This window comes from Capra hircus, chromosome 22, assembly GCF_001704415.2.
Source record: "Capra hircus breed San Clemente chromosome 22, ASM170441v1, whole genome shotgun sequence".
NCBI lineage: Eukaryota > Metazoa > Chordata > Mammalia > Artiodactyla > Bovidae > Capra > Capra hircus.
Window position 1 is genome coordinate 42,701,762 of NC_030829.1, and position 71,430 is coordinate 42,773,191.

At 48.3% G+C, this 71,430-nt stretch overlaps 1 protein-coding gene across 9 annotated transcripts; it reads left to right on the top strand.

The window, feature by feature from the left end:
• On the top strand, positions 23,384-59,665 carry FAM107A (family with sequence similarity 107 member A). 9 transcript variants are annotated; one of them, XM_018038251.1, is made up of 5 exons: positions 36,576-36,804; positions 49,494-49,581; positions 54,245-54,419; positions 56,534-56,690; positions 57,186-59,665. In XM_018038251.1, the coding sequence occupies exons 3-5, from the start codon at positions 54,250-54,252 to the stop codon at positions 57,291-57,293; spliced, it is 435 nt and encodes a 144-aa protein (XP_017893740.1). In that variant the 5' UTR covers positions 36,576-36,804; positions 49,494-49,581; positions 54,245-54,249; the 3' UTR covers positions 57,294-59,665. The 9 variants fall into 9 exon arrangements, with proteins under 9 accessions (XP_013829085.1, XP_005695835.1, XP_005695832.1 ...); XM_013973631.2 differs by lacking the exons at positions 36,576-36,804; positions 49,494-49,581 and adding an exon at positions 23,384-23,593; XM_005695778.3 differs by lacking the exons at positions 36,576-36,804; positions 49,494-49,581 and adding an exon at positions 24,796-24,921.

A 71,430-nucleotide genomic window follows, 5' to 3' on the forward strand; every position in this document is an offset into this window, starting at 1 on the left:
TGTTTACCTGATAAAGCTGCTGGGAACCTAAAGAGTTTTCCAGTTTCTGTAGGATTCAGGTAGAGAAAAAAAGATCAATGTTTCAGTTCTACTTACAAAGGTATAATTGACCAAGTTCCTACAAAGCATAATTAGCTTAGGCAAAAAAAGTTTTCCTAGATTTGGAAAACACAGATTAAAAGCCAGTAATATTTCAGATAAAACTAAAAAATTACAACCACATTTCTTTAGTTTGGGCTTCCCTGGTGGCTCAGATGGTGAAGAATCTGCCAGCAATGCAGGATACCCAGGTTCAATGATCCATGGGTCGGGAAGATCCCCTGGAGAAGGGAATGGCTTCTCACTCCAGTATTGTTGCCTGGAAAATCCCATGGATGAGGAGCCTGGCAGGCTACAGTCCATGGGGTCCCAAAGAGTTGAACACGACTTAGGGACAGACTTTTCATTAGTTCCGCCAAGCCCAGGTAACTAATCCTTTTTGATAAGCTTTATGAAATCAGTCTCCATTACATGTTTAAAATTTCTTATCCAAGTTCAGCAGCATGCTCTGACAGTTACCAGAAACCCATACTCATCAAAAAGTCCTTTCTATGACTCGAAGATGAAACATGTTTGCAAAGCATCAATGTAACTAGCTATGAATTACAAAATAGTTTTAAAAAAGCAAGGTTAAAGATATGATTTCAGTGTTATTGACAAAAGAAGTTTAAACAAGTTGCTGACACAGCATTTTAAGATAACTAAGATTATGACTGGTAACATTATACCAGGACATATCCAAATTTCACAAACATCCTGTAGTTTCTAGAATGTGTCGACTTAAAAAAATGTACCAGCTGAGAGTTGTGAGCCAAGATTTATTGGGGGCAATGTAGGGACTGCAGCTGGGGAGACAGCCCCTTAGATAGCTCTGAGAAACTGCTCCAAAGAGGCAGGGGGCAGGTCAGTATATATGTTATTTTGGTGAAGGGGGAGTTCATGTAATCAAGCAGATGTTTTTCCAAAAAGTTTCTACTAGTCTCATGAAGCTTCTGCTAGTCACGAGAAATAGTAACCACCGTGAAGCATTTTAGTGGTTTTCTAGATAAGAGGAGACACAAGAATTGGGCTCATAAAATCAATTCCTAAGAATATCTAACTCTCTGAAGACCTGTTTTTCTTGCCAGCTTTTCCCTGAGCACAGAGAGCCTCACTTCTGCTTTCCACCCTGAACGCCTTTCAGGGCGTGCTGAAGGTCAGCAGCTGCAGCAGCACATGATCCATTGCTTGCAGAGGGAGATGGCAAGTGCCCGTAGCGAGTGCCGCTGTGTAGTTGGCAAATATTGATAGCATTTACCTATCAAGTATCATCTGAGAAGGCTTATCACTCACTCAACAATGCTTCCTGTGTAATTTAACATACCACATAATCCTAGTTACATCTTTCTTTCTGAGATGACTTAGATGTAGCATCCCAAAGTTAGCTGAACTTTGAATTCAGTAATGAATTTTATAAATCATTAAATTCATACGAAGCTCATTTTTTTTTTTTCAGACAGACTCTGCAACAGAAATAACATGAACTTATTGGCCAGTAATAAACCTCAGTAGAGTAAAAGTAAAACATGTCTGTATTGATTAAAGTGAGTTTAAGCTAGCTTTAATATCAGATGTTAATTTCATATTGAACATTTCCTAGATCTGAACCTGAAAATTTCCTGGCCAGTTTCTATTATACTTAGAAGTATTTAATTAGTAACAGCTTGCTTTTAAGTCAATTAAATAGAGTTCATTTACAAGTTTATTTTCACATAAAGACAGAACCAGAGATCTTACAGGTTTTCAGCTTCAGATTATAAAGATCTCTCTGTTTTTCCCCTCAGTCTCAAAGACTACAGAAGATCAATAAGTTCCTCAGAGTCCAGGTAGAACATTTTCATTTTAAAAGCACAGAGAGAGAAATGCAAGTTCCTCCTTGGAAACAGGCTCCTCTGTCCATAGGATTCTCCAGGCCATAATACTGGAGTGGGTTGCCATGCCCTCCTCCAGGAGGTCTTCCCAACCCAGGGATTGAACCCAGGTCTCCCACATTGCAGGCAGATTCTTTACCATCTGAGCCACCAGGGAAGCCCAGGAATACTGGAGTGGGTAGCCTATCCCTTCTCCAGGAATCAAACCAGGTCTCCTGCTTTGCAGGCTGAGCTACCAGGGAAGGCCAAGTAAAGGACAGTAATAGACAATAATACATATTATTCAGTCACATTCACATGCTTCACTTTCAGAGGAACATGAATCCACATTCACGTTACTAGGACCTTCAATGAAGGTCAAAACCAGGAAGAGAGAACGGGACTTGGACTCAGGTACCAAGACACTCATGTACACACACACCCAAAGTAAGATCCAAACCAGTTCCAGAGGCTTTCTTTGATAGGATAGCAGAGCTGGTCTCGGCCAGGCAGCAGCGAGCAGTGGCATGCATCCCAATCTCAGCGCCCTGCCCAGGAGCCGAACCTGGGTGGCCTGGGTGAAAACCAGGAATCCTAGCCACCAAACCCGCCCGGGGCTACAGGCTAGAAGCTGTTTCTCCCCTGGATCTTTGCCCTCAGTGAAAAGTTCATTTATCACAGAGGCAGAAACTGCGAACGCAGGTACAAAGTTTACTGTTAGAGACACAACACAACAGCAAGTGGGAGACCACACAGAGAAACTGTTGAGATAGAAACAAGGCAGAGATGCACACGCAGAGAGAAAGGGTGTCGGCAAGCCCCCTAGTGAGGAGGAGTTCGGGAGACAGGCCGTTGGGTCATTTATGTTAGGCAATTCTTCTGGGACTTTGTCTTCCTTCAGGCCAATTATCTGGTTTCTTTTTCTACACCTGACCTGCCCTGGGACCCTCCCCGGGACCCACCCCTGGGGTGTGCACGAACCGCTCAGCCAAGATGGATCTTGAAGGAGCAAGAAGGCTTCTGGGAGGAGCAAGACGCATTATGGCCTGGCATTATCCCCTGACCTTTGACCTACAAGGAGCCCTTCTACACATGTGTAGTGTCTCCCTTGTCCCAAAAGATGGGGAAGTGGAGATCTCTCAATCCTGTACTCAAACAGGAGTTTGCCCTTCTTTGTCCTTGCCATGACTATGACTTTAAGGTGTTTACAAGAGACCAACACTGGCTATTTACCCTGTTTCCATTTCAGAGGGCAAATAGGAGGCTGACTGTAAATGCCTCAACTGGAACCGACCCATCTCTTGTCTCAGGAAATGCAAACAGGAGGCCGGCTATAAATGTCTAACTTGAAGCCGTCTCCTACCTCAGGGCCATTGTTCTCTATATTTCTGGATGTGCTGAGGCCAAACAGTGTTACAGTTGTGGAAAAAAAATCATTTTATTTCATTTCTAGGAGCATAGCTGAAGGTCTCCCAGTTCTGCAAAACATACCCTAGCAGCACACAGGTAGAAGAGAGCTCTGATTACGCGTACTTAACCATTCACGGCAGGCATGATCAGACAGCAAGCACACAAACCAGACCGATGCAAAATGGTCTCTGAGGATCCCAGTTCTTTAACCCCAGAAAGGGAAATTCCCAGCCCACACCCAGAGAGTCAGAAACAAAGCCAAAAGACGGTGCTCGAGGCCAAAGGGGAGGACCCAACCAGTGTCCCTCAGAGATGAAGCCAGCAGGACCAAGCCTTAGTCCAAAAGAAAAATCACAGCCAGTGCTCAAGGTCGCCATTTGTTGCAGGAAGGGGGACCCCTTCCAGGGCCCGAGAGGGGTGCTTGTCTCAGACTTGGAAATGAATTATCCGAGGAGATGCGTGTGCCGACAAAGCGAGAGACTTTACTGGGAGGGGAGGCCCGGTCAGAGAGCAGCCGGCGAGGGAGCCCAGGAGGACTGCTCTGCCACGTGGCTCACAGTCTTGGGTTTTATGGTGATGGGATTAGTTTCCTGGTAGTTTCCTGGTTGTCTCTGGCCCATGATTCTGACTCAGAGTCTTTCCTAGTGGTGCACGCATTGCTACACGAGTTGGCCGCGAGTGCTCAGGGCTGTCCCTGAGTCACAGGTGCTCAGGCATGTGCTAGATGGGACCTGGGAGCTGCCACTGGTCAAGAGCCCATGTGCCACGGGCGAGATGGCCACTCAGGACTATGGCCCCATGCTGGGCACCAAAACTGTTCCTGAACCAAAGCTTGGTCTGCTTGCCAGCTCGCAGTGAAGCCAGTCTAAGGGTACCAGGCTGGCGTGAAGGGACATGTAGTGTTTATTGTAAGGTGTAAGCCCGAACTCTCCGACAGCTTCACCAAAGGATGCTTAAAGGCAGAGTGAGGAAGAGGAGTTCCGGGGTATGTGACCCGCTTGTGCACAGTCCTCTGTCTGCTGGTGAGGCAACAGGAGGCCCAGGAGTCAACATTATCAGCCCTCAGGCTGCGTGGGCCTGGGGGCTACGTGCTCATGGTCCTCGGGTACTTGGCTTCTTCCCTTTGGTGGGGGTTTCAGCATCTGTGAAACAACTCAGGAAGTGCTTGCCAGATACTGTTATCTAGGTACTTCAGGCAGGAGCTGCTGCAGAGGGGGTGAGGGAGGGGTCTGTCCTGGGAAGGCCCCACAGGGTCCTGCTTGGTTACAGACGTAATTTGGTAGCATCTGCTGAAACTTAAAACGTGTGTACCCTTTAGCCCAGCACTTTCTACCTCATACAGCCTACCTGAGGGAAACACGCATCCCTGCACAGAGAGGCAAGCTCAAGGGTGTTCGAAACAGATTTAATTGTAATCGGGACCAACTGGAGACAGCCTAAATGTTGGACTAAAGGGGGTTTGTTTAAAAGCAAACTAACTATGGCATCACACTGTATTACAAACTCAGCAGATAGAAGAGAAAGGCGGATCTAAATATATTAACATAGAACTATCCACAAGACACATCATAGAGCTTAAAAAACAAGCTACAAAAAAATGACCAAAACACACAGACGTCATCAAAAATAGTGGTAACTCTGGGGAAGGGGTGACGTTGAGGTTGAGAGGGGCTAGAAAGGAGAAATGTTTTATATGCAATTGAGTTGTTCCAAATGTTTAAAGCAGCAGTGAATCTATATATTCTTGTGGGAACTATTTTACAAGGTTTTAAGGTGAAGTAGATAGCCCCCCTGCCAACTGCAGGTGAGGAGCAGAAGGCTGTCCCTCTGCCTCCTGGGTGGGGGGCAGCTCCTTGTCCAGGGCCTCAGCCTGGTTCCAGGAGGACAGTGCTCTGGGCCTCTGAAGCCCCAGGGGATGGAATGAATGGACAGTGAGCAGACCCTGGAGACGGGGACCCTGGGGGCTCTCTTTGATGACAGGCGGTGCCTTTGAGGATCCAACACCGGTACAATGTAAATGGACCCCTGGAAAGGAACAGGTCCCAGGGTCTGGCACTTCTCCAAGCAGAGCCCAGCACTGTAAATAAAGGGTGGCTGGCTGTGATTCTCCCTATCCCTGGGGAAGGAAGCAAGAAGCAGCAGGTGTCGCCTCGCACAGCACAGTGCTTCTGGCAGCGAGGCAGCGGCTCAGGGAGGCCCCTGCGAGCCCTGTGTTCCTGAGCTCAGGAGTGCGGAATGGGAGAGGATGGGTAGGAGACAAGGATCATGTTAGAAGTGCTCCATCTTTAGAAATTAGCTTGTGGGAATTCCCCGGTGGTCCAGCGGGTAGGACTCTGCACGCTCACGGCCAAGGGAGGTGGTTCAGTCCTTGGTTGGAGAACTAAGATCTCGCAAGCCACTCACGGCAGCCAAAAAATTTAAAAAAAAAGAATTAGCTTGAGAGGGACGCTGGTCCAGCTGAATTCACAGAAAAGTGTTCCTTAATCTCTCTGAGCCTCAGTCTCCTTTTCAGTAAAATGGGTACAGTCTCTTTTCCACCACACACACACTCACACCTGATTTGTGAGTGTGACCAGGGCCCCAGGCTCCAGACTAACTGCCTCCAGACTGCCTCCAGTCTAACTGCATTGCTGCCACTGCCAGCTGAGTATCCTAACCTGTCCAAGGCCTCAGCTTCCTTCCTTATCCACAAAACAGGAACCCAGCTCCTCCCTAATCTCAAAATCTGAGGCTTTTCAGTTATTTATCTTAGGTTTTTAATTAGTTGTACAGTGATCAAAAATATCTATCATATCAACATTTGGTGCTTACTGAGTTGGCTTGATGCCACTGTACATACTTTACTTTGTAAATATTCACTATATGATTTTTAAAAAACAAACAAACTATGTATTATGAGATTTAAGTGAGACCGTACAGGCTTCCCTGGTGGTTCAGACGGTAAAGTGTCTGCCTGCGATGCGGGAGACCCAGGTTCGATCCCTGGGTCGGAAAGATCCCCTGGAGAAGGAAATGGCCACCCACTTCAGTACTGTTGCCTGGAGAATTCCACAGACAGAGGAGCCTGGTGGGCTGCAGTCCATGGGGTCACAAAGAGTCAGAGACGACTGAGCGACTTCACTTTCACACAGGTACGTTCTTAACATGGCACTCGGCTCTGAGATGTGCTCAGGAAACATTTGCTACCATATTAAGGTAGTTTTCTTTACTAAACACCTATGTACCAGGAACTGTGCTGGACTTTTTGGGTTTTGTTTTTTAATTTCTTTCTCATTTAAGTCACCATAGAGCACTGAGTAGAGTTCTCTGAGCTACACAATACTTTCTCATTCGTTACCTATTTTATATATAATATCAATAGTGTATATATGTCGGTCCCAATCTCCGAGTTCATCCCACCCAGGCACAGTGCATACATTTGCTCTCTACCTGTGTCTCTGTTTCTGGTTTGCAAATAAGATCATCTATACTGGTTTTCTACCCACTCCAGTGTTCTTGCTTGAAGAATCCCAGGGACGGGGGAGCCTGGTAGGCTGCCCTCTATGGGGTCGCACAGAGTCGGGCATGACTGAAGTGACTTAGCAGCAGTAGCAGCATACTGGTTTTCTAGATTCCACATATATGCATTAATACGTGCTATTTGTTTTTCTCTTTTGGCCTTATTTTACTCTGTATGACAGCCTCTGTGTCCATCAACCTCTCTACGAATGACCCAGGTTTGTTCTGTTCCACTGTTGGTGGCTGTTTAGGTTGCTTCCGTGTCTGGGCTATTGTGAATAGTGCTGCAATGAACACGGGTGCATGTGTCTTTTGGAGTTACAGCTTTCTCTAGGTTTTCTCTATGCCTAGGAGTGGGATTGCTGGGCCATGTGCTAGTCTTATTTTTAGTTTTTTAAGGACCCTCCATGTTGTTCTCCACAGTGGCTGCATCAATTTACACTCCTGCCAACAGTGCAAGAGGCTTCCCTTTTCTCCCCACCCTCTCCAGCATTTATTGTGTCTAGATTTTTTGATAATGGCCATTCTAACCAGTGTGAGGGAATATCTCATTGTAGTTTGATCTGCATTTCTCTAATGATTAGTGATGTTGAGCATCTTCTGTGTTTGCTGGCCATCTACTTGCCTTCTTTGGAGAAATGTCTGTTTAGGTCTTCCACGCATTCTTTGATCGGGTGTTTGTTTTTTTGATACTGAGTTGCATGAGCTGCTTATATTTTTCGGAAAATAATCCTTTGCTGCTTTGTCTGCAGATATTCTCTCTCCCATTCTGAGCGTTGTCTTTTTGTCTTATTTATGATTTCCTTTGCTGTGCAGAAGCTTACTATTTTTTTAATTGGAGTATAATTGCTTTACAATGTTGCATTAGTCTCTGCTGTGTAACAAAGTAACTATTTCTGTGCTTGTATCTCCTCCCTTGGAGCCTCCCTCCCTCCTGCCCTCCCAGCCTTCTCAGCCACCACCCAAGCACTACTTCCCTGTGCTCTACAGCAGCTTCCCACGAGCTGCCTGTTTAACACATGGTAGTACACGTATGTGCGTGCTACTTCCCAGGTCGTCCACTCTCCCTCTCCGTGTCTAAATGTCCATTCTCCAGAGCTGTCTATTCCTGCCCAGCAAATAGCTTCATCTCTACCATGTTTCTAGCTTCCATGTGTATGTGTTAACATACAGCATTTGTTTTTCTCCTCCTGATTTACTTCACTGTGTATGACAGGCTCTAGGTCCAGCCACATCACTACAAGTGACCCAATTTCATCCCTTTTCGTGTCCATTGTATGTATCTACCGCACCTTCTTTATCCGTTCCTCTTTTGATGAACATTTATGTTGCTTCCATGTTCTGACTGATGTAAACAGTGCTGCAGTGAACATTGGGATATATGTGTCTTTTCGAATTATGGTTTTCTCTAGGTACATTCCCATTAGTGGGGCTGCTGAATCATATAGTAGTTCTATTTTTAGTTTTCTCAGGATGCAGGAGGCTTCCCTTTTCTCCACACCCTCTCCAGTACTTATTGTGTCTAGATTTTTTGAGGATGGCCATTTTAACCAGTGTAAGGTGCTACCTCATTGTCGTTTTGATTTATATTTCTCGAAGGCAATGGCAACCTACTCCAGTATTCTTGCCTAGAGAATTCTATGGACACAGGAACCTGGTGGGCTACAGTCCGTGGGGTCACAAAGAGTTGGATACGACTTTGCCTGTGTGTACTGAACTGTAACTTCCTCCAATTTTAAAGGAAAACTGGAGAAGGAAATGGCAACCCACTCCAGTGTTCTTGCCTGGAGAATCCTAGGGACGGGGAAGCCTGGTGGGCTGCCATCTATGGGGTCGCACAGAGTCGGACACAACTGAAGCAGCTTAGTAGTAGTAGTAATGATTAGTGTCAGACTTTATTTTTGGGGGGCTCCAAAATCACTGCAGATGGTAACTGCAGACGTGAAATTAAAAGATACTTACTTCTTGGAAGAAAAGTTACGACCAACCTAGATAGCATATTCAAAAGCAGAGACATTACTTTGCCAACAAAGGTCCGTCTAGTCAAGGCTATGGTTTTCCAGTGGTCATGTATGGATGCGAGAGTTGGACTGTGAAGAAGGCTGAGTGCCGAAGAATTGATGCTTTTGAACTGTGGTGTTGGAGAAGACTCTTGAGAGTCCCTTGGACTGCAAGGAGATCCAACCAGTCCATTCTAAAGGAGATCAGCCCTGGGATTTCTTTGGAAGGAATGATGCTAAAGCTGAAACTCCAATACCTTGGCCACCTCATGTGAAGAGTTGACTCACTGGAAAAGACTCTGATGCTGGGAGGGATTGGGGGCAGGAGGAGAAGGGAATGACAGAGGATGAGATGGCTGGATGGCATCACTGACTCGATGGACGTGAGTCTGAGTGAACTCCGGAAGATGGTGATGGACAGGGAGGCCTGGCATGCTGCGATTCATGGGGTTGCAAAGAGTCGGATACGACTGAGCGACTGAACTGAACTGAATGATTAATGATGTTGGGCATTTTTTCATTTGTTTGTTGGCCATTTTTACATCTTCTTTGCATAAATGTCTATTTAGGTCTTCTACCCATTTTTTTAATTGGATTGTTTGGTGTTTTGACATTGAGCTGCATGAGCTATTTGTATATTTTGGAGATCAATTCTTTGCAAATATTCTCTCCTATTCTGAGGGTTGTCTTTTTGTCTTGTTACGGTTTCCTTTGCTGTGCAAAAGCTTGTAAGTTTAATTAGGTCCCATTTGTTTATTTTTGTTTTTATTTTCATAACTGTAAGAGATGGGTCACAAAAGATCTTGGTGTGATTTATGTCAAAGTCTGTTCTGCCTATGTTTTCCTCTAGGAGTTTTATCATATCTGGCCTTACATTCAGGACTTTAATCCATTTTGAGTTTATTTTTGTGTATGATATTAAGGAGTGTTATAATTTCATTCTTTTACATGTAGCTGTCTAGTCTTCCCTTATTAAAGAGGCTGTTTTTTCTTCATTGTGTAATCTTGCCTCCTTTGTCGTAGATTAGTGAAAGTCGCTCAGTCCTGTCTGACTCTTTGTGACCCCATGGACTGTAGCCTGCCAGGCTCCTCTGTCCATGGAATTCTCCAGGCAAGAATAGTGGAGTGGGTAGCCATTCCTTTCTCCACGGGATCTTCTTGACCCGAGGATCGAAACTGAGTCTCCTGCACTGCAGGCAGATTGCCATAGATTAGGTGACCACATGTACATGGGTTTATCTCTGGGCTTCCTATCCTGTTCCATTGGTCTATATTTCTGTGCCAGTACCATACCATCTTGATGACGGTAGCTTTGTAATATAATCTGAAGTCAGGTAGTCTGATTCCTCCAGCTTCATTTTGTTTTCTCAAGATGGCTTTGGTGATTCAGGGTGTTTTGAGTTTATATACAATTTGTAAAAATTTCAGTTCTAGTTCTTTGAAAAATGCCATTGGTAATTTGATAGGAATTGCACTGAATCTGTAGATTGCTTTGGATAGTATAGCCATTTTCACAATACTGATTCTTCCAATCTAAGAACATACGTAATTCTCCATCTGTTTGTGTTATCTTTGATTTCTTTCTTCAGTATTTTATAGTTTTTGGCATACAGATTTTTGCCTCCTTAGGTAGGTTTATTCCTAGGTATTTTATTCTTTTTGTTGCAGTGATCAATGGGACTGTTTCCTTAATTTCTCCTTCTGATATTCCATTGTTAGTGTAAAGTATGCAAGAGATTTTTGTGTGTTGATTTTGTATCCTGTAACTTTACAAAATTCATCAATTGGCACTAATGATTTTCCTGGTGGCATCATTAGGATTTTCTATGTATAGTATCCCGTTATCTGCAAACAGTGGCTGTCTTACTTCTTTTCCAAGTTGGATTCCTTTTATTAGTCTTCTCAGATTGCTGTGGCTACTAGGACTTTCAAAACTATGCTGAATAATAGTGGCAAGAGTGGACCCCCTTATCGCATTCCTGATCTTAGAGGAAACACTTTCAGGTTTTCAGCACTGAGAATAATGTCTGCTATGGGTTTGTCATATATGGCCTTTATAATGTTGAGGTAGGCTCCCTCAGTACCCACTCTGTGGAGAGTTTTTTTTTTTATCATAAATGGGTGTTGAATTTGGTCAAAATCTTATGGTTTTTGTTCTTCAAGTTGTTAATATGGTGTATCAGATTGACTGATTTGCATATATTGAAGATCTTTGTCTGCCTGGGATAAATCCCACTTGATCATGGCGTATGATGCTTTTAATGTGTTTTCGGATTCAGTTTGCTAGTATATTGCTGAGGATTTTTGCATCTGTGATCATCAGTGTGGGCTTGTAATTTTCTTTTTCTCTTTGGCTGTGCTGGGTGTTCACTGCAGTTCCTGGGCTCTTGGCAGCCTGCGGGCTTCTCCAGTTGTGGTGTGCAGGCTTCTGCAGTTGCTGCCCACAGGCTGTAGAATGCACAGATTGTGCAGCTGCGGCACACAGGCTTCTTAGTTGGGGCACGCGGGCTGTCTAGTTGCAGCATGCGGTCTTTAGTTGCCCTGTGGCATGTGGGATCTTAGTTCCCTGACCAGGGATCAAATCTGTCCCATGAGTTGGAACGTAACTTCTTAACTACTGGACCGCCAGGGAAGTCCTGTTTTTGGTGATGTCTTTGTCTGGTTTTGGTATCACAGTGATGGTGGCCTCATAGAATGAGTTCAGGAGTGTTCCTCCCTCTGCAGTTTTTTGGGAACAGTTTCAAAAGTATAAATGTTAGCTCTTCTCTGAATGTTTCCCAGCATTCGCCTGTGAAGCCATCTGGTCCTGAACTTTTGTTTGTTGGAAGTTTTTACATCATAGTTTCAATGTCATGACTTGTAATTGGTTTGTTCATGTTTTCTGTTTCTTCCTGGTTCAGTCTTTGGAAGGTTGTACTTTTCTGAGAATTTGTTCATTTCTTCCAGGTTGTCCATTTCATTGGCATATAGTTGCTTATAGAAGTCTCTCACGATCCTTTGTATTTCTGCAGTATCAGCTGTAACTTCTCCTTTTTCATTTCTAATTTTGCCTTGCTTCACGTTGTGCTACACTTTGAAGACACATCCCTGAATGTCACAGTCTCTGTTCTCACGGTGTTTACAGTTTAATGGAGGGGTGGAGAGGGGGCACAGAAATAAAGACGCACAGAGACATCCTTCCCTCTGGATTCACCACAGGCTACAAGGACTAATAGTCTGCGGTCCTACCTGCATCTCTTCTAAGGTCTGAATTCAGACGCTTGTATATTTATCCAAGTGAAAGTGGAAGTTGCTCAGGCACCTCCAACTCTTTGTGACCCCATGGACTGTAGCCTGCCAGGCTCCTCTGTCCATGGGATTTCCCGAATTAGAATACTGGAGTGGGTTGCCATTTCCTTCTGCATGGGATCTTCCTGACCTGGGATCAAAACCAGGTCTCTTGCATTGCGGGCAGCCTCTTTACCATCTGAGCTACCAGGGAAGTCCCATATTTATCCAAGAGGCCATTTTTCCAGTTCTCCCTTCCTCTCCGGCACCAGCCCAAGGACAGTGCACCAGAAGGGACATCAATGTGTCAAAAAAACCCTGTTGTGAAGACACCAAACACAACACATGCACTGATAAAATCAGTGTAGACAGTATCTGCTGAGGCTGAGCATCCACCTGCCTTAGGACCCAGCGCTTCCACCGCTGGCTATTTACCCAACAGAGAGGAGCACGGTGTCCACCCAACAGCTCACAGGAAGGTATTCATCAGTTCAGTTCAGTCGCTCAGTCGTGTCCGACTCTTTGCGACCCCATGAACCGCAGCACGCCAGGCCTCCCTGTCCATCACCAGCTCCCCGACGTCACTCAAACTCACGTCCATCGAGTCGGTGATGCCATCCAACCATCTCATCCTCTGCCGTCCCCTTCTCCTCCTGCCCCCAATTCCTCCCAGCATCAAGGTCTTTTCCAATGAGTCAACTCTTCGTGTGAGGTGGCCAAACTACTGGAGTTTCAGCTTTAGCATCATTCCTTCCAAAGAAATCCAGAGCTGATCTCCTTTAGAATGGACTGGTTGGATCTCCTTGCAGTCCAAGGGACTCTCAAGAGTCTTCTCCAACACCACAGTTCAAAAGCATCAATACTTTGGCGCTCAGCTTTCTTCAGAGTCCAACTCTCACATCCATACATGACCACAGGAAAAACCATAGCCTTGACTAGAAGGACCTTTGGTGGCAAAGTAATGTCTCTGCTATTGAATATGCTGTCTAAGTTGGTCATAACTTTTCTTCCAAGGAGTAAGCATCTTTTAGTTTCATGGCTGCAGTTACCATCTGCAGTGATTTTGGAGCCCAAAAAATAAAGTCTGACACTGTTTCCCCATCTATTTCCCATGAAGTGATGGGACCAGATGCCATGATCTTCATTTTCTGAATGTTGAGCTTTAAGCCAACTTTTCCACTCTCCACTTTTACTTTCATCAAGAGGCTTTTTAGTTCCTCTTCACTTTCTGCCATGAAGGTAGTGTCATCTGCATATCTGAGGTTATTGATATTTCTCCCGGCAATCTTGATTCCAGCTTGTGCTTCCAGCCCAGCATTTCTCATGATGTACTCTGCATAAAAGATAAATAAGCAGGGTGACAATATACAGCCTTGACGTACTCCTTTTCCTATTTGGAACCAGTCTGTTGTTCCATGTCCAGTTCTAACTGTTGCTTCCTGACCTGCATATAGGTTTCTCAAGAGGCAGGTCAGATGGTCTGGTATTCCCATCTCTTTCAGAATTTTCCACAGCTTATTGTGATCCACACAGTCAAAGGCTTTGACATAGTCAATAAAGCAGAAAGATATTTTTCTGGAACTCTCTTCCGTTTTCCATGATCCAGTGGATGTGCGCAATTTGACCTCTGGTTTCTCTGTGTTTTCTAAAACCAGCTTAAACATCTGGAAGTTCTAGGTTCATGTATTGCTGAAGCCTGGCTTGGAGAATTTTGAGCATTACTTTACTAGCGTGTGAGATGAGTGCAATTGTTCGGTAGTTTGAGCATTCTTTGGCATTGCCTTTCTTTGGAATTGGAATGAAAACTGACCTTTTCCAGTCCTGTGGCCACTGCTGAGTTTTCCAAATTTGCTGGCATATTGAGTGCAGCACTTTCACAGCATCATCTTTCAGGATTTGAAATAGCTCACCTGGAATTCCATCACCTCCACTAGCTTTGTTCATAGTGATACTTTCTAAGGCCCACTTGACTTTATGTTCCAGGATGTCTGGCTCTAGGTGAGTGATCACACCATCGTGATTATCTGGGTCGTGAAGATGTTTTTTGTGCAGTTCTGTGTATTCTTGCCACCTCTTCTTAATACTTCTGCTTCAGTTAGGTCCATACCATTTCTGTCCCTTATCGACCGCCTCTTTGGATGAAATGTTCGCTTGGTATCTCTAATTTTCTTGAAGAGATCGCTAGTCTTTCCCATTCTGTTGTTTTCCTCTATTTCTTTGCATTGATCACTGAGGAAGGCTTTCTCATCTCTTGCTGTTCTTTGGAACTCTGCATTCAGATGCTTTTATCTTTCCTTTTCTCCTTTGCTTTTCACCTCTCTTCTTTTCACAGCTATTTGTAAGGACTCCCAGACAGCCATTTTGCTTTTTTGCATTTCTTCTCCACGGGGATGGTCTTGATCCCTGTCTCCTGTACAATGTCACGAACCTCATTCCATAGTTCATCAGGTCTATCAGATCTAGCCTCTTAAATCTGTGAGTATGGTTTCAGTGTGTCTGCCCTCTGATGTCCTCTTGCAACACCTACTGTCTTACTTGGGTTTCTCTTACCTTGGACGTGGGGTATCTCTTCACAGCTACTCCAGCAAAGTGCAGCTGCTGCTCCTTACCTTGGATGAGGGGTATCTCCTCACTGCCACCCCTCCTGACCTTGAACATGGGATAGCTCCTCTAGGCCCTCCTGCGCCAGCGCAGCCACCGCTCCTTGGACGTGGGGTAGCTCCTCCCGGCCGCTCCCCCTGACCTTGGACGTGGGGTTACTCCTCTTGGCCGCTACCCCTCGGGCATGGGGTCCTCCCGGCTTCTGCCCCTGTCCTTGGACGTGGGGTAGTTGCTCTCGGCCACGCCAAGTGCGCCGGTCGCAGCCGCCTGTGCTAAGCGTACTCATAGCAGCCTTATTAGTCATGCCCTGACCTGGAAGCTGAAGAAGAGCAGATGTGCACACCAGGAAGCAGCAAGGGAGCACAGCAGTGAAGAGTCATCCGCTGACAGAGGCGACAACCTGCTGAAGCTCACGCAGGCTTCCCAGTGACAGAAACCAGACCCCAGACAGTGACTGTGACGAGTCCATCTGCACGAAGCTCTAGAACAAGATATACGATCCTATGGTGATAGGGGTCAGAATAGGGTTTACTCTGGGAAAGCGTGGGCGCTGACTTGAACAGAAGGGCCACAGGGGAGCCCTCCGGGGTGCAGGGGATGTTCCATAGCTTGAACGTGGAGATGGTTGTAAGGGTGAACACACATGCAAGCCTTCACTGGGCTACTGAAGGTGAGTGCACTTCATGGCTGTGTGCTTGATTGCTAAAATGCTTATAGACAAACAAAGCGAGGTCCCAGAGGTGTTTGTATGGATTTACTTACTAAGTGTTTGGCGGCACTGGGTCTCCATTGCTGTGTGCAGGCTTTCTCTAGCTGTGACTAGAAAGGGCTACCCTCCGATCGCAGTGTGCAGGCTTCTCCTTGCAGTGGCTTCTCTTACTGCAGAGCACGAGCTCTAGAGCACGGACTCAGGAGTTAGGGGCACAGATTTAGTTGTCCTGTGGGATCTTTCAGACCAGGGATCAAACCTGTGTCTCCTGCACTGGCACGGGGATTCTTGACCACCAGGGAAGTCCCCCAGAAGTGTTACTTGGCGCACTTGTCATCCTGTGGGGAAGGCTGGAATGGGTGAGTGATGGGGTTGAGGTCTTCTTGACGCTTACCAGATAGAGGCATCAGCCTCCGGGGGAAGCACTGGAGCAAATGAAGAAAAGGAGACGGGACATAGGCTCGCCCAAGGACCCACCCCAAGAGACTGCTCAGCAACTGAGGACATGAAAGGAAGCAGGCGGTGGCCACAGGAAGGACAGGGGACATGCAGATGTCTTTGCACTGAGTTGTGTTCAGTCCTAGTTGGGTATATTGTACAATATATAATGGTGTTTCCTCTGGAAATTGTATGTGCTAACTTTCACTAACCTTAGAACTAGGCCAGCATCTTCCAATCCCTCAGTGGTGTGAGCAAATGAGAATTGGCTGTATTTATCAGCACAGTCCTTGGAAAAGACTATCAGTTACCTGTAATACGTCAGCAAAGGTCCAGGCGACTTTTCAAATCGGCTTTGCCTTGGCAAGTGGCTACAGACACGTGGAATGTTTTCTTCATTAGCAAACTTCAGTGACTGCAGGGAGAGGACTCTTTCGTGGTCACTGAGCTTTTACTGGACACAGTTGGCCTGATTTCCAACAAATCTGTTGTGCAAGGGAGGCTGGCAGGCATGCAAGGGACACTTGTTTGAACTCCGAGTCCAGGGAGCTGCTCCTTAGGGAAGCCTGGCTCTGTAATGCTCACACCACCCTTGGGACTCAGCCTCCCTCTCCAGGTGTGTGTGGGGAGATGTGAGGAGAAGCTCTGATTGGCCTCCCAAGCCTCTGGAGAAGGTCATTTTTCTGTCCTGGGACTTTCTTCTAGAGGTGAAGTTGCTGGTCCTCTTGCTGTCTTTGCTTAAGCCACGCCAATCTCTGGGCCGGCAGCAGTAGGCACCCCTCATTCCAGCCCTGATTCACTCACTGTGGGGTTACACACTTCCCTCATAGAGCCCAGGGCTCACCGTGTGGGTACGTCCGTTCATTCACTCAGTCACTTCACTCATGTATTTTTTTTACTGGAATATAATTGCTTTACAAGGTTGTGTTAGTTTCTGATGTACAACAACGTGAATCAGCTGTAGGTGTACCTATATCCCCTCCCTCTTGAGCCTCCCTCCCACCCGACTCCCACCCCACCCCTCTAGGTCACCGCAGAGCTGAGTACCCTGTGCTATACAACAGCTTCCCACTAGCTAGCAGTTTTACACATGGTAGTGTATATATATCGGAGAAGGCAATGGCACCCCACTCCAGTACTCTTGCCTGGAAAATCCCATGGTTGGAGGAGCCTGGTAGGGTGCAGTCCACGGGGTCACTAAGAGTCAGACACGACTGAGCGACTTCACTTTCACTTTTCACTTTCATGCATTGGAGAAGGAAATGGCAACCCACTCCTCTGTTCTTGCCTGGAGAATCCCAGGGATGGAGAAGCCTTGTGTGCTGCCGTCTATGGGGTCGCACAGAGTCAGACACAACTGAAGCGACTTAGCAGCAGCAGCAGTGTATATATATCAGTCCCCATCTCTCAATTCATCCCACCTTCCTCTTCCCCTCTATGTCAACAAGTCCACTGCCTGTGTCTCCATTTCTGCCCTGAAAATAGATTCATCTGTACCATTTTTCTAGATTCCATATATATGCATTGATATAAATATTGTTTTTCTCCTTCTGACCTACTTCACTCTGTATGACAGGCTCTAGGTCTATCCACTTCTCTACAATTGACCCAACTTGGCTCCTTTTTATGGCTGAGTAGTATTCCATTGTATATAGGTACCACATCCTCTTTATTCTCTGTGGATGGACATCTAGGTTGCTTCCATGTCCTGGCTATTGTAAATAGTGCTGCAGTGAACACTCGCTGGAGTACATGTGTCTTTCTGATTTATGATTTTCTCAGGGTATACACCCAGTTGTGGGACTGCTGGGTAACGTGGTAGTTCTATTTTACATTTTTAAAGGAGCTTCCATCCTGTTGTCCATGGTGGCTATATCATTTTACACCCCCACCAAGAGTGCAAGAAGGTTCTCTTTTCTTCACATCCTCTCCAGCATTTATTGTCTGTAGACTTTTTGATGATGGACGTTCTGGCAGATGTGAGGTGATGCTGCGTACTTCTGACTTGCGTCTCTAACACTTAGTGATGATAAGCATCTTTTCATGCGTTTGTTGGCCATCTGAATATTTGGAGAACAGTCTATTTAGATCCTCCACCCAGTTTTTTATTGGGTTGTTTGTGTTTCTGACATTCATTCTTTTAATAAACCGTTACTGGGCACCCTGTCCAAGCCCAGCTTTGGGCCAGGCCCTGGAGAGACAGCCGTGAACAGGTCCCAGTGCCCCTTCAAGGTGAGTACAGTCTGGTGGAGGAGACGGGGCTCAGACGATCATACCTGAGTGGTGAATATTAATACAGGGGAGCTCGGGGGTGCCGTGGAGTCATGTGATCAGTGGGACCTCCTTGAAGTGGCATTTCAGCTGAGATTTATAAGATAAAAAGGAACAGTCAGGCAGAGTTGAGGAGTGGCTCCCTGGGTAGCGGGCAGCTTATAATAGAGGGGGAAAGTGGAAGACAGCCTGGCTTTCAGGGAACGCAGGTGGCTCCTGGTGGCTGGAGTGTGCGGTGGGAGGAAGGTGGCCCTGTTCCTCACTGGCCTCCCTCACATGACTGTCCCTGCACAACCCTCGCCTGGGCCCCTGGGCCCCCCTGCTGTTCCCTGATGTCTGGCGCACTCCAGCCTCAGGACTCTCGCCCTCACTGCTTCCTCTGTCTGCAGCCCTCTTCTTTAAGATACCTGTGTGGCTAACTCCCCCACTCCCTACAGGTCCATGCTCCCCTCTCAGCTTCTCTATGAGCAGCGCCCCCGCCCCTGCCACCAGCAGACATTTATTATCACGTGTGGCCCCTCTCCCCACCCCTCCCCAGCCCTGACCTTCTATCTCTCCACGGACCTATTACCTTTTAACAGACTGTCTACGTATTCATCATGCCTATTTTCTGTCTCCCTCACTATTAATAGGATGTCAGCGCCAATAGGTCAAGGACCCGTGTCTGTTTTTTTCAAAGACGCATTCTCAAGTCCTTGAACATGTGAAGGAACAAGTAAATGAGGTCTGAGAGGTTGGCAAGGTGGGGGTCAGATTGCAGGGGGCTTGAAGGTCAGGGGAAGGCCTGTGAGTTTGGTTTCAAGTGCAGTGGGAAGAACCAAAGGGTTTCGAGTAGGGGCAGGGTCAGAGCCTGCATCACATTTTAAAGCCTTGCTCTAGAATCTGTGGAGAATGGTTTGAAGGAGGGAAGGCTACCGCAGGCATCAGGCGTGCAGCGGGAGTGCCTGGGCTGTGGTGGGGGCAAGAAGGGGATGGGCTGAGGAGATCGCAGGAGGTAGAGTTGATCGTGCTTTTGTGATCTTAGTGGTTGGAGGAAGAGGGCAAGGCAGCCTCAGGCTCCTACCTGAGCCACGGGGCTGGAATGGGGGCCTTGTTAATTAAGATGGGGTGACAGGGGAGAAATGGGCTGGAGTGGTCAGGAATTCCATGTGGGCCATGGTGAGTTGGGCCTCTCAGACTTTTGAGTGGAGATGCCAAGTAGCCTATTGGATGGAGTGTAAGCTCAGGATGAAAGTCTGGACTAGAAATAAACATTTAGGAATCACTGACTTAGAGTTTTTTAAAGTCATGACAGAGTAGAGGGAGGAAAAAAAGACGTCTGAGAACCAGCGTGGAGGGCTGAAGTCCGATGCCTCCTGAGACTGCCCTTGAGGGATAAGGAGTTTGCCAGGAGGGTGGGGGAAGGCAGACCAGGTAGGAGAAGCCGCACACAAAAGAACACGGGGCTCAGGAACCTTCAAACCCGTCCAGTCCATGCAAAAGAGAGTCTGCGAAACTATCACAGCCAACAGGAGCCCAAGGAGATAAGACAACCTAATGTCACATGGTGTCTTGGATGAGATTCTCAGATAGAAAAAAGACTATTAGATAAAAACTAAGAAACTCTGAAAAGGGTCTTGCTGCTGTTCAGTTGCTAAGTCGTGTCTGACTCTGTGACCCCATGGACTGCAGTACGCCAGGCTTCTCTGTCCTCCACTGTCTCTTGGACTTTAGTTAATAATGCTGTAAGCAATATCATATGATACCACTTATATGTGGAATCTAAAAAACAAAAAAGGATACAAATGAACTCATTACAAAAACAGTCACAGATGTAGAAAACTTACGGTTACCAAGGAGTAAAGGGGGAGGGATAAATTGGAAGATCGGGGTTGACATATATACACCACTCTACATAAAGCAGATAACTAACAAGGACCTACTGCATAGAACAGAGAACTGTACTCGATACTCTGGAATGGCCTCTATGGAAAAGCATCTAAAAAGGCGTGTGTGTGTGTGCGTGTGTCTGTGTATCACTGATTCACTTGCTGTACACCTGGAACTAACACAACCCTGCAAATCAACTATACTCCAATAAAATTTTTAGAAAAAATAAGAATATGCATCTTCACAACCCAGCCAGACTCAGTAAAGTGATTTCCATCCTGAACTGGGGGGAGGTGAGAATTTTTTTTAAATAAAGTTATTACTTAATAGTTAACAGTCTAATAATTAGTTTGTTAATTAGAACAGATAGGCCATACTATGTACATGTATATCTACATGCATGTAGGATGTTAAACAAGAGAAATAATAGAGAATCTGCATGCAGGGTACAAGGCATTATCTCTATCTTAATTTTTCTCTCAATCTAAAACTGTTCTAAAACTTTTTTTTTTTCGAAGTGACTCTCATAAAAAAAGAAGTGAGTCCCATAAATGATGCCCAAACACACACACTCTCCAAGAATTAGAGCACTTTGTTTCTCTGCAGAGGACTTTGATCCTGGCCAGGCCCATCTATAGTCAAAAGACTCAAGGACTCTGAATATCTCTTCACTCCCCCCGCTGCCAAGGAACAGAGGGTCCTCACTGCCATTTACCTTCTCTGTGTTCACAGAAAGAATACTCACCCCAGGCCGTATTTCATAATGAAAATGAGAAGCAGAGACTAAATGGCTCAGGTAAGTCAGACTCGCCTAGAATTCTTTGGGGATGCAATTAATGTTCATCTCTTTGCAATGCTCTGTAAAAGCACATTCCTTAGTCATAATGTTCCTGAACCCACACCTTGTTTGACACCTGGCTTGGTTTTCCTCCTTCAGTAAAAGCTTTGGCACCATCTGGGTTCAAATGCCTTCGCCACTACTTGAAATATTAGAAAGAGGTAAGTTTTGTATATGCATTTTTTATAAGTCTGGAAGAAGCGTCACCAATATAATAATACTGATCATGTCTGGTTGGAAAGTTCATGAATCGCATTTACTTCCTTCTTGACTCCTTCATGTGTCATTTCAACATATTTGACAGTATAATGAGATAAAAAGTGATCTTGGGTAAGTCACTTGAACCTTATTTTCCTCATCTCTAAAATGGTATAACCATACTTAATCAAAAAGTGGGTTACCTGAGATACAGTTTCCTTTGCAGAATGGATGCGAGATATCGAATGCCCAGGGTCTGGCCTCATGCCTGGCTTTCATGACGGCTGGTTGTTGATGGGAAACGTGACCAGCCTGGCCAATGACTAGGTCTCCAAAATCAAAGTGTGTCACTTGGGTCCTTAGGATCCTGTGTGGGGACAGGGGCCCCTAAGTCACAGCAGAAGCTGGGCCTGGGCAGTGGGCAAGTGGCTGTTGGCCTACGTGGCACCAAGGCCGGGGAGGATACGGAGGCAGAGGTAGATGGTACTGTGTGGCCGTGGTTGCAGCAGCTGGCGCAAGACTCTCTGGTCTGCAGACGCAGCCATAAACAGAGGCTGTTCAGGGGCCTGGGCAGCTCCGGGGGTAGGTGGAGGTGGGTGCCGGGATTCTATAGATTTCAGGGGCATTCATTTTGTGGGTGGAGAACTGAACTGGGAGCTGGCTCCTCCAGCTAGCTCTGAGCATGAGCAAGCCACCTCACCTCCCTGCGTTTCAACTGCATTATCTCTAAGGTGGTATCTTGAATGGGATTCCTACATTCAGGTTACCATACCTACCTTCCAGTGTTTGCATGAAGAGCACATAAAATAACAAAGAGGCAGGAGAGTGGCCCATTTCTGAGGTCAGGCCCCGAGTTTGTATGCCAGCCCCACACGGTGTGACCTCAGATAAATTGCTTAACTCCTCTGAGCCTGTTTCCTCATTTGTAAAATTGGAAGGAAGGCTAACAGACCCTAATTCATAGGATTGTAAAGATGAAACAGAACAGGACATAAAGCACCTGAAGATTAGTTTTTGTTTTAGAAGAAATATAGCACAGCAGCAGTCACAGGGTAGTTAATCAAAATGGTTCTTTTCTCACATCTTTCAAACTGCCTGGTTGACTTGCCCATCCACCTTTAGACTCTTGGGGAAACAATGAAAACAGTGACAGACTATTTTTTTTGGGGGGGGAGGGGCTCCAAAATCACTGCAGATGGTGACTGCAGCCATGAAATTAAAAGACGCTTGCTCCTTGGAAGAAAAGTTATGACCAACCTAGACAGCATATTAAAAAGCAGGGACATTACTTTATCAACAAAGGTTCATCTAGTCAAAGCTTTGGTTTTTCCAGTAGTCATGTGTAAAGAAAGCTAAGCACCAAAGAATTGATGCTTTTGAACTGTGGTGTTGGAGAAACTCTTGAGAGTCCCTTGGACTGCAAGGAGATCCAACCAGTCCATCCTAAAGGAAATTGGTCCTGAATATTCATTGGAAGCACTGATGCTGAAGCTGAAACTCCAATACTTTGGCCACCTAATGTGAAGAATGACTCATTTGAAAAGACCCCAATGCTGGGAAAGACTGAAGGCGGGAGGAGAAGGGGATGACAGAGGATGAGATGGTTGGAGGGCATCCCCGACTCATGGACATGAGTTTCAGTCAGCTCCAGGAGCTGGTGATGGACAGGGAAGCCTAGCATGCCGCAGGCCATGGGGTTGCAAAGAGTCGGACATGACTGAGTGACTCAACTGAACTGGTCCTCCCATTTCTGGATGTTATAGGGATTCCACGAAGCCAGAGAAGGAAGTCTGGTGGAATCCCAGGGGCCTCTCACCACAACTTACTTCCGTCAGTGAAGCCCCCGCTTCTCAGTGTCACCCACCCCAGGATGCCTTGGAACACTGGAAAAAAACAAACAAAAAATAAAAACAATACATTGCATTTTTCTGTGCTACCCACTGTTCTAAGACAGTGAAAATGTGTTGGTTACCCTCACAACCCTGAGAGATGAATTCTATGGATATCCCCATTTTACAGATGAGAAAACTGAGGCTCTGTGAGGTTAGATAACTGAATCGTGGGGTCACACAGCTATGAATTAGTGGCACCGGGCCTGATCCCAGAGATGGCACTCCAGAACCCCACACCTGCTTGCAGCATTCAGCAAGGCCAGCAGCTAGGGAAACAGAGAAGAGTAGGTAGGAGGCCAGGCTGGAAATCAGGACTCGGGGTTCTCGCCTTGGCCTTGGAACCGTGAAGCCAGGAGTCCTCACGCCAGAGGCTTGCCCGTGCCCAGCCTGGGCAGAGATACCGGCCTGGCCCGGGCCTCCTGTCCCTCCCCCGCGGGCGCCTCAGGGCCTGGCGCGCCTGCCCTGTGTAACCTGATCTGCGGTGGGGTTTGGATCTCGGGCAAGTCACGGTTGTGAAGGTGCTCCGGCGGAGGACTGCGCTCCGCGGTGCGCTCCCAGCCTGCGGCCCCAGCTCCGCTATCCAGCGCACGGGTGCATGGCGCAGAGGCTGGGAGAGCGGGTACGGGGGCCCACTGAGGCCACCGGGCTCTACCGGGCGGTGCTGCTCCGGTCCGGTAAGTGGCGGCAAGTCTCCCCGGCCCCCCGCCTCCGGGAGAGCGCGAGGAGGGCACCGCGGGCGCTGCGCTCAGCCTCTGGCTAGCAGGCAGGGCGCCTTGGTCCTTCACTGCTGTGCTTTCCTTCTTGCCTCCCGTCTTTCATTCTTTTTAATTACTTCTGTTTTCCTTTCATTCCTTTCCTCCCTACATTCGTTCTTTTGGGGATCTACTCTCAGATATATTGCTTTATCCTTTTATACGATCCTGTGGTGCGCGCACACACAAATATACACAGACACTCACCGTTAGATAACTACAAAATTCCTGCACTCGCACAAGCGCGGGAAGGCTTTGGTAGGCATGGGCGAACGGATATGGGCAAGACTGGCAGCCTAAAGCAGCACGTGCCAGCTAGTGAAGGGCTTCCACTGTTCTGTGAGGGCAAAGTGTGTTGGGGGGGAGCGCGGGGGGCACGGCGAGGACATGTTCCAGGAAGGCGAGGAACCAGTTTTCTAGCTGTACACATTTAAAGGAGAAAACGACTTGGAAAGAAACACATGATGGTTGTTTTTGAGGATTCGAGTGTGGGTGTTTTTTTCTGTCTTTTTGTCATTTGCAGTAAACACATACTGCTTTTCTACTTAGGACGATAGTTTTTTGTTTTTTTACTTTAGGAAAATAAAGTAAATGTAATATAGGGTCAGTGTGAAAATAATTTGGAAAATACAAGGATGTGGAAAGAAAAAGAACTCCCGCAGTAAGAGTCTAGGGTGTTTCATTCCTAACTTAGTGCTTGGAGACAGGGGTTCAGAGGAGGTGAATATCGGTCCCCTGTCGGCTCCCTGCCAGCCAGGCGAGAACAAAATGTGAAGGGACTTAGGCTCCCGAGGCAGCTACCCTCTGCCTTGGGCAAGGAGCCCACCCCCACCCGGTAGTCCTGGGCGCCCAGCCCTGCAGCGGAAAGCGCGGCGAGCAGAACGGCGGACGGTGGGTGCGTGTCCGCAGCAGCGGGGCTTGCCCCGTGCCCTCACGGAGTCTGCTCGGGACTGAGCGTTTCCTACTTAGATGGGCCCCGCCCCGGGGAGATGTCCCCGCGGAGTTACTGCTTGGGAACTTTGAAACAACGGTTCTCTGAGTCCAGAAGCACGGTCTGGCCAAGGTCTGCGGCGCCTTCCGGAAGGGGGGTGGGGGGCGCAGGGGTGGGTACCTTAAATCTGGCTGAACCAGAGCAGGAAGAAAGCGATCTCTGAAATTGAAGAAGCTGATTGCAAACCTCAGCTCCCGGGATTTCTGTACAAGACACCTATTCCGAAGGGCCTCTATCCAGTTCCTGCCTGCTCACTAAGGTGAGGAGAGGGTAGCTCTAATCTGAAGATCTTGTATTCTCTAACCTGGAACCACAGCTATGAGCCTCACTCAAACAGGAACATTTTTCTCCTGGACATACATCCAGGGTGGCAGACATGGGCAGACATGCCAGAGTCGTCCTGGGGCCACAAATGCCCAGTAACTCAGAGCTGTAAGGGAGGGAGCAGAGGCGGGTCCACGGGCCTCACAGAGGGAGCGCGTGCACCGCGTTAGGCACTGTGCTACTGACTGTCTTCACAGCCCTACGAAGTCACAGCTGTTATCCCCATTTAGTAGATGAGGAGACTGAGGCTCCAGAGCTTAAGCAGCATGCCCGTGGTCCTGCTAGGGGAACTTTTCTATCCCACTAATGTGTAGAAAACACACTCAAACTTTGGTGCATCTACGCCAAGTCTGCACATCTCAGAACAGTCGTCATGCTGAATGACTGCTGTGTGTGTGTTTGCTCAGTCGTGTCTGAGCAAGCCCCTGGACTGTAGCCCGCCAGGCCCCTCTGTCCATGGGATTTCCCAGGCAAGAGTCCTGCAGCCGGTTGCCATTTCCTCTTCCAAGGGATCTTCCTGACCCAAAGGACTGAACCCCCGTCTCTTGTGTCTCTTACACTGGCAGTCAGGTTGTTTACCACTAGCATCATCTGCTGCTAAGTCACTTCAGTCGTGTCCAACTGTGCGACCCCATAGACGGCAGCCAACCAGGCTCCCCCATCCCTGGGATTCTCCAGGCGAGAACACTGGGGTGGGTTGCCAGTTCCTTCTCCAATGCATGAAAGTGAAAAGTGAAAGTGAACTCACTCAGTCGTGTGCGACCCTCAGCGACCCCATGGACCGCAGCCTTCCAGGCTCCTCCATCCATGGGATTTTCCAGGCAAGAGTAGTGGAGTGGGGTGCCTTTGCCTTCTCTGACTAGCATCATCTGGGAAGCCCTAAATGATTGCTGGTCACTAGCTATTGCCACTCTCTGCCAAATGCTGTAGATTGCCGTCATCAACTTCATTGATTCATTCAGCTAGTATGTACTGACCACTGTTATACATTAGGCCCTGTGAAAGGCCCAGGCATGTGCTGATACACAGAGAAGTCCCTCCTTTCAGGGAGGTAAGTGGTATTAAGCTCTATTTTAAACAGGGGGGAACTGAGGCTCAGAAGGTAACATGACTTGTCTAGGGTCACACAGCCAGTCAAGGGTGGGAGCTGAGATTCTAACCCAGGGCCATGTGCCTCCGGGGCCACTGCTCTAGCCGTATCCCACAAGGAAGACAAAAGGGTTGGGGGTGAGGAGCCAACTGGGCCATTGAGTGAAAGAGGCAAGAGCCCCCTCCTGTTAGAAGCCCCCCCGAGGACCGGTATGATAGGATCAAACCCATTTTCATTTACACCAGCCTCAAGTAATGTAATACTTATAGAAAATGTCTCATGTCAAATTATTTGAAAATAATTTCTCAGTATTAGAGTAAAAGAGGCTCATCATGGATATTCTGGAAAATCAAGAATGAGGACGGGGAAGGCTCACCCACAATCCCACTAGCTGTAAAGTAGCCGCTGGCAAGCTAGGGGCAGTCTCTTGGTCTTCGCTGTGCGAGATTTGTGGGTGATTGTGAGCTTCATGTTGCTGAGTTTTACAGACTCTAGTTTTAATCCCATCTTTCTTCACCTGCATAAATATCTTCTATCTTCCTGTTTCTAAGTGGGCTAGTTGAGATGACAGCTACCACTCTGGAAGCCTGCCGCTGTGGCAGGCGCTGTGTGCAGCGGTTCCTGTGCCATGCCCCCCTTATTCCCCCAAAGAACGTCTGCCCCAGTTTAGAGATGGGGAAGCAGGAAGGTGAAGGTCACCGAGCTGCCCAACAGTGGAGCCAGGATTGGTATCTGGGTCAACACCAGGGCCCATGTTCTTAACCACTGAGCTGGAAAGGGTCACCTCTGGGGAACAACTTATGCTTGGCCATGCCTGGTAAGTGAGGCAGTGCTGGAGTAAGGGTCCACCTGAGGCTCTTCTCCTGCCTGGAGCTCAGCCCAGGTTCCTTCGAGGCAGGGCAGCGTCTCCGCGGCATGGACGGAGGGACACATTCCCAGATGCCCGTGGATGTCAGCGTCTGCGCTTCTCTGCACCCAGATGATGGTCATCGTTTTCACTGCTGCCTGCCAAGCAAGGCTGCCAGATAAAATAGTTAAAATGGTTACGTTTGAATCTCAGATACACAATGAATAATATTTCAGTGCAAATATGTCCCAAATATTGTATGGGTTTGCTAATCTGAAATTCAAATTTAACTGGACCTGCTGTGTGTTTTTTTTTACACATAGATACATTCTTTTTTTTTTTTAATTATTTTCCATTATGGTTTATCCCAGGAGATTGGATACAGTTCCCTGTGCCATAGAGTAGGACCTCATTGTTCATCCATTCCGTATGTAACGGTTTGCATCTGGTGACCCCCAGCTCCCAGCTGGTCACGTGCCCTCCAGCCCTCCCCCTTGGCAGCTGTAGGTCTGATCTCTGTGTGGGTCTGTGTCTGTTTTGTAGACACATTCGTCCGTGTCACAGTTTTGATTCCACATGCAAGTGATACCGTGCGGTGCTTGTCTTTCTCCCTCTGACTGACTTCACCTCGTGTGCTGATCTCTAGTTGCAGCTGTGCTGCTGCAGACGGCATGCTTGCTTTCTTTTTGTGGCTGAGTAGTATTCCATCGCATATACGTACCGTGTCTTCTTCATCCGTTCATCTGTTGATGGGCATTTCCATGTCTTGGCTGTCGTGAATAGTGCTGCTATGAACACAGGGGTGCATGTATCTTTTTGAATTATAGCTTTGTCTGGATATATGCCCAGGAGTGGGATTGCTGGATCACATGGTAATTCTATTTTTAGTTTTCTGAGGAATCTCCATACTGTTTTCCACAGTGGCTACATCAACTTATATTCCCACTCAGTGTAGGATTCTCTTTTCTCGACATCCTCTCCAGCATTTGTTATTTATAGACTTTTTAATGACAGCCATTATGATCAGTGCGAGGTGATACCTCATGGTAGTTTTGATTTGCGTGTCTCTAATAATTTAGTGATGCTGAGCATTTCATGTGCCTACTGGTCATCCGTATGTCATCTTTGGAGAAATGTCTTAGCTTAGCAGTCCCCAACCTTTTTGGCATGAGGGACCGGTTTTGTGGAAGACAGTTTTTCCATGGGTAGGGGAGGAACTGTTCAGGCAGTAATGTGAGCTATAGGGAGGGGCAGATGAAGCTTCACTTGATCAGCCTGCTGCTCACCCTCCTGAGGTGCAACCCGGTCCCTACAGGTGCCAGCAGCAGTCCGAGGCCTGGGAGTTGAGGGCCTGTCTTTGATTTTCTGCCCATTTTTCAGCTGGGCTGTTTATTGTTGTTGAGTTGTGTGAGCTGTTTGCATATTTTGGAGAGTAAGCCCTTGTCGGTTACATCACTTGCAAATATTTTCTCCCATTCTGTAGGTTGTTTTTTTTTTCTGCCTTTTTTTTTTTAATGGTTTCCTTTGCTTCCAAAAAGCTTTTAATTAGGTTCGTCTTTTTTTTTCCCCCTTAATTTCTATTGCTTTGGGAAACTGACCTAAGACAACATTGGTACTACTTCTGTCAGAGAATGTTTTTGCCTATGCTCTCTCCAAAGAGTTTTATGGTATCATGTCTTAGGTTTAGGTCTTTAAGCCATTTTGAGTTCATTTTTGTGCATGGTCTGAGGGTGTGTTCTAACTTCATTGATTTACACATGTTGGGATGCTGCATTTTTGTTGGCTATCATACATTTGGCAGCCCCATTGCCAGGCATCATGGAAGTTTGCTTGGCTTGATAACCCGTGGTCTGTCCTGGTTCCTCTCGACACAGACACACACTCTCACATCCCCTCTCTGGTATCTGAGTCCACTGTCCATATTTTGTCTGGCTGCAAGTGAGTTAAAATATGCTGGAGGTCCGGGGTCCCTCCGGGTCCTTCTGCAGCTAAGAGACCAGATTCAGCACGCCTAACTGCGGCTGGGTTGAGAGCCAGCTTTCTGAAACAAGCCCCTCAGTTCTTCCCCCTCCCTCCCGCTTTCCTGTTTTCATGCTTCAATCCCTCCACAGGGTACATTCTTCCTGGTTCAAATTTGTTGTAAAGGCGACTCTCATTCCTTTTATAATCTCTCCAGGGATCCCATGACAAGTTTTTCTGCCAGTACAGCTTCTGCTGCCATGTCCTTTCAGCGGAGCAGGTTGGGGGTCAGAGTGGTGGGGGTGGGTCGGGGGGAGGTTGGATCCTAAAGCTGTTCTGTGGGTGGCTTCTCAGACACCTCACTGAGGCCTTGAAAGGGGGCCTTGGCGATTTAGCCTGAATACAGAGCTGAGGAAGTTTGCAGTTGCCATGGAAACTTCTTGTCTGGTGTTTGTGGGCTCAGATAAGCTGTTCCAGACGTCTGTCTGCTTGGGGGTGGGGGTGGGGGTCAAAAAATCAAAGGAAAGGGGGTTTTTGGAGTTTTTAGTGCAAGCAATGGCAACCCACTCCAGTAGTCTTGCCTGGAAAATCCCATGGAAAATCCCAGAGGAGCCTGGTAGGCTGCAGTCCATGGGGTCGCAAAGAGTCAGACATGACTGAGCGACTTCACTTTCACGCCTTGGAGAAGGAAATGGCACCCCACTCCAGTACTCTTGCCTGGAAACTCCCATGGATGGAGGAGCCTGGTGGGCTGCAGTCCATGGGGCTGCTTGGGGTCGCTAAGAGTCGGACACAACTGAGTGACTTCACTTTCACTTTTCACTTTCATGCATCAGAGAAGGAAATGGCAACCCACTCCAGTGTTCTTGCCTGGAGAATCCCAGGGACGGGGCAGCCTGGTGGGCTGCCGTCTACGGGGTCACACAGAGTCAGACATGACTGAAGCGACTTTGCACCAGCAGCAGCAGCCGCAGTGCAAGCTGCAGCCCCAGCCCACTACAGATGTAGGAAAATTCCTCAGCTCCCACTCATGACTGCCTCTCCTGGCCTTAGACTAGTGAAAGTGTTACTCAGTTGTATCCGACTTTATGACCCCATGGACTGTTCCTCATGCTTCCTTGGTGGCTCAGATAGGTCTTCACTACCCACCTTCTTTTTAGCTCATCTATTTCCCAAGAAAACAGATTTCAGAGGGACAGGAAGGGGAGTGTGGGAGAGGTGTGCTCAGCCTCTGAAATCCCCCTAAGGTCCTCCATGGGACTGAGTAAAAACTCCAGTCCCCAGGCCCCTGTAATTTGGAGTCTGGCTGTATGGGAGAATGGGAAAGCCACACAGACCAAGGCAGGAGGTAGCATCTTGGGTTGAATCTGGCCACTGCTTGGAGTACACTCTTAACAGGCTCATTTGACCAAAAGGCCTCTATTTTTCAGTATGTAAAATGTACATGACTGAACCAGATGTGAATTTTAACTATGGTTGGAAAAGGTTGCTCTTTTTCCATAGTTTTCATCTTGGGTTTTTTTTTTTTTCTGATAATAAAGGCAATATATGCTTTTTTTTTTTTTTTTAGGCATAAACATTACAGAAATACTGGGACAAAAGAGAAAGGCCTATAATTTTATGCTGCAGAATAGTGGTTCCCAGACTCTCAAATATAAACAGACTCCCAGGGGAACTTGCTAAAATTCCAGATTCCTAGGCCCCTCCCTCTTAGGTTCTAATACAGAAATCCAGAAACCTGGCCCAGCAGTTTGACTGTAACACTCGTGCCCAGTGAAGGCTAGTAATGACATCTGAGATACGCTGGTCTAGAGCTGACCTCTCTTAACAGTTGGGTGTATATGCCTGCAGATTGGTTCTCTGTGCACACACTAACTTTATCTTGGAGGGGAAAAAGAGGAATCGGACTAGGTATGATGTTGCCCTTTGATTTTTCACCAAATATGCAGTAGACATGTTTCTTTAGGTTAATCAATAAATATGGTATTGATGGCATCTCATTATAAGACGTAGCATAATTTCTTACTGATGAGGTATGGCTTGGGAAATGGTGGCTGTTGACTGCACACAGTTACATGCTCACACGTGTGTGCACACACACAGCAAGATGGTGCTGTCCCAAGTTCAGGGATATCCACATCTGCGAGTCAGCAGTAGGGCTGAGCAGCTGGTACGGGCACAGGATACTAAGAAGCACAGGGTGAGGCCCTGCCCTCCGCTGACAGCCGGTGAGAGAGACTGAGGGGTCTGCACACAGGCTGGACTGGAAGAAGCGCTTTAGTGGAGGAAGTACAGTGGGTCCCAACTGCCTGGGGAAAAGGCACCCAACCTGAGGGCAGGGGCGCGGGGGAGGGTGTTTTCTGCCCGACTGTCCTTGGCTCTCGATTGCTCTGGTGCTGCCATCAGAAGCCTCTGATAAAGGGAACACACAGTGGGGCTGGACGGCCGCAGCCGGCTCCCCGGGGCTGAGATGGGCTGGGGGTGTCTCTGCCCCGGGTGGTGAGCAGACACTCAGCAGGTCCTCCTGCCCAGCATCCGTGTTGCTCGTCACTTGTCAGAGGACACTGTGGGCCCTGGGAAGTGCCGCCGCCAATACTAGTTGTCTGCACAGGGGACATGTGGGGAGGACCAGTGACAGCGAAGAGCGGTGGGACAAGAACCTGGTTAGTGTCTCCCAGCTTCAGATCTCATCAAGTTAGGCCACAGCAGGATGGGAAGCTGGGAGAGGCGCCACTCACGGGGACGTTAAGAAACAATTAGGAAGGAGAAATAAAAGGAATGTGTCTTGTTTTCAGAAGATTGTTTAACACGGGCAAATCTGAGACCCTGTAAGTTGACCTGGCTCCAGAATGGCGGTCTGGCCAAAGCTCCCAGGACACGCAGGCTGCCTGCCCCCACTTGCTTCTGTCTCACTCACGCCCAGCCTCCACGCCAGTGGCCTCCTTGCATTCTACCCTGGAGCCTCTGCGCTAGCTGTCTTCACTTTGGGATGCTCTCCTCCCCACCACTCCAGCCTCCTGAAAATGTCACATCCCCACTCTCCACCCTTCCTGAGGTCCCAAGCCTTCCCCTCTATCTTGCCCAGGCTTGCATTCATCAGAATGTTCACCGCAGCTTGACATTTTCTTGTTTGTCTCATTTTTTGGTCTGAACTACACCTTGAAAGCAAGTTACCTGAGCACAAGGATATGGTCTCCTTTACACTGTACCTCCGGCACTGGGCAGTGGCAGGAACACAGTAGGTACTCAATAAATGTTGGTTACCTGAGTAACACAGGCCAAAGAGGATCAAAGTGCATTTTATTAAGAGTTTATTTATAATATTGTGTTAGCTTTGTTGTACAGCAGAAACTACCGCAATATTGTAAAGCAACTGTACTCCAATTAAAAAACAGATAATATGTTAGTTTCAGGTGTATAGTCGAGATTCACTTTTATATATATATATATATATATATATATGACTGCATATACATACACACATATATAAATCTATTCTTTTGCAGGTAGTTTCCCATTCTTATTACAAGATAGTGAATATCGTTCCTGTATTAGATAGTGAAACTTTGCTGTTTATTCATTCTATATACAGTAGTGTGTATCTGTTAATCCCGTACTCCAAATCTGTCCCTCCCCACCACCTCCTTTGGTAACCATAATTTTCTTCTGTGTCTGAGAGTCAGTAAGTCCATTTGTGTTATTTTTTCAGATTCCATATTTAAGTGATACAATATAATATTTGCCTTTCTCTGACTGACTCCAGTTAGTATGTAATCTCTAGGACCATCCATGTTGCTGCAAATCACAGTATTTTTTGAATTATTGGAGTGTAGTGGATTTACAATGTTGTGTTAGTTTCAGGTGTAGAGCAAAGTGACTCAGTTGCACATAAACCCAGAGCCGCCTTTTTCTTCAGATTCTTTTCCCATTAGGCCATTAGAGCACTGATAGAGTGCCCTGTGCTTTACAGCAGGCTTTACTGGTCATCTGTTTTATGTATACTAGTGTGTGTGTTTCCATCCTCGTCTTTGCATTTATCCCTCCCTCACCCGCTAAATGTGTCTTACACATTTGTGACTCGGCTTCTGTTCTGTAGGTCCGTCTGCACCGCGGTTCTGGCTCCGCCCCATAAAGTGCCGTCACGTCTGCCTCTGTGTCTGGCTCGCTTCGCTCAGTGAGACAGTCCCCAGGCCCACCCCTGTGGCTGCAGATGGCGCTCCTTTATTTTCACGACTGAGTAATAGTCCCTTGTGTTATGCACCACATCTTCTCTCTCCATTCCTCCGGCAGTGGACCTTTCCTCTCTTTTTGTTGCCATGGGAAACAATCTCATCGTCTCAATTTCTCTTTCCGATCTTTCATTGCTAGCCTCTGACGATGGACATTCAGGGTTTCTTCCACGTTGTGGGTATTGTAAATAGTGCAGCAGCAAACACTGAATTGCACGTGTCTTGTTAAAAAATGATCAGAAGTTAGTCTATGGAAGTTATGGAGGACAGAAGTTGGAAATCATTTGTGTCCTAGAAATAAATGAGTTTTCATAAATATCCATGTGATTCTCATCAGATAAAAAGGCACAGTGTATTTATAATTGAATTCACTGCATCGTGGATGTTATTCCTGCCTGAAGAGAACTTCCGGTTTGTTTAGGTATTAGTGAAAACCAAAATATTAAAATTTTTGCTTAAGTGTAACACCCCTACAGTTAAGTGCACAAATCTTACATGGTCAGCTTGAAGTATTTTTTAAAATGGAATTCACCTGCACATCACCTGTCTGATTAACACTATGCAATCAATACCCACTATTCTGACTCCAATCACCACGTGTTCTCTGTGTTGAAATGTATATAAATAGAATCACTGAGTATGTATTCTCTTGTGGCATCTGACTCTCAACATCCTTTTTTCCATGAGGCATCCATTGTTGGGGCAATCTGAGTGCAGGCTGGAAAAGAATTTCCAGACACAGTATTGCAGAGGGGAGTGAATTTATTAGGAACAAAGAGCAGAGACAATGTGGGCATGGCAAGTGCAGCGGGCTGACCTGACAGGCCAGGGAGAGTTGACGGTTCTCCTGAGTTAACAGCCAATTTTGTGAGTTTATAGGCTCAAGACAAAGAAAATTCCTGCTGGAAGGCTAGCACTAGGTGATTGGTTAGGGGGCTAATAGCGTTTACTGGAGTGGGCATATTTGCCAATTTGAGTCAGGAACCTTGTCAGGGATGATCAGGGGCTTTTGGCAATGGTTACAAAGGGACTCAAACAGCTTCGGAGGTGTCCTTGGTTCCGGGCTCCGCTTCTGCGGTCTTGGTACAGGGACTCGCACCTTGGCCTGGGGCAGGGCTCCACATCCATGTTTTTGTAACAATAGTTTACTCTTTCTTTATTGTTTTGTAGGGTTCCATTTGTGAAGATATCACTTTATGCTCCTTCTGTGTGGGTTAAGGTTTTCTTGCCCTTTCGGAGGTCAGAGGTCAGAGGTCTTCGGCCAGCATTCAGTGATGTTCTCTGCCAATCACTCCACTTGTATCTCTGATGTATTTGTGGAGATGGGTGAGCTCCATAGCCTACCTTCCGCCATCTGGGTTCTGCTTTTATTTATTTTGCATTGGGAGACTAAGACGATCTTGCCACAATTGATGTCAGAGAACGTTTTGCCGATGTTCTTTTCTGTGAGTTTTTTTGGTACTTTATTTTGGGTCTGTTTTGTGCTTCAGTCTTTAAGCCATTTTGAGTCTGTCTTTGTGGACGGTTCTCCTTCAAACTCTCCTCCCATCCAGGCAGCCACATAACACTGAGCAGGTCCTAGTCGATTATCCAGTTTAAACACAGCCCTGTGTACACGTCCATCCCAAATTCCCCAACTATCCCTTCCCTCCATCCTCCCTGCCCTTCTCTCCAGCAACCAAACGTTCATTCTCTTAAGTCTGTGAGTCTGTTTCTGTAAGTTCATTCATATCATTTCTTTTTGGATCCTACACCTCAGGGATGTCATACGATAGTTCTTCTCTGGCTGATTTACTTCACTCGGTATGACGATGTCTGAGTCCGTCCATGTTACTGCAAATGGCAAGGAATCAACAGATTTCTGTATGTCCGCCTTGTGTCCTGCTACTTTGATGGGTTCAGCTGATCAGTTCTGACCCTTTTGTGTGGAATCTGTAGGGCTGTCTATATTATGTCACCTGTATGTGATGAATTTACCTCTTCCCTTCTGATTTGGATGCTTTGTATTTCTTTTTCTTGCCTGATTGTGATGGCTAGGACTTCCAATACCATGCTGAATAGAAGTGGTAAGAGCAGGCATCCTTGTCTTGTTCCAGGTTTTAGTGGGAGGGCTTTCAGCTTTTCACTGTTGAGTATTATGCTGGGTTTGTAATTGATGGCTTTTATCATTGAGCTATGTTCCCTCTGTACCCACTTCGCTGAGAATTTTCATCATGAACGCGTGTTGAATTTGATCAAATGCTTTTTCTGCCTCTACTGAAGTGATCCGATGGTTTCTGTCCTTTGTTGATATGGGGTACCACACTGACCAGTTTGCATATGTTGACCCATCCTTGTGAACCTGGAATGGATCCAACTTGATCATAGTGTATGATCCTTTTATGAACTGTTGGATTCAGTTTGCTAATATTTTACTGAAGCAAAATTGCATTTTTAATGCTGGCATTCATGCTGGGTGTATGCCCTGGGTCTAATCACTTCCCAACCCACCCGGACTCTTCACGAGAAAGTAGAGGTGGGAAGAGGGCCAAGTTTAAGTGGAGGTCAGCTTCCTCACTAGGGGATTAAGGAATGACAACACAGGCTAGAAAACACGTCCACGTTCCAAGTGAGCCGATTGTGAAACTAGGAGAATGCCTGTGTTATCTGTAAACACCCACACTGGCCTTTGGCAGCTACACATGCTCTTTATTTTCACACTCATACACTGACTCCTTGAGACGAGACCTTCGGAGCACAGACCCCACCAGGGACGGCGCTGCACGCCATTCACACCAAGTCCAGCTCTCTCCGCAGGAAAAGTCCTCCTTGCTGCACACTGACCGCCTGCTTCCCGGTGTCAGCTCATCTGTGTTTCTTCTCAACCACTGTTGTTTTCCACACTTGACAGACAGTAACCAAGGCTCAGGGGTTGCCGACCGGCTGCCCGAGGGGCTCATGCCGGGCTGAGCAGGGACGAACACCAGGGCTGGTCTGGCCCAGAGCTGGTCAGCGTCCACTCACCCACCTCCCCTGGGCGCCATCCTGTGGCTCCCCACTGAGGTTAAGGGCACTGAGGAAGCACCAAGGATGGAGTTGTTGGCCTGTACGTGGATGACTGGAACTGATGCAGCCTAGTTTCCCCTCCTTTGCACCCACAGCCGCTTTCCCCTGGGGAGGCGCGCCAGGCAGCAGGAAGCCTGCCCCCCACCCCCACCAGGTCAGGGAGGTGCCAGAAGGCATTCTGGCTGACCCTCCATCAGAAATAAGGGAAATGCCTGTGCCTGAGCCACGCCGCTCAGAACAAAGCTTGGCGTGTCCTTGCCCCTCAACGATCTGACCAAATCGATACTTATTTGCGCCTGCCTCCCCGGCAGTGGGGCTCGGACACAGTGTTCCGCATGGAGGAAGTGGCCGAGCACCAAGTGTAATACCCGTTACTATAGTAACAGTTCCTTTCTAATGATACCAGAATAAACAGGAGCGCAGAGCCGCCTCCCTCGCTGGCTCTCTTCATCCCCAGGGCTTGACGAACCGCCCTGTGGAGGCGGCCCCTCCTGGCTCACCCGGGACTCTGGTGGAGCGAGGACCAGCAGCGCTGCGCTCGGAAGTTCTCTTCCCAAGGACGCGGGCTCAGCTGAGGAGTAAGACCGGCTCTCTTCTGTCCCCCGTGCTGCTGAGCTGGGGTGCGGTGCCAAGAAGGGGTGTGGCGGGGTAAGGAGGGCAGCCTCCCAGCGCCAGGGAGGCCGGCAGGGGGGCAGAGCTCTTTGAGCCCAGGTACCGCACTCTGCGAGATGACGCGGGTGCCTCTGGGCACCTGGGTTTGGGAAAGGGCTCGGAGAGGCCGTGGAGGGAGCACTCGGATGCAGCCTCCCCCGCGCCCTGCTCTGGCTGATCTCTTTCTTCCGAATGCTCAGATGCCTCTGAGTTCATGCGTGGTATGACCTCGTAGCAGCTGTAGTTCTCTTGAGAACCCAAGGGTCAGAGGCCAGCCGAGACGGCCCCAGACAGACAGCTCAGCTTAGGCTCCGGAGCCTTCACTTGCTGGCCGTGTGATCTGGGAAAGACCCCTCAGCTTCGGTGTCTTCATTGGCACAAAGGGGTCTCAAGAGCACCACCTCCTCAGTCCGTCGTAAGGATTTCATGAGGTGCGGCCGCTGCGCGCAGCTCGTGGCACAGGGTGAGGGCACAGCCGCGCGTTGCCCGCCTGGGTTTGGCTTCAGCACTTTGCAGTGTGAGGCAAGGCTGGTACTGGGCCAGAAATCGGGGGGCTATGGGGTCGGGTGCATCACTTTTCTGAACTGCTGCTAAACCCAGCGGTTTCCCCGCTGTGGGGCAGCCCCCGTACCTGCATCTCTGGCCAGCTTGGACGCTGAGTGGCTCTTCGCTCCACTGGTGGTAAGTCCTGCCAGGATCCCCCCCGCCGAGAGGCACTGGTCAAGTGGGGTGGCTGGCATCATGCCACTGGTGGGCCGACACTGTGCCTTGATCAACTGCACAGGACTCTCCACCCCCCTCGCTAAGGACCTTCCACGTCCAGCCCTGGACTCTGCTATGGAACTGATTCGAAGCCGTGTGTACCCACCAGACCATCTCACAAACGAGGAGGTCATGGGAGACTCCAGCAGAATGCTGAGGAAGTTTGTCTTGAGCCAGTTTGGTTGGGGGGGGGAGGGGCTGCGTCCTAGTGATCCAGCCGCTCTGGCCGGGGCTTCCAGGCATCAGGGGCGGGGGGCTGGAAGTGTGGAGGAGGCCCCCAGATATGCCACGCTGTGGCTGCAGGTCAGGGAAATACAAATGGGTACTCTACCCACTGGGAGGAAGGAGGTATGAAGGTTCGGAAATGCAATGGCCACGCTCGTCACTTTCACTGAAAGCCTCTTTCTCCTTGGTCAGTAGTTATTTTCAAAGCTTCCCTTCTCCTCTGCGCGTCCATCCCGTGAAACGCGGAACCGAGGAGATCACTGGCTGTGTTGTAAACGCGCCAGCTTGATCAGTAATGAGGAACAAGGGCAGGGGGAGGGAGCGCAGAAGAGTGAAGACTCAGACAACACCCCGGGAGGCACGGCCACCAGCTGGACTCTCCTAGCAGCCCAGCGGGGGGCAGACAGGCCGGTGGATTCTGGCTTAAGCCCAGAGCAGTGAGGGCCGGGCCGGCCTCCCCAGTGGGAGGGCACAGAGTTCCCCAGTTAGCAGCACCGGTTTCTCATATCAAAGGGCTCCCACTGCCTCTACTGGGCTCTCTCGAGTGTCCGGAGAGGCAAGGGATGTAAAGCTGCCTGGCTGACCGAGGCGATGCCTTGCACCTGGAAGACACCGCAGTGGCAGAAAGAGCACTGGCTTTGCGGCCCAAAGCTGCTGACTTTGCCATTTATTTTGCGTGTCTTTGGACAAGTAGCTTGGCCTTTCTGAGATTCAGTTTTCCCATTTAGAAAATGGGAATAATAAAACAGTACCACTGGCTGCCTCCTGGGGGAGACTGTGAGACCCGAATGCAGGCGAACGAGCCTTCATCAGATGTCAGGTGCTCAACATGGGTCCCCTTGGCGGCGGCGGTAAAGAGCCTGCCTGTCCATGCAGGAGACATGAGCGACGCGGGTTCGATCCCTGGCTCAGGAAGATGCCCTGGAGGAGGGCATGGCAACCCACTCCACTATTCTCGCCTGGAGTATCCCGTGGACAGAGGAGCCTCGAGGGCTACAGTTTCAGAGTCTGTCGTTGGCTGCCTCTGCCCCACCTCCACCACTTCAGCCTGCCCAGTCCTCACAGCATCTTGATTGTAGAGAGAAGGGTCCAGGAAGTTAAGTTCCCATCCAAGGTCACAAAGCTGCCAAGCACACCGACTGTAACCAGACCCGCCCCCAAGAGCCAGTCCAACCAGTCAGCTGAAATCACTCAGGCCAAAGCAAAAAAAGCTTGTTTTTTTTTAAACTCTGTGTTACAAAGTTGTCTATTAGAATCACTTTGGAGGCTTTTTATTTTTTTATGTCATATTGAACTATACTTACGTTGATTCAGTTTCAGGTGTGCAACAAAGTGATTTAATTATACATATATATATATATACACACACACACACACACATGCATTTAAAAAATTTTTTCCCAGTTAGGTTATTACAGAATATTGAACAAAGTTCACTGTGCTATTCACTAGGTCCTTATTAATTATGTTTTGAATGTAGCAGGGTGTATACACTTATTTCAATTTATCCCTACTCCCCACCTTTACCGGCTGGCGACCGTAAGTTTTCTAAGCCTGAATCTGTTTCTGTCAAGAAGTTCATTTCTATCATTTTTTTTAAAGATTCTGCATGTAAACAATATCATATGGTATCTGTCCTTATCTGACTGTCTTCACTTAGTGTGATAATCTCCAGGCTGACCCATGTTGCTGGAGATGGCGTGATTCATTTTGATGGCTGAGTGATACTCCCTTGTATTTCTGTGCCACATCTCCTGTATCCACTCCTCCGTGAAGTGGACATTTAGGTTCCTTCCATGTCTCGGCTACTGTCAGTAGTGCTGCTATGAACATTTGGGTGCATACATCTTTCTGAATTACAGTTTCCTTCCGTTTCCCAGGAGTGGGATTGCTCTTTTTCATTTTTAAAACTTTTCAGTTTTTTTTTTTGCAGAACTTCCATACTGTTTTCCAATTTACTTTCTGTAAATTGGTACATGCTGTAAGTTGGTACTGTACCAATTTACATTCCCACCAACAGTGTAGGAGGGTTCCTTTCTCTCCATACCCTCTGCAGTATTTATCGTTTGCGACTTTTCATGATGACCATTCTGACCAGTGTGAGGCGGGTGTCTCATTATAGTTTTGATTTGTATTTCTCTAATAATCAGTGATGTGCCTCTTCGCCACCTGGATGTCTTTGGAGAAATGTCTATTTAGGTCTTCTGCCCATTTTTCGATTGGCTTGTTTGCTTTTTTGATATTGAGCTGCATGCGCTGTTTGTATATTTTAGAGATCAATTCCTTTTCAGTTCCTTTGCAAATATTTTTTCCTACTCTGTGGGTTGTCTTTTTGTTTTCTTTACGATCTGCTTTACTGTGCAAAAGGGTTTCAGTTTAATTAGGTCCCATTTGTTTTTACTGTCATCGCTCTAAAGACAGGTTGAAAAAGATACTGCTGTGCTTTACGTCAAACCGTGTCCTGCCTCTGCTTTCCTCTAGGGAAACAGTGTGCTGTCTTACCTTTAGGTCTTTAAGCAATTTCGAGTTTATTTTTGTCTATGGTGTTAATTTCATTCTTTTACACAGAGCTGTCCAGGTTTTCCAGCACTGTTTACGAAGAGATTTTATTTCAAGAATATTGCATATCCTTGCCGCCTCTGTCGTGTTAGCCCACCGTATCTGTGTGGATTTATTTCTGGTCTTTCTAGCCTGTTCTGGGGGTGTGTATTTGTTTGGGTACCAGTACTGTACTACACTGACTGTAGCCTTGTAGTCTAGCCTGATCAGGGAGTCTGATTTCCTCCTGCTCCATTTTTCTTTCTCAGGATTTCTTAGGGTATTTGGGGTATTTTGTGTTTTCATATAAATTTTAGAACTTTTTGTTCTAGTTCTGTGAAAAATGCTATTAATAATATAATAGGAATTGCATTCAATCTGTAGATTGCTTTGGGTGGGAATGTTTCTTTTTCTGATCTTTCGCTGTTAATGTATAGATGCAGTGGATTTGTGTATTAATTTTGTATCCTGCAACTTTACCACATTCCTTGATGACCACTGGTGGTTTTCTGGTCCCCTATAGTGTCCTGTCATCTGCAAACAGTGAGAGTTTTACTTCTTTTCCAATTTGGATTCCTTTTGTTCTTTTTCTTCTCTGATTGCCACGGCTAGAACTTCCAAGACCATGTTCAGTAAAAGTGGCAGAAGTGGACAGCCTCGTCCCATTCCTTGTCTTAGAGGAGCCGCCTTCAGCTTTTCACTATTGAGTGTGATGTTAGCAGCAGGTTTGTTTCATGTTATTTACTATGTTGCAGTAAGTTCCTTCTATATTCACTTTCTAGAGAGTTTCTATGGTAGATGACTGTTGAATTTGGTCAAAAGTATTCTTCAGTTTCTTACTGTGATGTATCACCCTGACTGTTTTGTGGATATTAAAAAATCCTTGCAACCCTAGGATAAATCCCACTTATCATGCTACTATATGATCCTTTTTAATGTATTGGTGGAATCAGTTTGCCAGTGTTTTGTTGAGGATTTCCGTGTCTACGTTCATCAGTGATGTTGGCCTGTGACTTTCTCTTGTGATATCTGTCTGCTTTTGCTATTAACATCAGGGTGACGGTGGCCTCACAGAATGACTGGGAGTGTTCGTTGCGCTGCAGTGTTCTGGGGAATTTCAGGAGCATAGGCGTGAGCTCTTCTCTAAATGTTTGACAGAATGCCTGTGGCGCTGTCTGGCCCTGCACTTTTGTGCGTTCGGAGCTGTTTAATTAGTTTCAGTTTTGGTACCTGTGCCTGGTCTGTTCATATTTTCCACTTCCTCTGGTTCAGTCCTGGAAGATTGTGCTTTTCTAAGAGGTTGTCCCTTTCTTCCAGGTTCTCCATTCTGTTGGCATACACTTGCCTGTAGTCGTCTCCTGGGATCTTTTTCCTATTTCTGTGGAGTCCATTGTAACTTATTTTTCATTTCTAATGTTATTGATTTGAGCCTTCTTCTTTTTGTTTCTAGATGATTCTGGCTGAAGATTTATAGATTTTGTTCATCTTCTCAAAGAACCAGTTTTTTTTAAAAATTATTTTTACTATAGTTGCTTTACAATGTTGTGTTTCCGCTGCCCAGCAAAGTGACTCAGCTATATGCATCCGTATATCCCCTCAGTTTTAGATTTCCTTCTCAGTTTAGGTCAACACAACACTGAGTTCCCTGAGCAGTACAGCAGGTTCTCTGCCTCTTTGCCTGTTTTAAATACAGTAGGAAGAGTGAAAGATGTCAAACCCAGCCTCCCAGTTCATCCCACCACACCTCTTCCCTCCTTGGTGTCCATTTCTTCGTTCTCTACTTCTGTGTCTCTATTTCTGTTTTGCAAATAAGATTGTCTATCCCATTTTTCTATATTCCACATATATATGCGTTTATAAACAATATTTGTTTTTCCTCTTTCTTACTTCAGTCTGTGACAGTCTCTAAGTCCAACTGACCTCTATAAATGACCCCCTTTCATTCTTTTTTATGACTGATGTTCTATTGTGTATATACCACATCTTCCCGCCCCCCCCCCGCCCCCGCATTGGAGTGTAATTGCTTTACAGTGTTGTGTTAGTTTCTGCTGTACAAGAAAGTGAACCAGGAACTTCCCTGCTGGTCCAGTGGTTAAGAATCTGCCTTCAAATGCAAGGGTTCAAGCCCTGGCCAGGAAACTAGGATCCCACGTGCCACAGAGTAAGGAAGCCCACGAGCTACAATGAACCACAGCGAAGACCCAACAGATAATAATATAAAAAGTGAAGCAGCTGTATCTATACATACATCCCCTCCGTCCTGAGCCTCCCTCTGTGTTCATCACGGAACACTGAGCTGAGCTCCCTGTTCTATACAGCAGCCTTTCACTGGCTGTTTTGTCCATAGTGGTGTATGTGTCAAAGCCACTGTCTCAGTCGTTCAGCCCTCCCCTTCCCCGTGTCCATAAGTCTATTCTCTGTGTCTGCATCTCTATTCCTGCCCTACAAGTAGGCTCATCGGTACCACTGTCTAGATTCCATATGTGTGCATTAATATAAATACTGTTTCTTTCTGAATTACTTCACTCTATGACAGACTCTAGGTTCATCTGCATCCCTACTAATGACTCAATTTTGTTCCCTTTTATGGGTAATATTTCATTGTATACAGCACCACATCTTCTTTATCCAGTCATCTGTCAGTGGATATTTAGACTGTTTCCATGTCCTGGCTATTGTAAATAGTGCTGCAGTGTACACTGGGGTACATGTATCTTTTTGAATTATGGTTTGCTCTGGTTATATGGCCAGTAGTGGGATTGCTGGGTCATGCTGCTGCTAAGTCACTTCAGTCGTGTCCGACTCTGTGTGACCGCATGGACGGCAGCCCACCAGGCTCCCCCGTCCCTGGGATTCTCCAGGCAAGAACACTGGAGAAGGTTGCCATTTCCTTCTCCAGTGCATGAAAGTGAAAAGTGAAAGGTGAAAGTGAAGTCGCTCAGTCATATCTGACTCTTAGCGACCCCATGGACTACAGCCTGCCAGGTTCCTCCGTCCATAGGATTTTCCAGGCAAGAGTACTGGAGTGGGGTGCCATTGCTGGGTCATGGCCTAGTTCTATTTTTTTTTTTTTTTGATGAACCTTCATAAAAATATAGTTTTTTTTAAGAACCTACTTATTCTTTTAATGACCTTTATACTGTTCTTCATAGTGGCTATATCAGTTTTACGTTCCCACCAAGAGTGCAAGAGGGTTCCCTTCTCTCCACACCTTACCCAGCATTTGTTTGTAGATTTTTTAATGATGGCCATTCTGACACACGTGTAGGTACTACCTCATTGTAGCTTCGAACTGCATTTCTCTAATGATTAGTGATGTTATCTTTTCATGGGTGTGTTGACCATCTGAATATCTTCTTTGCAGAAATGTCTATTTAGGTCTCCCACCCATTTTTTGATTGGGTTGTTTTTCTGATATTGAGCTACGTGAGCTGTTTGTATATTTTAGAGACTAATCCTTTGTCAATTGCTTTGTTTGCAAATATTTTCTCCCGTTCTGAGGGGTGTCTTTTCATCTTATTTGTGGTTTCTTTTGCTCTGCACAAAGCTTTTAAGCTTAATTATGCCCCACTTGTTTATTTTTGTTTTTATTTTCATTACTCTAGGAGATGGGTCAAAAAAGATCTTGGTGCAGTTAAAGTGTTCTGCCTGTGTTTTCCTCTTTAGAGTTTTACAGTGTCTGGCCTTACATTCAGGTCTGTAACCCACTGTGAGTTTGTGAGTGGTGTTAGGGAGTGTTCTAAGTTCATTCTTTTACATGGAGCTGCCCAGTTTTCACAGCACCACTTACTGAAGAGACTGTCTCTTCTCCATCGTATACTCCGTGCCTCCTGTGTCACATATGAGGTGCCCACAGGCCCATGGGTTCATCTCTGGGCGTTCTATCCTGTCCCACAGATCAGTATTTCTGTTTTTTGTGCCCCAACTATATTGTCTTGACTGCTGTAGCCTTGTAGAAAACTCTGAAGTCAGGGAGCCTGATCCCTCCAGTTCTGTTTTTCTTTCTCCAGATTGCTTTGGCGTTCTGAATTTCCATACAAATAATTATTTTTTTAAGTGTTGTGAAAAATGCCATGATAATTTGATCAGATTGCAATGACTCTGAAGACTGCTTTGGGTAGTACAGTCATTTTCACAATACTGACTCTTCCAGTCCTAGAACACAGTGTATCTCCCCATCTGTTTGCGTCATCATTTCTTTCTTTCATCGGTATCTTACAAAGTTATCTGCGTACCAGTCTTTGCCTCCTTAGGTAGGTTTATTCCTAGGTATTGTATTCTTTTTGTTACAGTGCTAAACTGGGATTTTTTCCTTAATATCTCTTTCTGATCTTTCATTGTTAGTTACAGGAATGCAAGAGATTTATTAATTTTGTACACTGTGACTTTGTACAAATCATTGATTAGCTCAAGTATTTTTCTGGTGGCATCTTTAGGATTTTCTATGTATAGTATCGTGTCATCTGTAAATAGTGACAGTTTTACTACTCCTTTCCCAATGTGGATTCCTTTCCTTTCTTCTCTGATTGCTGTGGCTAGGACTTATTGAATAATGATGGACATACTTGTCTTATTCCTCATCTTAGAGGAAATGCTTTCAGTTTTTCACCTTTGAGAATGATGTTAGCTGTGGGTTTTTCATATATGATCTTTATTATGTTGAGATAGGCTCTCTCTCTATGCCACTTTCTAGAGAGTTTTTCATCATAACTATCATGGCTATTGAATTTTCTCAAAAGCTTTTTCTGTATCTAATGAGATGATCAGTCCTGAAGTACTGGAGCTTCAGGACTAATGCTGAAGCCCCAATACTCTGGCCACCTGACATTAAGAGCTGACTCCCTGGAAAAGACCCTAATGCTGGGAAAGACTGAAGGCAGGAGGAGAATGAGAAGACAGAGGATGAGATGGTTGAATGGCATCACCGACTCAATGGGCATGAGTTTGAGCAAGCTCCAGGAGATAGTGAAGAACAGGGAAGCCTGGCGTGTTTCAGTTCATGAGGTTGCAGAGTGTCAGACATAGCATGTCTGAACAACGACGAGATGATCATATGGTTTTTATTCTTCAATTTGCTAATATGGTGTATCACACTGGTTAATTTGCACATATTGAAAACTTCTTGCACCTCTGGGATAAATCCCACTTGATCATGATGTATGATACTTTCAATATGTTGTTGGAAACGATTGCTAGTATTGAGGATTTCTGCACACGTGTTTATCAGTGATATTGTAAATTTCTGTGTGACGTCTTTGTCTGGTTTTGGTATCAGGGTGATGGTGGTGGACTCACAGAATGAGTTTGGGAATGTTCCTCCCTCTGCAGCTCTTTGGAACAGTTTGAGAATGAGAGGTGTTACCCCTGCTCTAAATGTTTGATAGAATTCTCCTGTGAAGCCATCTGGTCCTGGACTTTTGTTTGTGGGAAGCTTTTTCATCACAGTTTCAGTACTTGTGACTGGTCTGTTCATATTTTCTATTACTTCCTGTCAAAGAACTAGCTTTTAGTTTCACTGACCCATCGGTATTGTTTTCTGTGACTCTATTTCATTTATTTCTGCTCTGATCTTTCTTTCTTACCTTCAACTATCTTTGGGTTCGCTTTATTGTTCTTTCTCTGGCTGCTTTAGGTGTAAAGTTCAGTTTTCGAGATTTTTCTTGTTTCTTGAGGTAAGATGGCATTACTGTAAATGTCTTTCTTAGAACTGCTTTTGCTGCCTCCCACAGGTTTTGGATGTTTTCACTGTCATTTGTCTGTGTACATTTTTGTATTTCCTCTTTGATTTCTTCAAGATACGTTGATTGCTTAGTCATACTTTTTTAGCCTCGATGTACTTGTATATTTTAACATTTTCCTGTAATTGATTTGTAATACTGTAATTAGATTTGTAATATTAGAATGACTTCTAACACTATAACATTGTGGTTGGAAAACATGCTTGATGTGATTTCAGTCCCAAGATGTGATTTATCCTGGAGAATGTTCCATGTGCCCTTGAGAAGAAAGTGTATTGTTTTTGGATGGAACGTTCTATAAGTAACAATTAGGTCTGTCTGATCTAATGTGTCATTTGAAGCCTGCGTGTCCTTCATAATTTTCTGTCCGTATGATCTGTTTGTGTAAGTGGGGTGTGTTACCGTCAATTCCCCCTTCTGTGGCTGTTAGCATTTGCCTTATATATTGAGGTGTTCTTATGTTAGTAGTTTAGTCGCTAAGTTGTGTCCGACTCTTGCAACCCCATAGACTGTAGCCTGCCAGGCTCCTCTGTCCATGGGATTCTCCAGGCAAGAATACTGGAGTGGGTTGCCATTTCCTTCTCCAAGGGATCTTCCCAACCCAGGAACCAAACCCGGGTCTCTGCATTGCAGGCAGATTTTTTACTGACTGAGCTATGTATATTTCAACTGTTATATCTTTTTCTTGAATTGATCTCCTGATCATTATGCATATCCTTCCTTGTGTAACAATCTTCATTTTAAAGTCTGTCTTGTCTGATATAAATATTGCTATTCCAACTTTCTGTTGATTTCCATTTGCATGAAAAACCTTTTTCCATCCCTTCACTTTCAGTCTGTATGTGCCCCTAGGTCTGAAGTGGGCCTCTCACAGATGGCATATGTACAGGTCTTGTTTTTGTATCCATTCAGCCAGGCTATGTCTTTGGTTGAGGCACTGAACATATAAATATATATGTTCCTAATGCCATTTTCTTAATTGCTTGGGGTTTGAAGGGTTTTTTTCTTCCCTTTATTGTTCTCTTCTCGTGGTGTGATGACCATCTTCAGTGTTGTGTTTGGATTGCTTTTTTTCCTATGTGTACCCATTGTGGTTTTGCTTGCATTTCCCATGAGCTTTTTGATAAAGCAGTCTGCACACACGCACGCACGCACACACACACACCCATCCCTTTCTTGGTGGCTCAGACAGTCAAGAATCCACCTGTGATGCAGAGACCTGGGTTCGATCCCTGGGTTGGGAAGATCCCCTGGAGAAGAGAATGGCAACCCACTCCACTGTTCTTACCTAGAGAATTCCACGGACAGAGGAGCCTGGAGGGCTGCAGTTGCAAAGAGTTGGACGTGACTGAGTAACTCACACACTATACATACACACACACAAAGACACACACAGAGACAAGATTGTTTTAAGCTCCTGGTCTCTTAATTTCAAAAGCAGATCTCCCTTCCTACAGTTACTGGTTTGCTATCATATTTCCTCTTCGCAGGACTGCAGTTCTTGCTTCTGTGTATCCCCTGGTGGGGGAGGTTGGTCCAGAGGCTTGTGCTGTTGTCCCTTGATAGGGGGTTTGGGGGTGGTGCAGTGACCAGAGCCTGCCCTCTGATTGTCGCTGCCCTGGCAGGGGTGGGGTCTGCTCCCCAGCTGTGGGAGTGGAGCCCCGTCACAGGGAGAGAAGCCACTGAGTGTCCCTCCTCAGGAGCTGGTCGCCTCAGAGTGAGCTCTGCTGTACAAACTCAGCAAGCACTCTGTTGCTGGCACTGCTTTTGGCCCCACCATGACTGGGGGGGTGATTCATATTGTTGATCACTAGAAATCAGCCCTGGTGACCCCCAGGTGTCCTTTTCACCAGGCCCCGGCGCAGGTGCCCTGACTGAGGTCGTGTCCTGGGACTGCAGTGGTCGTGCACCTGGGCCCGGCCTGGCCCGACCCCCGTGAGTGTGTCCAGAGACCGAAGCTGCAGAAGCCAGACCTGTTCCAGCTGCAGGAGTACAATTCCTTGAGGTGTTTCACAGGCGCTCAATTTAGGAAACCAGCAGCAGAGGGGGCTCCGGAGGCTCAGCTGTGGTTTCAGTACCCTCTGCAGCTGTTGCTCCCACCGGACCCTGCGCCACAGCACATGAACCCACCAGGCAGGAAGGAGCTGGGGCCCAGGGGATCAGGGCGAGCGGGCCCCCCAGGGGGCAGGCAGCTCTCAAACTCCATGTCCCAGCCCCCGTGGGCACCCGTGTCACACTGGGACCACCTGCGTGGCTCTCAGCCTGTCCTGACGGCCACAGCCCGTTTGCTGGGCTCTTCTCCAAGGCCGCCTTCTGTCCCAGCCCACCTCCCCACCTTCTGCTTCCTCTCCTCTTCCTCCTTCGACCTCCTGGCTTTTCAGGGGATCTTTCTTGTCCTCTTAGGTGTCTGAGGCCCTCTGCTAGCTGACTCCCAGGTCAGTAAATCAGAATCCAGGGGTAGGACTCAGGCACTGATATTTATTAAAGTCCCTCGGATGATACAGCCAGGGTTAATATCAACCGATTTAACCAGTACAGTCCCCCGACCCCACCCCCAGTCTGGAAATACTTTAAAACGTACAAGCCAGTACTTATCCGGACAAGGTAATTGCCTCTGTATTGGAGCATATATATGAAGGCTTTACAAGATTCAAAAGTGTTTAAATATCAGGTCCATGGGAATACTGACAGTTTCTCATAAGGCTTCATTACAGCACAGAAAGCAAATAGTTTAAGCATGTTTCTGGCAACTCACTTTCTCTTCTTTCCTTTTCACTGTCAAATCATTTTCCAGTGTAATGAAATCTTAGCCTAATAGGGCTGTTGCCTGCTCTTTACCTTTCATGGTCAGAGTAGTGCAGAAATATTAGCCCTAAGTGAACACACTGCTTCACTGGAAATCAATGGCACCTGGGAAAAATGTGCACCTACTTTATTAAGACTCCCTTCTCCCTCGTGGCTGCGGTATGTGGACTGGGAAAATTCTAACACAAAGAAATGACCAGTACAGTTTTTAAGAAGACTGCGAAAGGTCAATCTGAGACAAGTGGGATATTTTATTACTGTGAAAGTATTTTAATTGGAGTATAATTGCTTTATAGTGTTGTTTCTCCTGTGCAACAATGAATCAGCATTTGTATACACACATCGCCCTCCTTGCGCGCCTCCCTCCCACCCCACCATCTCACCGTCTGGGTTGTCACAGAGCACCGAGCTGAGCTCCCTGCGCTAGGCAGTGGCTTCCCACAAGCCGTTTGACGCACGGTAGTGTCTATGGAGGAGTGGGATCTTTTAATGGTGATGATTAATAACACCTAATGAGGTGGCCCCACTCAGAGTGAGGCCCCGGCAGCCGGCACGCACTGAGTCCTCACCTCAGGGCCAGGCACTTGCGAGCCAAGCACCACCTCCTTTATTTTGCAGCAACCTCCTGAAGAAGGGTGCTGATCAACAGCAGCTGTCACACCTACTCAACACTGCTGTTCTCTTGGAAGCAGTCACACGGAGTTAGGTAATGAGTGGGCGTGGCTGTGTTCCGGAGGGGTTGGGTTTCAGCCAAAGGCTGGAGTTTTGGACTCCTGCTGCAGACACTGGCCCAAGGCTAGGAAGGGGCTGAGCCAACGTTCAGTCCAGGTGCTAATGGCTCCAACATCATTCTCTGGTACTTTGACAACCACTGAAGGACATGCATTAGCCACTCAACTTTCTCCTCAATAGGTTCTCTTTTCTGCTTGCCAGCTCCTCAGAGCATTCACCTTTCTCTTTTCAGAGATGACCTTATGCTCACCTCACATTATTGCCCCCATCACGGCCACCTCCCTGCTCAGGACACCCCAGCAAGCTGAGAGACCAGGCCAGAGCAGCCCTGGAAATGAACCCCTCCTCTGCTCAGGAGGCCGAGCTGACCCTCAGGAATGCTGGATTTTCCTGGCCGACCTCCTATGCTTTGTTGAGCAGCCTCTTTTACTCCAGCACTTAGCTGAGGCTCTATATGGAGGCCTTTTAAAAAAAAAATTTTTTTTTTAATTGGAGGATAATTACTTTACAATGTTGTAGTTTCTGCCATCTATCAACAAGAATCACCCAGCGGTATACATATGTCCCCTCCCACCCCTCCGGGTTGTCACAGGGCACCGATTTGCCCTCCTGTGTAACACAGCAGATTCCCACGGGCTGTCTGTTTTACATATGGTAATATGTATGTTTCAGTGTTACTCTTTCAATTTGTCCCTCCCTCTCCTTCCCCCACTGTGTCTGAGGCCTCTTTTAGTTCAACTAAAGGCAGGACGGTTGGCTCTGCAGCTCTCTAAATCGTGGACAGGGACACACACACACACATCACCCACGGATCTCACACGTGTTTCCTGAAGTTCAGAACATTGACTGGCAAAGGCAGCAGTTTTCCCAGCTTGCAGGTCTGGGCTGAAGAACCAGTCACGTCCTTCAGACTCCTGCCTCAATCACCACACCACCCTGGTCTCAGCAAAACAGCATCTGCCACCCCTCACCACCGATGCTATTTTTTAAGGGCCTAGAGCTGGTCATTGATTGGACCTGGGGTGCAGGACTGGCTACAGAGTTTGCAGGAGGTGGCCCTAGTGCTGAAGAACCGCCTGCCAGTGCAGGAGAGATCAGAGACTGAGGTCCATCCCCGCGTTGGGAATATCCCCTGGAGGAGGGACTGGCACCCTCCAGTATTCCGGTCGGGAGAATCCCATGGACAGAGGAGCCTGGCGGGCTACGGTCCGTGGGGTCGCCAAGAGTCAGACACGACTGAAGCGACTTGGCTGGCAGTGCAAACTGAGGACGCAGGAGCCGCGGGAAAGCGCGATCCTCTGTGGGCCGCCCTGGGGTGGGGACTGGCCCCGGGCAGCCCACTCATTGGCTCGCTGCTGACCTATGGGGTGAAAGGTCCTCAGCCCGGCCAATCGGATGTTTTCCCTCTGGAACTTAAGGGGAAAGACAGAGGCTGCCCGTTGCAAGGAAAAGAAACCAAAGTCATATAAAAGACTTCCCAAACCTGCTGACAGTTTCTCCCCACACAGCGGCAAGAATGACCTTCTTAAAATCAAACCCGACGCGATATTTCCGCCACTTGAAACCACCCGTCCACCCTCGCTCCAAACACGGCCCCGCTCCGTCACTCCCTCACGCCACTCCGTACACACTGTGCCCTTTTGTTTCCTGAACAGACCGAGCTTGTTCAAGGTACATGAGTCACACAGGCGGTTTCCTCTGCTCCCCCCCACCCCCCCCCCCCCCAGCCTCCCTTCTCAGCTCTTAAAGGTCAGCGGCCGAGAGGCCCTCCCGCTGCACCTGGCTGAAGGAGGTCCTCCGGTTAGCCCCCTGCGTTTGAGCCCCTCCGTGTGCAATCGTTTACTTTTGTTGGTCTGTGTACACGTTTGCTCTCTGCCTCCCTCGCAGAATTTCAGCTCTGGAGGAGGTGGAGCCTTGCTTGCGCAGTTCATCTCTACCACCCTACCTGGTAAATTACAGGAACTCCAACATACTGTAGGATAAATGAGTAATTGTGTGATTGTGTACTCTCTCAACGGTCGTTCCTGTTACGCAGGAACCTTCTGGTTTTGTGTGTTTGTTTTGAATCTGGGCACACTATTGAATTTCCTCATTAGCTTCAAATGCTTTTCTGTTAATCCATTTGGGAATTCTGGGTATAGATAATGATATCTTACAAAGATATTAATTCTGCCCTCTCCCAAAGTTATATAATTTGTTTCTATTTCCTGTCTCGTTGCTTTGGTGCCATAGTTAGTTGATTTCAAGACAGTGTGACTGATGAAAATTATCAAGCTCTGGGGGCATACAGGAACTAACAGCAGGACGACCAGCTGAGGAGTGGAAGCACTTATTTTAAGCATGGTGTGATAATGGCCTGTGCTGAAGACATAGGAAGGAAAGAGTCTCTGGCAATTACTCAGATAAAGGATTGGTGAGACTTGATAATGGGAAAAGGCAGAAGAAAGGGGGGAAATTCTCAGAACTCCAATCTGAGTCAAGATACTCTTAATGCATTGGCTCCCAGACAACTTAATCTCAGACTAAGAGAATATCCACATTTTTTAAAGGAGGAAGGAGTTGATACAGCCAACTGTTTGTCTAGTGCCCATTTTTAACTACCACAGTCATTTTTTTAAGGCCCCCCAAATTAAGGATATACCTGAAAATCAATAGCCTCATGAAAAAGGAAGCGAGAAAATTAGAATACTCATTAAAGAAACGGTTTTGGGAATTGAAGAAAACTGGCAACCACGGCTCCAGGCTCTGACACAGTCTGTCTACATCCAAAATACAACAGTTTTCCCAGCATCTTACAAAGGGGGTCTCACTTAGTCATCCTAACAGCACCGTGTAGTAGGTAACACGCCAAACGTGAGTCTGGAGCGCTACCGTTGGCAGAGCTTTGAGGCCCACATTCCCTAACACATCACCTTGCAACTGACAGCCCATCACACCCTCTGCCCCTGTTTCCTCCACCCCACCCCCCGAACCTATGGCCCACCTCTGGGCTCTTGCACAGACCTCCATCCCAGTCCAGTTTACTTGGAGAACTGCTGCTCATCAAGCAGAGCATGGCGTTCATCCTCTTCCTAGAGGTAGGGAAGAAGTAAAGGCCTGTCCACAGGCAACACGGTGCCTGGTGTGGTGAAAGTCACATAAACGTACTATTTTAACCATACTTACCTGTACAGTTCAGACGCACTAAGTACATCCCCATTGTGTGCAACGGCCACCATCATCCATCGCCTGAATTTCTCACCTTCATAATCTGAAACTCTGTCCCCAGTCCCCACCCACCCAGCCCCTGGAATCAACCAGTGTACTTTCTATGAATTTGACTATTCTAGCTCTCTCACAGGTAAAATCAAACAGTATGTGTCTGCACCTCATGTATATTGGAATGCATTAAGGTTGAGATTTTCCCTATAAACGGACTGTACTTCTCTTTCCCCCTGTGCTGTATACACAGTAGTACAGTAGTGTAAATATGTCTGGGGGGGATGAATCGGGAGAGTGGGGTAGACACATACACACACTATGGCTGGTGGTGTCTGAAGAGGGGAGCCAGAGCCTGGTGTGCGCAGCGCAGACACGCCCCCTCAGCTCCAACGTGGAGCCCACAGGCCCTATAGGCACGGGTTCCCCGAGACCAACCTCCCTGAGCCTCAGTTTCCTCATCTGTACCACCTCAAGGGTTTCACGATCAATTACCACGCCAGACACTGCCATGCCTAGTGTGTAGTAGAGGCTCTGCCTCAGAAAAACAGGACTCATGAAGAGGTCAGAACCAGGGCCTAAAGTTTCACTCAAAATAGCCAGCCTGGGTCATTCTCTAGAGGAATTTTAAGTCTCTCTCTACACACACATGCACGCACACACCCCACACCCTCTTCTCTCTTACCTTCACCCTCACAGTTGCTTAGTTGAGGGCATTTCAAGGATATGGAGCCCACCTGGAGAGAAGTGAGCCCTTCTGCCGAATTTCAAATGCACTGACATTTCAAGCTACTGTGGTGGACCTGAGGCCATGAAGAAGGCAGACATCTGCATTCAGGATGACAGCCATCCCTCTGCAATTAGACATGGCAGTCCTGGGATTTCATATCCTTCTCTTTGATCTGGAGAAACTGAAAAGCTGGACACATCTGTGAGGAAACTACAGACAGGAAAATAAGGGGTGATGTTTTCTTTATCACTGCATTTATCCAAATTACCTTTAACACATTGCTCTTTTTATATATCTTTTCTTTCTCTGATACAAGCTCCCTGAGAAACAGAAACTCAAACAGAATTCCTCTTATAGGAGGAAAAAATTTTTCCTTAAAGGTCAAAAACATTTGCACATGTCAACCCATGTACTTTGTGACCCAGGCCCACTTTTCAGCCATGATCCCCAATCCCTACACCCTGCGCACAGGCTGTCTATTTTATTGTCACAAATGAGGAAACCTAGGCTCGGAAAGTCAGGTAGCTCCCCAGGGTTGCATGGTGGTTAAGATCCATCAAACACCAAAAGCCTTGCCCTTCAACTGTGCTGCGAGAATGGCTAAGGCTGTGCGCTCATCTGACCAGCTCCCCCATCCCTGCCACGAGAATGGCTGAGGCTATGGGCCTATCTGACCAGCTCCCCCGTCCCTGCCGTGTTGTTTCTACAGCCTCCATGTACTCTGAGATCCAGAGGGAGCGGGCCGACATCGGAGGCCTGATGGCCCGGCCAGAACACAGAGAATGGAACCCAGAGCTCATCAAGCCCAAGAAGCTGCTGAACCCCGTGAAGGCCTCCCGGAACCACCAGGAGATGCACCGCGAGCTGCTCATGAACCACAGGAGGTGGGAGAGGAGCCCCCTGTGAAAGGCCAGCCTGGTAGTCACCCTGGGGCTCTGACAGACAGGGCAGGTCTGAGGGTGCCCCATGTGGTCAGCGGAGAAGGCAATGGCACCCCACTCCAGTACTCTTGCCTGGAAAATCCCATGGACGGAGGAGCCTGGTAGGCTGCAGTCCATGGGGTCGCGAAGTCGGACACGACTGAGCGACTTGACTTTTCACTTTTCACTTTCATGCATTGGAGGAGGAAATGGCAACCCACTCCAGTGTTCTTGCCTAGAGAATCCCAGGGATGGGGGAGCCTGGTGGGCTGCCGTCTATGGGGTCACACAGAGTCGGACACGACTGAAGCGACTTAGCAGCAGCAGCATGTGGTCAGCAGCACACACTGTGGAGGTCCAGCAGCCCCGTGACCCCGTCTAGTCAGCCATGGGTGCCTGCTCTCCATGTGCGTCGGCTACGTGGATGCCCTGTGCCCAGACTGGGGGGTACACAGAGGAAGGGGACCCAGTTCCTGCCCTCACAGAGGAGACCGACGTTTGACCAGATGGTGGGACGGGTGCTTTGAGGGAGGCACGAATGGCCTGAGACCCCAGCGGAGCCACCAGCCTGGGCTCCAAGGACGAAGTGATGCCTCAGCTAGGGCTAGAAGAGTGGGTGGGAGTCAGCCAGGCTCGGAGGTGGGTACTGGCTGCGAGCAGCCGATGGATGAGAATGTGAGAGTGCAGAGGAACCTGGAGGAGCTCAGAGAGAGTGAAGAATGTGGGGCTGTGAAGGGTCCCAGTGCTGGCTGTCACCGTGGTAGAGGAGGGACGAGTGGAGCAGGCAGGCCAGGAGCATGCAGTGGGCAAGGCTGGCTGGAGGTGTCGGGCCTGGGACTACTGGGTTATTGAGGGACTGTGGTGAACGGCAGGCTTCCCAGCTGGCACAGGGGTAAACAACCTGCCTGACAATGCAGGAGACACGAGAGAGGCAGGTTTGATCCCTGGGTCAGGAAGATCCCCTGCAGGAAGAAAGGGCAACCCACTCCAGTATTCTTATCTGGAAAAATCCCATGGACGGAGAAGCCTAGCAGGCTACAGTCCATGGGGTTGCAAAAATAGTCACACACGACTGAGGCAACTGAGCATGCATGGGGAAGGGAGAGGGAGGCTGAGCGTCCCTCCCTTCCCAAGAAGGCCTCTATTCAGCAGCACCAGGACGCAGGTTGCAAAGCCTCCGCAGCTCCTTCTAGTGGTGGCTTTTGGTATTGACGCTGGCTGTGATTGTCCTTATTTTCAACTAACATACTGTCCAGCAGATCTCATTTTTCATCCATGTTGTCCTCCTGCCCGTTGGTTACACTAGTCTCTCTGTATCCGCCGAGACTGGTTACAGCCCCTCAACAGAACCCAAAAACTCCAGGCCGTTGTATAAAGTGGCATTGCACAAGCCCACCCTCGGTATCCACGAATTCAATCTGTGGAAACGGAGGGTTGACTGTGTATTGGAAGTACTTCGTCAAGATCCCTTTTAGAGTCGTCCCTTTTAAAATCACCAGTTTAAAAAACAGAAGCCTAAAGACAAATCAGGGTGAATGTTTGCAGTATAAATGACAAAAATATGTACGTTATCTCTTACAAATCCATAAAGAAAAAATCAACAGAAGGTACAGTTAATTCACAGAACAAATGAAAGTAGCTGGCACCCATCTCCAAGCTGCTCCACCAGACCCTGCAATACAAGAAGACTGGACAGTAAGGAGAAATAGATGCTCTGAAATACTGTTGACAAAAGTTATAAATTGGATAACCTTTTCTAAGGAGCAGATGGGAACATATAACCAAAAATCTTTGAAGATTTTGCCTGACCCAGCAATTCTACCTCTAGAAACTTACCCTGAGAAAATAACCAGTAATATCCTACAGCCTGGTCTCTGCGATCAGACAGGCCCGGGTACAGATCCCCCTTCAGTCTGTTCACACCTGTGACGTGGACTGGAGTCTCAAGTCTAGGGGTCCCCCTTCCCTGTACCCTGGACCAGAAATGCTTGCACGAGGTACTGGCTGACGTCAGTGCAGGCTGCAGCCCTGGGTGCAGGGCGGTGGGAGTCTCCTAACGTGCCCCCCCCCCCACCCAGGGGCCTGGGTGTGGACAGCAAGCCAGAGCTGCAGCGCGTCCTGGAACACCGCCGGCGGAACCAGCTCATCAAGAAGAAGAAGGAGGAGCTGGAGGCCAAGCGGCTGCAGTGCCCCTTTGAGCAGGAGCTGCTGAGACGGCAGCAGAGGCTGAACCAGGTGGGTGGGGCCCCCAGCCCCAGCTTCCTCCAAGACTACCTGCTGGGCCAGGGAGGCGCTTGGCCTGCAGTCACAGCTGACGAGGAGGCGGAGCCAGACGAGGACTGGACCCAGGGTCCACCCCTGGCCTGCGTCCTCACTCGGCTACTCCCTTCGCTGTGTGACTTGGGTTCAGAGAGGGAACGCACTGGTCCAGTTTTCTCATTGGCCCCATCTATTGCATGCTGATTCTGATTATCTTCTCACAGCTGCCCTGTGAGCCCAGTGGAGTTACCATTTGAGAAATGAGGAACCTAGGGCTCAGCTGAGGTCTGCAATTTGAAGCAGGCTTCCTGGGGAGAACAGTCCTGTGCTGTGTCCCCTCAGCTTCCAAGCTGGTGGCAGAACTGATCCTGGTTGTTTCCCCAGAGAGGACCCTGGGTCCAAACCCAGTGGCTTTTGAGTGGGAATCTCCCTAGCCCACCCACCTCACATCTCTGCTTCTCTTTCCTTCAGCTGGAGAAACCACCAGAAAAGGAAGAGGACCATGCCCCTGAGTTTATTAAAGTCAGGGAAAACTTGCGGAGAATCACCACTTTTACCAGTGGGGAGAGGGCGCTGTAGAGCTGGCTCCAGAGCCCCAGCGCCCCCACCAGCCCGCCCTGGCCCCCACCGTGCCCCTCCAGCCCTCCTGTACCTGGCAGCCCTGGCCCCTAGACTCGGCTCTGCGGTGTTCATGCTCGCTCCTGGAAACCTGACCCCCAGAAGATGGGGGATCGTGAACGCAGGCTTCTCCTTCTAGCACTCATCGCTCCTGCTCCCAGAAGCAGCCGCTGCTGAAGGAACTTCCGCAGGCTCCCTCCTTGAGCAGCTGCTGAGCCCTGCCAAGATGCTTCAGGCAGAGCTGGGAAGGGACAGGCGCCTCTCTGGCCCCATGGGGCCCTGCTTCTCTGGACAGCCCAGGTCTCAGAGAGCTGCCCTATGTGGTCTCTGCAGCCAGGTGTAGGGCAGCTAAGCAGAGCATCGTGGGGGCACCTACCCTGAAAGCCTGAGGGGAGAATGGTCTGTCCTCAGGAAGGGTGGGGCGGCCCAAGGCCGCCCTCCAAGGTAGATGCACACTAACAAAGACAGCTTCGGATGGTCTGCCAGCCTCTCCCCACCCCTTCACCTTTATTCCCTCCACGCCACCCGCCTGCACCCTGTAACCACAGCACCCCAGGGCTGCAGCCGCTCTGCTTCTGGAAGTTAGAACAGTGCTGCTTGAACTGTACTGTGCCTATAAATTACTAGGGCCCTTTGCTGGAAGACAGCTTCTGACCCCGCAGGTTGGGGTGAGAGCTGAGAATCTTGTTTCTAACAAGCTCCTGGACTGCCGCTCTGAGGCCCACACTGTTCCTGGCAAGGCTGTAGCATCCAGGGATGGCAAATAAAAGCCCCCCCAGCTCCCGTGACCCCCGTCCTGGAGATTCCCATCCGCCTCCACAGCCTCAAGGCGCTCTTTATTTTCCTCCCACCCCAGGTGCCCGGGAACACCCCGAGCTAGGAAACGGTGTTGGTTATGGGACCAGAGATGCATGTGATTGCCAATCTGCCTTTCTTACCACACGGATGCAATTCTAGCCAAAAAAACACACAAAACTTTTTTAAAAGAATCTTTCCCCAAAGCCTACGAAAAGCAAATAATATAGTGATTTCAAGCTTTGGAAAACATAAGAAATCAGTTTGAAGACCCCAGCCCCACCTGCGACACTGGCCCCGCTGAGTGCGCCTGAGGCCCACGCCCGATTCGGATTCTGTCGCTGGGGCCAACTCCGTGGACTCACTCGCCTCCCAACACGGACCAAATGTTTGAACTTTCGCTCCTGTCCCATATTTAAAGATCTGGAGACCCACCAGGCTTTTCCTTTTCTTCTGAAGAATAAAACCCCTGCCCCATAGCTCAGTCGGTAAAGAATCCACCTGCAATGTGGGAGACCTGGGTTCAATCCTGGGTCGGGAAGCTCCCCTGGAGAAGGAAATGGCAACTCACTCCAGTGTTCTTGCCTGGAGAATCCCATGGTCACAGGAGCCTGGCGGGCTACAGTTCATGGGATCGCAAGAGTCAGACACAACTTAGTGCTTTCTTTCTCTGGCTTTGTAAACCCATCGTTCAAGGTAACAGGGCTCCAGTAGAAAAGCATTTCCTTTTACCCCCAACCCTGCTGGGCAGAGCTGCCGCTGGGATGCAGTCTGGTAACTGGACCGAAGGTGGGAGGGAAGGGACCGCCCTGGTGTTACTCCTACCACCAGAGACGTCGTCCTTCTCCTGTGTGTGCTGAGGGGCGTGAATAGACATGCTGCGTGTGGGGAGGAACGAAGGGAGGCTCTGAAAGGCTCTTGAATGTGACCATTTTGGTGAGAAGGAGGGAATGCTATTTTACATGTCCGTCTGGCAAGGGTCATGCTAAAAATGCACAACCCCTGAGTAAAGACCACCACTTCCCCAAAGAAGTCGCCCCCTGTCGTTCAGACATGTGAGAACGAGACTGAGCGTCTAGGGTGGAGGAGCCCCCAAGGGAATGCCTGGGGGTTCACTGTGGGCCCCAGGGTGCTGCACGGGGGCAAAGCCCTGAAGAATCAGAACAGACCGCGAGTGCCACAGCGTCCCCGGAGCCTGGCAGACACCCCTGTTCCCTCCCAGGGCTCCGTCCCCACTCCTCCTCTCTGGCCCTCTCCAGGGGTGACCACGTGACCAGGTACAGCCAGCGACATTTACAATGAAGGGGCTCCTGGAAAGCTTGTTTTTCTGATGAGAGAGACAGATTGGGTAACACGCCCTTGCCCCTCCCTTCGTCGAGGGTGGGACACCTGGAGCCGCAGCAGCCATGTTGCTACCATGAGAAAATGGCCAAGAGAATCTCCGAGAATGGCCCGACTGTCATGTGACCAAGCCGATGCCGGCAGCCATCCTCCTCCAGGATACTTGTAAATACAAATAAATCCCCTTGTTTACGCTACTGTTGGTCGGCCTCTATTCTGTGGAAAAACATTCCTAACAGAAGCCCAGCTCTGTGGCCCAGAGTTACCTGCAGCCTGTCCTGAAAGTCAGATTCCCCTCTGTCATCAGAAACCTACTGAATCAGGACCCCCAGCGACAGTGCCGGGGACCTGTTTCTGCACGTCTGCTGGGCAGCCTACACGGCACGGGTCTGCGAACAGCTGCCTGGGCATCACCGACTCACACATCCTAAGTATGTGTCGAGACTATGCCACGTGCCACATGTGGGGGACTCCACCTGCTCCTGTTCTCCCTGCTTGGGGCCCCGCCCCCCACAGCCTGTAACAGAGCAGCTGAAATGTTAAAAGTCCTGGTAAAATCTAAGGCAGATCACGTCGCTCGTCTGGCTCCCAGTCAAGTCCTTCCTGTGACCTAGAAGGCCCTGTGTGTCCTGCTCCCCCCTGCCCCACTTCCCACCGCCCTCCCCTTCCTCACCCAGCTCCAGCCAGGCCACTCCCTGCCCTGCACGCCCTGCCTTTTCACCTGCTCTTCCCCAGCCAGGTCCGGCCTTCCCTCCCAGAGCCACACAGCGCGCTCCCTCACATTCGGGTCTTTGTCATGCTCTTCCTAAACCGGGTCCCTTGGTCACCCTTTCTAGAATCTCAACATCTGACACTCTTCCTGTCCCTTCTTTCCCTCCTTGCCACTTATCCCCATCTACCGTGTATTTCACTTCCCTTGTGTGTCTCTCCTAATGATAATGCTGGCTCCACGAGGGCAGAGATTTATGTCTGTCTTGTTTACGGCTGAATCTCAAATGGCCATCCTCCTTCCCTGCCAGCAGGTGGCCTCCCTGGTGCCTCTCTGACAGCTGGCCCCAGGGAAAAGAGCCCCAACCCTCCCGCTCACAGCCCAAGACAACCCCAGCCCTCCCGCTCTCGGCTCAGAGAATAGGTACTGGCCACTGAGGGCACAGGGCACACAACAGGTGCTCAGTACATGTCTGCTGAGTGAAAGAGGAGAACCCCCTTCCTCCTCCCAGGTGCAGGGTGCAGCGCCTCTCCTCACCAGCACCCGCCTCCGCCATGCTGACCCTCGCCGAGCTGTCAGTTTGGTCCAGAAGCTCTCCTCTGGCTTCCTGGGCTTCTGTCGGCACACGTGGGTCCTACCAGCACTTGTACCTTCAGGATGCACGTTGGAGCTGCGTGGCTCCCAACACCCCACTTGCTGGGCCCCCAAAGAGTTAGGTCATCCCTGAAGGCAAAGGTCAGGCATCACCCTGTCCTAGAGATCCTGGAGAAGGAGAGGCCTGAGGCTGTAGCTGAGACGGCAAACCGTGCCCTAAACGGGGAGCCAAGAGCAGCGAGCCCTGTTCGCGCTGAGGCCACTCACACCCACCAGACCACAAGTCCCGGACTGGGTCTGAGGCACCCTCTTCGATGGCAGACCGGCTGTGGCGCTGGTGGTAAAGAATCTGCCTGCCAATGCAAGAGACACAAGAGCCAAGGGCTCGATCCCTGGGTCGGGAAGATCTGGAGGAGGGAATGGCAACTCCAGTGTTCTCACCTGGAAAATCCCATGGAGAGAGGAGCCTGGCAGCTACAGTTGCAAAGAGCTGATTCAACTGAGGCGCACGACACCGCCGCAAGCCCACCACGGCACACGCACCACACACCGCCATACCACCACCACTAAACACAAAACCTGGGGGGCTGACCTGGTGCTTCAGTGGCTAAGACTCCACACTCCCAATGCAGAGTGCTCAGGTTCAACCCCTTGTAAGGGAACTGCACAATTAAGACCTGGAGCAAGCAAAGAAATAGTAAAAAAAAAAAAAAAAAAAAAAACCAACTCGGGAGAGAGATGGGAGAGCTCAGGAGGTGAAGGGACGCTTCCCGCCTGGTTTACAGGCCAAGCTCACCACACTTGACATTACGCAGATTCCAGGCCTCATGAGAGCAAGGACCCACCTGACTGCTCTCCCTTACCAGTCCCAACCAGGGCTCTGCACACAGTACGTGTTCACAAAAGCTGTGACTAGCCATCATTTATGATTATCCACACACAGTATCCGTACTGTGACTGCAGTTACGGACAGCCACAAGGTCACCACCCACAACAATTTGGTGTCATCCTCCCTGTTGTGCAGATGAAGAAACCAAGGTGCAGGTAAGCTCAAAGACCTGACTGTTGTTGTTCAGTCGTGTCTGACTCTTTGCGGCCCCATGGACTGTAGCACACCAGGCTTCCCTGTCCTTCACCATCTCCCAGAGCTTGCTCAAACTCACATTCATTGAGTCGGACCTGATAGAAGTCACAAAACACTGCCTGGTGGGGCAGACGAGACTCACAGCCATCTTTCTGAGACGCCTACAGCTTTCCCACTAGAGCCAGGCCGTGCTCCTAGAAAGGGCTCACAGGGGGCCCCATGCCATCCTTCCTGGCACAGGATTCAGGAACCAAGCTCACCTTCCATTGGCCCCTCTGACCTACAGACGCAGGCCAGCGTACAGCGACCTGAGTCCTGCGGTGAGGAATGTGTGCAGAGTGCAGACATGGTCCCACCCCCAGTACACACCCTTGCTCCGCAGCCAGCCAGTCTCTGGGACCGACCAGCGGGCTAACATCTGCCATCACGGTGGGATTCCCGTCCCCTTGCAGAACCAGACCTGTGACTGAGCAGTGGCCTAAGCCGTTTGATGTTCTCATCAACCAACCCCAAACCCCCTATGCCAGCGGGCCTTGTTGTATAGCGCCCCCTTTTGCTGGGTCTCTTGAGAACAGAGCCCTCTCATCCCTGTGGTTGCTGTCCTCACCTCAGCCCGCGCTGATGACCAGCTGGCATTCCCCTGGAGAGGACGAGGGGCTGGGCTGTTCTCCAGTACTGGCCCCCTCCCTAACTCTGCCCATCCATTTCCCAGAAAGTACTTGCCTGGGGAGAGGCCCTGGCAACCCCTGGCTGCTGGGCAACGGCTAAGCCAGCCGGCTTCCCCCTCCAAGGGAGGGCTTCCCCCGGGCCCAGGGCACCCAGCTCTCCCTGTGTGTGCCTGAACTGAACTGCTCACTTCCCCCTGCAAGGTCAGCACCAGGCTTGCCCTGTAAACAGGGTTAGTTCTGGGCCCACCTCTGGACTCAAGCTCTGCCAATCACTACTTGTCACAAGTCTGGGCAACCCAACGGAACCGTATTTTCCACAGCTGTGACACAGGCAATGAGACCTGTACGCACTGAACATTTAGTGTCTGTGCCAGGGACTAGGCTAAATGCTCTGTGTGAGGACTGTCCTTACCTCCACTCTACAGGAGAATCCCAGGTTTAGAGGCAAAGCTACCGCAAAAAAGCACACCGCCAGCAGGTGGTGGGAGCGAGCCGTGAACCCTCTACCCCTCCCTCCCCGGCCCGCGCTGCCTGCTCGTCTTTCTGGCATTAACAGCATCTGCGGAGAGACGCTACAGGACAACGCTCTGCAAAGCACCCACAATCCAGCCTTCCCATCTGTTGCCAGAAACATCCGGCAAGCCTACAGAGGCCAAATGGGCTTCCTCCTTCCTTCTCTCCCAGCAGGTGGCCCAGCCCAAACCAATCTGAGAAGGAAGAGCAGGCTGGGGACCAGAATCCCAGCCCCATCCCATTCACAGCTTTGAGATCAGATCATCCAAACGGGGCACAGGAGTCCCCATGCCTGCTCCTGGCCCAGGGAGCTCAGGGAAGGAGCAGGAAAGAGGAAAACATGCCTTAAGCACCTACTATATGCCTGGCAGCTCTTAGAACACAAGAGAATAGACACAGGGTAGTGTGCCCAGGGCCTGGCACATTTCAAGGGGTGGAAGTTCCTCCGGCCCCCATTTCTGTCGCCCCTTCTTGGTAAACCGTGATGGGGGCTGTTAAGAGTCCAGGCCGCAGACAGACTTTGGACTTGGAGGTGGCACAGGCGACCTGGTTCTGCCATTCGTCAGATGGGCGGTGACCCTGACACCTCACTTAGCATCTCTGAGTTTCTCATCAGTTAAATGAGGGCTCCAAGAGTGCCAGTCTCACAGGCTGCTAAGAGGAATGAATTGACTAACAAAGTGTTCATCGGGTGCAGGTGCGTGGCCGGCACTCAAGGAAAGGTAATTATCGTCCTCCTCGTCAACAGTCGCACTCCGTCACATCTGGCCCTGACCAGACCCCTCCAAGCTCTACTTCCGCTGGTTCACTCCTCTCAGTCCCTTAGCTAGTCTGGCACCTACCCCTCCCTCATGGTTGGCCACCACCCCAAGACCCTCCACGCTGCTCCCAGTCCCCTCTTTCGGGGAAGGCATCATCCACACCTTCTCACACCTCAATGTAAATAAGGGACGTTCTGAAAGAAACACCTCACCAGTACTCTCCGAAGTCTCAAGGTCATAAAAGATAAAGAGAGACCGAGGAACTGTACCAACTGGAGGAGACAGGACAAACAAACACGGTGTGGGATCCTGAACCAGGAAAAGGGTATGAGCGGGAAACCTGGCAAATTCAGTGCGCAGGAAGAATGAAGTCGGCAGGATTTCAAACCTTGCACGTTCCAGAGAGCACTGACCCCTGACGGCTCCTGGGAGATCCCCTCTAAGCTCTCAGAACCTCTGTCACCTGGGCTGGGCCGTGCCAGGCAGTCCCCACTGACAGTGCGATTTCTGTGTGGCCATGGGTTATGCTGGATCACGGTTTCTGGACGGGATGGAGACAGAGGAACCGACATGAGCCACACCAACCTGCCACGGCTCTGGGACGCGTGCACTGTAACCCTGGACACAAAGGCTGCGCTGAGCTCACCTGGGCGTAGGTTCTGTGTGCGTGCTGCCACACCGGGAGAATAAATGCTGCCCACACGACTCAGCCAGGAGGGACCACTGGAAGGCTGCGCCTGCTCTCTCCTGGACTCCGCCCTGCGTGCCTTTCCCTTGGCTGATTTTAATCTCCATCCTTCTGCAGTAAAAAACCATGATCACGAATAAAATAGCTATCCTGAGTTCTGAGTCCTGCAAGCAAATCACTGAACCAGCAGGTGAACTTGGGGACCTTCCAACACCCTCAAGTAAGTTCTTTTGTTGTTTTTGCAGTTTGTTTTTAATTATGAAAGTATGATACCACATTTGCAGGAGATGCGGAAGATACAGAACAAAGTTACATACAGTTCCACTCAACTAAGTTCTGAAGATTAGTCAACAGTAGCTCCTTGTGGTATTTTCTTGTTTTCCATAATTACACTACAGTTATGTAAAATGTTAACATTAGAGGGAGCTGGGTGAAAGGCATATAGAACCTCTACTAGATTTCTGTAACCTTCTGAAAGTCTAAAGTCATTTTGAAACAGAAAGTTAAAAACAAAGAATAGGGAGACATGAGATGGTAACTGTTGAAGCTGACTGTCAGGTACATCTGGAATCATTATATTGCTCTCTCCACTTGTGCACAGGTTTTTAATTTTTTGTAATAAAAAAATTTTTTTTTAAACTAAAGGAGTCAGTAGTTTGGTGCAACAAACTGAAAGAATCGCATCCAAAACATACAAAGCAGAGTCAACAGCAAAGTCGATAAGGAGACCATTTAAACACAGAATTCACTCAACAGTAGAGGAACGTGCATTCTGCCCGCCCCCATCTCCCAGCCCGCCCCCATCTCCCAGCCCCGACCCCCCAGCCTGCAGCTGCACGACAGTGGGCCCAGGTGAGCGCCCCCAGCACAGCGCACGCTGCACCGGGCACGTGTACACACACACACACACACACAGACACACACACACACACACAGACACACACACAGAGACACACACACACACACACACATACACACACACCCCGCACTGCAGTCCTGCCACGGCCAGCAGGCTGTGCAGCCCACAGGAGGGATACCCCCTGAGTGTCCACTGTGCATCTGAGTCCCACGAATCATCTCCTACACAAGAGTACTCCTTCAAGACTGGGAGAGGCAGCTGTTCTGAAAAATACATCCAGACAAACACAGACAGATAAAATGAGACAGAGGAACAAGTTCCCAACCAAAGAACAAGATAAATCCCTCAAAAAAGACCTTAATAAGATGGAGGTCAACAATCTACCTGATAAACAGTTCAGAGTAATATTCATTAAGGTGCTCACCAATCTCAGGAGGAGAAAGGAGGAACACAGTAAGAAGTTCAACACAGACAAAGTATAACAAAGTACCAAAGAGAAGTTACAAATGAACGGAAAAGTACACTGGAGGGCTGGCAGCAGACGGGATGAAGTAGGAAACGGACCAGGGAGCTGGGAGACAATGCGAAGGAAATCATCTGGAAAGAGCAGCAAAATGGAAAATAAATTTTAAAAGTGAAGAGGCCTTAAAGGACTTCAAGGAAAACATCAAGTAAAATAACATTTCCATTAAAGAGGCCCCAGAAGAAGAGAAAGGGCCAGAAAAAATATGTGAAGAAGTAATGGTTCTTCAAATGGTTAGGTTCAACTTCCCTAACCTGAGGAAGGAAACAGACATCCAGGTCCGGCAAGCTCAGAGATTTCCAAGGAAGAGAAACCCCATGAGAACCCACACCAAGACACTATACAATTGAAATGGTGAAAGTTAAGGAGAAAGGAAGAATAAAAGCAGCAAGAGAAAAACAACTTATTATAAGGCTTTAGCAGATTTTCCAGCAGAAAATTTATACGCCAGAATGGACTGGCTGAAAGAGGGGAGAAAAAAAAATCCAACCAAGAATTCTCTGCCTGGAAAGGTTATCATTCAGAATTGAAGGAGAGAGTAAAAGTTCTCCAGTTAAGCAAAAGCTAAAGGAGTTTATGACCACTAAACCAGCCTTACAAGAAATCTTAAAATAACTTCTTTAGGCTGAAAAGAAAAGGTACTGATTAATAAGAAAACACATGAAAGTAAAATTCTCATTGGAAAAGGTAAGCGTATACTAACGGTAGTGGGTAAATCATTTACAAAGCAACAAATTATCAGAAAGAGAAATAAGAAAATAATCCCATTTACAATTCCATCAAAAAGAATAAAACATCTAGGAATAAATTTAACCAAGGAGGTAAAAGACCTGCACATTGGAAACTAAAGTACTGATGACACTGAAAGAAACAGAAATGGAAAAAGTATTCCCAGCTCATGCACTGGAATAATTACTGTTTACATGTCCGTAAACTGTTTACGTAAGGACACTGTTTACATGTCTGTACTGCCCAAAGCAATCTGCAGATTCAATGCAATCTCTACGAAAATTCCAATGGAGCTACAGTAATCAAAACAGCACGGTTCTGGTGCAAAAACATACACACAGATTAATGGAAGAGAACTGAGAGCCCAGAAATAAATCCACGCATATATGGATGATTCATTTACAACAAAGGAGCCTAGAACACACAGTGAGGTAAAGACAATGGATTAAAGAACTGAATGTGAGACCTGAGACCATAAAAATCCTACAAGAAAATATTTTGGTAAGCTTCTTAACATTGGTCTTAGTGATGTTTTTGCACAACTGACTCCAAAGGCAAGGGAAACAAAAGCAAAAATAAACAAATGGGACTACATCAAACTAAAAAGCTTCTGCACAGTGAAGGAAACTGTCAACAAACTGAAAAGGCCACCTAACTGAATGGGAGAAGATATCTGCAAATCATATTCATCAGAGTTGTATTCAAAATAGTAATTAAAAAACCCATAAAGCTCAACAACAACAACACAACCTGGGCACAGGACTCGAATAGACAGCTTTTCACAGAAGATGCACAGATGGCCAACAGGCACGTGACAAGGTGGTCAAAATTCACTAATTATTAGGGAAAGCCAAAGTGTTAGTCACTCAGGCACAACCAACTCTTGCAGCGCCACGCACCGCAGCCCCCCAGGCTCCTCTGTCCGTGCGATTTCCAAGGCAAGACTACTGGAGTGGGTTGCCATGTCCTTCTCCAGGGGAATCTTCCCAACCCAGGGATCAAACCCAGGTCTCTGGCATTAGAGGCAGATTCTTTACCATCTAAGCCATCAGGGAAGCCCAAACCTGGCTGGTCAGGAGTGGGATTATTACAGGGAAATGCAAATAAAAACCACAACGAGATTTCACCTCCCATCTGTTAGAATGACTATTATCAAAAAGACAAAAAGATAACAAGCAACAGAGAGGATGTGGGGAAAAGGGAACCTGCGCACACTGTCGGTCGGATTGTAAACTGGTGCAGCCACTGTGGGAAACAGCAGGGAGGTTCCTCGAAAAATTAAGGCTGGAACTTTCCTACGACCCAGCCCTCACCCTTTTGGATCTTTACCTGAGGAACACAAAACCACGAACTTGAAGAGACACACGCACCGCCCTGTGCACTGCAGCATTATCCACATCTGACACTTAGCTAAACGCCCGTCGGTGGATGAATGAGCACTGCGTGTGCAGAGTACCTACGTACAGTGAGATACTCCTCAGTCATAAGAAGAGGAGTCCTGCCATTCGTGGCAACATGGCTGGACACTGAGGACATCACATTAAGTGAGGTAAGTCAGAAGGAAAAGAGACAAATACCACAGGATTTTACCCCCATGTGGACTCTAAAACAAAAACAAACCTACAGATTCAGAGAACCGATAAGCAGTTACCAGAAGGACAGGGAGCTGTAGGGGTGAACCACGGGGTAAAGCGGTTCAATCGTATGGTGACTAACGGTAATTGGACCTGAAGCTGGTCATTTTGTAGTATACATAGATGTCAAATTATAATGCCATATACCTGAAACTTACATAATAAAATATATACATTAAAAAAAACCAGAGCTTAATCTTAAGACAACCAACACGTAGCAACTATGGCAGAGAGAAATTAGGTATTAATTTCCCCTAGTCAGTAGTATAAATCCCTGGTAGAGCCCAGGCTGGACCCCAGAACTGCCCTGCAAACAGCAGGGTCAAGGCCGCCTTCCCTGAAGCCGCCACCTTGTGTGCAGCCCCTGCCAGCGGCAACAGGAGACCCAGGGGGCCAGGCCCCCAGTCCCAGCAGCAGCTTGGGAGTGATGCCTCAGAGTTTGGATCCTGCTCCCCTCAGGACACAAGCTGGGCACTACCTTGGGGGCATGTGGAGAGCAGCGAGGCCCCTTCCTGAGCAAACACTGCACATCACAGATGGGAAAGCAGAGACCCACAAGGGGAGGGCGCCCTCTCAGAGCCCCCACATCTTAGAAGCCCTGCCCTGACAGGAGCCCCGGGTCTCCGGACTTCTTTTCCAACCGTGCACAAACGGGTTAAGACAAAGTCTTTACCATCAAAAGACCTGGTTCAACATCCAGCTCTGTAATCAACTTGCTGTGCAAACCTGGGCAAGGGACAATACCTCTCCGAGCTCGTTTCCTCCCCTGCAAAATGGGGAGCTGCTTCCTACTTTGCAGGGGTGCTGTGCAATGGAAGTGAGGGAACCTATAAACAGCCCGCCGCACTCCCTGAGGCCCGGCTCCCCTCTGGGTCCTACTCAAAGCTGTGTCCAACGCACTGCAGATGCTCCGCGAACATCCGTGCAGGGAACAAAGGACAGAAGTGTGCAAACACTAATGCTAGGCATAAACAAGACAAGCCAAGCTTCAGAGCAGAACCATGGCTGCTCACATGATACAGCAACTCTCTAACTGAAGAAACAGGAGGGGAGCCTTCTAAGGTCCCGGGATACCAACGCCTTGAGCTCCTGGGGGGACAGAAGCCTTCAGGAGAGGCAGCAGAAAGGCCAAGATCCCTTTGGCAACAGAGCTCGGTACACAGCCTTTTTGGTCCCAGAGGCATCAGCTCTGAGACTGAAGGACTGGGTCTCCGGTCGGGGCATGCAGGTAAGTATAAACAGGGTGGACACATGTGTGTGCGCGCACAGACACACTGTAAGAAAGCTGCGGTCTTTTCTATCAAAGCAGAAGTCACAAAGGAAGAAGCCATTCGTTCTCAGAAGAGTTGAACAGAAAGGTACAAGATGCCTAAAATGTTTGAATAAGATGCCTAAAATGGTGGCTAGTTTCCAGGCCTTTGTTCTTTTCACTTCCTGATTCTCCTGCCTCAGAACATTTTGGCAGGCTAATTTCTCAGGCTTTATCCTGAACAGACACAAAGAACTAAAAGGGTGAGGAAAACAGTTAACACAAATCCTCCAATCAGGAATTTACAAGCCCTCATGGAGACCAATTGTTAAAAACAAAAGCACAATTAGGCAACGTCCGGGAGAGATTGTAATTCTGTGGTCCTCAACCTATGAGGAGCCAGAGAAGGGAACCTGCGTCTCAGGGATAAAAGTCTCGGGGGCTCCCCACTCAGTGCGCCTGCGTCCCAGACTTCTGTCTGGAGCACACTCGTCAACAGACGTCAAGACTGCCTTGCCGAGCCGTTTTCAATCGTCTGTCTTATTCCTGCGACACCGTTTGAGAGCATGTCCAACAACAGCAACCCTTGCCTTTTAAGAACACGCCCCGGTGGCGCAGTGGATAGCAGGCGACGTAGTCTCGATGCCTGGTCTGGGGAGATGCCCCATGCCGAGGAGCAGCTTAGCCCCTGCACCCCAACTGCTGAAGCCCACGCACCCAGAGCCCACGCGCCCCAGCAAGAGAAGCCGCCACGGAGAGAAGCCGCGCACTGCGGCGAGAAGCAGCCCCTGCTAGAGGAGGCAGCCGCAACTGGAGGAAGTCCACAGGCAGCAAGGAAGAGCCAGTGCAGCCACAAACAAGCCACTGGTTTTCACGTTCCACAAACAAATGGGATCCAGTTAAACTGATAAAACAAAATTAAAAGACAATCTATGGGATGGGTGGACATATTTGTAAACAATGCGACTGACAAGGGCTTAATTTCCAAAATGTACAAACAGCACATGCAGCTTAGTGTCCAGAAAAGAAACAACCCAATCAAAGAGTGGGCAGAAGACCTAAACAGACGTTTTTTTGAAAGACGACGTACAGATGGCTAACACGCTTAGAGAAATGCAAACCAAAACTACAATAAGGTACCATCTCACACTGGTCAGAATGGCCATCATCAAAAATTCTAAAATAATAAATGCTGGAGAGGGTGTGGGCTTCCCTGGTTGCTCAACTGGTAAAGAAACTGCCTATAGTGTGGGAGACCTGGGTTTGATCCCGGGGGTTGCAAAGATCCCCTGGAGAAGGAAATGGCCACCCACTCCAGTATTCTGCCCTGGGGAATTCCATGGACTGTACAGTTTATGGAGTCGACTGTACAGAGTCTATGGGGAGGGTGTAAAAAAGGGATCTTTCTACACTGTTGGTGGTAATGTAAACTGGTGCAGCCAGTATGCAGAACAGTACGGTGATTCCTTAAAACACTAAAAACAGAATTACCATATGACTCAGCACTCCCACTTTTCGGCATATATCCAGATAAAACTATAATTTGAAAAGACACGTGTACCCCAGTATCTATAGCAGCACTATTTACAATAACCAAGACACATAAGCCACCTAAATGTCCTTTAACAAATGAATGGATAAAGAGGATGGATACATATATACAATGGAACATTACTCAACCATGAAAAAGAACGAAATCATGTCATTTGCAGCAGCAGGGATGGACCTAGAGATTATGGTGCTCAGTGAACCAGACAAAGACAAATATCATGACATCACTTATGTGGGGAGACAAAATAATGTTACAAACGAACTTACTTGGAAAAGTGTTACAAATGAACTTACTTGGAAAACAGACTCACAGACATAGCAGACAGACTTAAGAGTTACCAAAAAGGAAAGAGGGAGAGGGATATTAGGAGTATGGGATTAACATTAACACATTATTATG

Coding starts and splice junctions, on each gene's coding strand:
- FAM107A (XM_013973631.2), top strand. CDS start 23,515: ATGGCGCAGAGGCTGGGAGAGCGGGTACGGGGGCCCACTGAGGCCACC. Junction 23,594..54,244: donor GGCGGTGCTGCTCCGGTCCG/GTAAGTGGCGGC, acceptor TTGTTTCTACAG/CCTCCATGTACTCTGAGATC. Junction 56,691..57,185: donor GGCAGCAGAGGCTGAACCAG/GTGGGTGGGGCC, acceptor TCTTTCCTTCAG/CTGGAGAAACCACCAGAAAA.